Here is a 71702-nt window from a genome sequence, read left to right on the forward strand (position 1 = left end):
CAAAATGTCCCAACTATATCACGTGTAAAATATTACTAAGTGACCAAGACGCGGGTATCGTCATTGCAGTAAGTAGAATTTTATTAAAAATGTTCAGCTTTGGGTGAGACCACTTCTTAGTCTGAGAAGTATGCACGATGATGGATTGGTAACTTATGAATTAATAAATGTTTAAAAACTCCCACTTTCTCATATCTACAGCACAGCGCAGCATCTAAGAGCGGGCCAAGACATTTTCCTCCACATCATGGTCGAATTGATTGGATCAGAAGCGATTCATTCGTGACATTGTTTTTGAGAACATCACGATTAGTTGTCCCATTTTTTAAGACTTCAGTTTGATACGGATTTGCTAAAATTGCACGAAGTATCCAGTTTCGCCTTCCCTCGCAATGGTAAAGAATCCCTCCAAAAATGGGGATCTGCATGCGGGGCTAGCTCGGCTTCAAAAGTCAACGATCTCTGAGTTGGGCCGAGCCCCACGTTTGGTCATTTTCATGCAAATCCATCCCGGACTTTTTGAATAATTCCACTAGCAAATAGAGAAACATACAGATACAAACTGAATTACTCACGTAAACACAACTGCAGGGATGACATACAACAATTCACATGAGCTATAGATCATCCAACATCATATCTTACTGTTGTTCTGTGCTCTATTCTAACTTTGTATATCTTTTCACCTTTCATGAAACAAACGTTCGTTTTTTCTGAGATAGCTAAATAACCTCCAGAGCGTTCGTATTCTGATATAACTGTGAGGTCATTGCAGAACATCAAAAAGTATTTTTTATTCCTAACCTTGGTAGATTATTTAAAAAAATACAGCTAACAGAAATACGTCGTTTGCTGTAGAGAAGCTCCATGTACACAACTGTGCTCCTCTTGCGCATAGTTACACAGTGCAAACACTTCCTCTTCCTCAAACAACTGTCACCAGATAATAGAATATAGAATAAATACCTGATTTCATTTTGAATTAAGAAAATGACACTTTACAAGTCTGGCTGCTTAATTCTGCTTTTGGTCGCGAGTGAAGTGAAACGATTCAAAGGTTTGCTGAGCTGACAATTTCACAGAATACACAGTTATGTTTTGCTGTGATCACAGCAAGACCAGTTGTGCACGCGTTGATAACCATTTCCTTCATTCGGTCTTTTTACTTTTAACATACATGGTCAGTGCCAGTATATGTGAGAAAATGTGCTTCAGGCCTTACCTTCTGCAAGCGTATCCACAAGATCTGCTGCCGTCGAGCTGCCAGTGAACTGTTTCAGAGAGGTCTCGCTCTTGCCCTAATGTACAACTTAGAGTGCCGAACTCTTCTGTTAGACACTGTCAAGCAATTAATGCACAGATGAGTCGAGTGGGGATCATAATACTTTGTTGCTTTCAGTCCTACCCACTCACCTCTCTCTTTTTTGCTTTGCTCTCAGCCTTTTTTAACGCGCTGTTTTCCTGTCTTTAACTCTGGCTGTCCACCTCTGTTGTCGCATGAAAAGTGTCTGACTGCTTTCCTTGATGTCGATCATATTGTGGTGGTAGTGGCTTGCCCACACAGGGGTCTCCCCTGTATGATGCTGCTTTCAATTTTAGGCATATTTGGTCGATAGCATGCCAAAACTAAATGAAAACATGCATCTAATGCCCTAGAGTTTAGTAAAGCTATATGATTTTTTTTTTAAATCTCTAGAGTAAATGCATTGTTAGCGTCTTTACAGCATTTTGTTCGTACTGCAGCTGTACTATGATACTTTGCTCAGTGAAATGTTTTAACCACATGTTAAAATTCAGTCACATACCTGATGTCTCGTTCCAGAAAAGCTTGGGCGCAGCAGTAGTTGCGGCAGTCTTAGTAATATGAGACGTTTTAGAGATAAAAGCCACAACAGCCAGGTAATGATATGACCATCAGTTCTGTGTTGTTCAGATATTTAGCGTAAAGCATAAGTGTGAGGAGACGTGACTAAAACTTTATGTGTGACTTTTAAATAAATCTTTGGCACCTCAGATTCGCAGAAAATGCAGAAGTGTTTGTGACTTATGAGAGTGTATTTCAAGCCTCTGCTCAGTTAATCTTCTTCTTGTCCAAATTTAGAATCTTTTGTTATAATATAATAATTTCCTGTGTCAAAATGACTTTGACACAGGAATTAAAATGCATGCTTTTGTCGTGACTGGAAATTTTACTTCAACGCCCATTTCTATGTATAGCCAGTGTCACATGTAGACAGATTTTTGGCTTCCTGTTGTGATGCGTGTAAGTCCTTAATGTTAGAAAAATAAGCACGAGAGGTCCACGTGGAGGCAAAAATGCTTTCTTTTTCAAAGGGCTGAAAGAGAGTTCCTTTTATGCTAAAATGTTATTTTCTAAACTCGCACGTAAACTTATTTTCAGTCCATCTCTCTGTGTCGGATGGACGAACACTGAGACGCACTCAGTTTGTCAAAGCTGGAACGTGTCTTACACAAAGACATGAATTTGACATCACGAGCCATGACGGACGAGTTCCAGTACGTTAAACAGGACATTCAGTCATCGTTTTTTTTTCTGTTTTTAACTTTAACACCTGGGATGCCTTAATTTAGGCCGTCCTTTTTCAAGAAAGGAGGTCAAGCATTTATTCAGAGGAGAGTAAAGTTCAAATCCATGATTGAATTGGGTTGACCAGATCCAAACAAATTAAATCTGGGTCAAAGGATATGATTTTGTCTGACAATATAGGTCATGTCACCAGTTTGTCATTTATGACATATCCCATGAAAAGAATTTAACCCATGACACACAAACGCACAAACTATACAGGTCACAGTTTGGGCACTGGTCACAGGAAGGTTAAAAGTTTGTTTTAATGATGAGCTTGTCTTCTTACATTTTTTTTAGATGTGACTAACAATAAAAAACCTTATTGCTATTTCAGCTGCTGCTGTGCCTGATACTAATCTTTGGGTTTTAATAGGGATGCATCGGCACGTCTCTTTTTTAACCACAAGTTTCTTCAAAGACTTATGTGTACTGACTTTTGTAAACTAAAACCACTCAAAATGTGGAACAGTGTCTGAGTGTGTTGAGTTTCAGGAGAAGGCATACAAATGTCACATAAGCTCACGTAAAATAGAACATCCGGTCTCCTTAATTTAAAATAATATTCTTTCTTTGAAGTCTGAATAAAAATATGCGATGTGAATATATTGGTAGCATTAATATTAGTTTACGTTTACTTTATTTAGTTATTTACTCTAAAACCGGTGTATGTGTGAAAAATGCATACATACTACTGGAGAGGCAGAAATTATTCCACAAAACGAAATCCATCTGCCACACCGTTTGTGTTGTAGCGCCCTCTGCTGGAGGCTTCGGGATCGTGCATGGGTATTTAAGAGCCGATTGCGATGGCACTGCGTAGCAGGTCAGAGATGACATGATGCTCCATTCGCCTAACAAGTGAAAGATCCTGTTGCGAGAGGATACCCGGATCTTTCTTTTTTTTTGGTGGGGGGGGATTACATCAAGAAGGGCATAAAAAGGGATTAAAAAATAAGAATATATATATATATATATATATATATATATATATATATATATATATATATATATACACACTAAGTATATTTTGTACTTTATACTTAGACAAGTATAAAAGTAATACTTTTTATACTTAGAGTATATTCTAAGTATATTCTTAGAGTTTTATACTTACTTTTCGACTTAAAGCATTACTTTTATACTTGATTGTAAAATGACTAACAGGACTATTCGAATGCATGGATATACATTCATATATTAAAGACCCTATTCTAACAAAAGCATAGCATTTAAAGATTTAAACATTACCCAGATGTGGTGTCTCACTGAAATGTGGTGGATTGTGTCTCACTGAGCTGCTGACCCACAAATAAACGGTTCAACGTTCAGTTTTCCATCGAGTCGAATTGTGCTGGGAAATCACGCAGTGGGGATAAAGGGGAATACCGAGTCAGCACGCACAGTTTCACTGGTGCAGTCGCTGTGTTTTTCTTTTTGTTTGTTTGTTTTTCATCACTGGCAAAGGGTAAAAATGTACAAGAAATACCTGTACTGCAATGAAATTAAATAATCTGAATGAAAAAGAAAAGTCCGGAATAACATTAAAAAACAAAAACGAAAAAACAGCTTGTGTGTTTATTATACATTAATATTTCATTGTATGAAACAAATTCAGACAAAGAGCGGGAGCGCAAAAGCTTCATTCAAACAGAATAAAACCACAGAAAATCGTGCCGTGTAGCTCGTGGTAAAATACATTGTTCATGGCTGATCTTTCGGGGAACATAGGCCACGTGAAGGCTGTTTATTTCGTTTTTTAATTGTTCGTATTTTCATTATGACCCACTGCACACGTTTCATTCTTTTTGGACTGCATATTTACTGGCAAACAAAAAAAAAAAAAAAAAACAGCTGAAAAAGCCTTCACCTCACATCTCATTTGGACGCATATGGAATCACGTTAAGTTTGGGGATTTTTTAAAAACTTCTTGTAAGTTACACCTTAACAGTTAAACTGTCCAGTCAGCGTCCCCCAGAACTGAGATGCATCCCGAGCTGAGACAAACCAGGCGTTGCACTGCTGAACCGACTCTTCAGCCCCCTCTGAATGTGCGCCTCCACACCGACACCCTGGCTTTGCCTTTCTTGTAAGTGGAGAGGCAGGCCGGAGTAGACGGCCGACGGAGCCAGGTAGGAGGACCTCCAGGGCAGAAGAAGATTATTACACACAGCCGAGTGGTTCAGCTGGGGCACCAGCCAGTTTTGGGGTGGGTACGAGAGCGCAGAGGCATGGTGGAGAGTGTCAGGAGAGGACATGATTGCTGAGAAGGAAGAGACGGGTGGGGAAGATACACTGGGAGAGATGGGGATTACATCGACGGAGGAGACCTGGCGCTGGGCATCCACTCCTACCTCCCCTGACCTTCCGCTCCCTAAACTATCTCGGAGCGAAAGGACACCGGAGCCGGTGAGAGGAAGGATGCCTGGCTGTGTCCCACAATTGCGATGGCTTAGTGGATTAAAAAGACCTCTAGTTGAGCCAAAACAAGGGAGCTTGGACTCATACTGGTTCAGTGCAGTTTCCTGTTGTCGCACAGCCCTGATCCCTGCCTGGAAGAGAGAAGGGGTGTGGGGAGGTATGGGCGACAAGGGCAGAGTGGGCGCTAGGACAGGCGCAGTTGATGTCGCAGAGGGAGAGGGTGCTTTGGTTTTTTCTATGCTCAGGGTACTGATGTACTGCAGGTTAAGGACTTGAGCCCGCAGCTGGGCGTTCTCCTCGCTCAGAGCCAGTAGCTGGCCCTCTATCATCAGGTCATTCAGCCTCCTCTTCTCCCTGGACCGCTTGGCCGCCTCGTTGTTCTTGCGTCGCTTGTCCCAGTAGCTGGCATCTTTCTTATCGTCTGGGATCATCTCCCTCTTCCGGCGCGTAACGGGGGTGAAGTGGCTACTGTAGGCCTGTAAGCGCATGAGACGTCGAGCCAGGAGGGAGGACCGAGTCCCAGCCAGGAGCCGAGGCTCCGTGTCCGTGTACCCACTGCTCTCAACTGAGGAGGAGGGCTGGCAAGGAGCATCTGTCCCGGCACCGTCAGGGCTTTTCGGGGAGCTCATGACACTAGTGGAGGGAAACAAGTGTCAGTCAAGCAGCATGCATACATCCATGCATCAAGCATAAATCTGACCCCGTTAGCTGCACCTGAATCACCTAAAGCAATGATTGCTGCATAAGTTTCGATTCATAACTAATGCTGAGAAAAATCTGCGTGAATGAAACTCGTTTACGTTTATTTTGAGCATTTTTGAGTTGAATGTACTTCAGACATTTGACGAAACGCGTAGTTTACTGACGTTGAAAAGCGAGTTAATAATCTGTAAATTCAATGTGCATTAATCTAAACAGCCTTACTCCACCACAACGTTAAATGATGTCGGCACATACGACAGTGTCGGTGCCTTTTCATTTAAAACAGTTTCTAACCTTCTTAAGATTAAGACAGATACATTAAAAGTTAGCCTCGAGGGAACTTTACGCGAGCATACTGAATGTGAGCGTTCACGTTTTAAAGCCTTAGAATTAGACAGCGTCGTAAAGTTGAACTGACACTGACCTGATTGGAAGGATGACACCTGTGGGACTGTTAGAAGCCGGGACTTTGAGCGTCTCTTGCAGCTCTGCAAACACACACACACACACAAGAAGAGCGACATACAGTTTTACGCGCAGCACTTGGAAAAGTGACTTAATCTTTTTTAAGTTTGTGGGTGTTACATGGGGTGAAACAGAGAAAGGGCTGAACTTACCATTCACTCACAATCAGCGGTGATGTGGAGAGCAGAGCTGCTGGGCGGTGCGCACATATAGGCCACACGGATAGCCAATCACACTGTGCTGTCTGTTTCATTCTGTGGAAACCGATCTGGCAACTTTAACTTGGAGTGCGGAAGTCCAAGAGAGCTGTGTGTGGCCACGATCTAACCAACAGGTGTTACTGAAATGAGTCGATTTGGATCAACCGTCCTACTTATTACTTTTGTAAAATTACAGCACATCGGTCGACGTGTCTAGAACAGTCGCACTGTGACACCACTGTTCAGTAAGCTTTACTCATTAGTAGAAAACATGGTTTGGTTTACGACATGATTATGTTTGACTTTGAGATTTGTTTGACATGTATTTATCTATTTGTTTTGAATGACGTGATGAAATGAAATAAAACACTGAAACAAATCCCAGAAAGCACGAGCTATATTTAGAGAGATTTAGAGATTTTTTTTTCTTTTTTTTTTCTTCTTTTTTTTTTTTTCCATTAAAAAGTTCGCTCCACATCACGGTGTTGCTCAGCATGTGGCGCATCTTCTCAAATGGAGACTGCGGGAACTGTAACAAAAGTTTTAACTTCTCATGGATTTTGCACCTGTAACTCCTCCTTAAATGAAGGTTATGGCGCACATAACTGCTAATCACGTGCTCACAGTTAAATTTCAGGACGGACTTTGAATGGGTCCAGTCATCCACTAGTCCAGCCTCAGGAAGGATGCAGGGAATCACTAAAGTCCAGATTTGTAATTTAGCGTTCCCTGTAATTTTTTTTTTTTAATTAGACAAATCACATTGAAGGATAAATTGCCGGTCAGTTTAAATTCCTTTTTGCTATATTAAAAGGAAAATTTCAAGAGGCAATTCCTGCTGAATGCTTCAGATTGTGGGAATTTCTTTTCCCATTGCTGGATTTGCTCATTCCAGCCATCTGATAAAGCAGGACTTTAGAATCTGTAAGCACCATCTGTGCCTTGCAGTGTTAATGTTTTATTCTAAAATGTCAGGACGTTGTGGTCATGTTAACATGACCACAATACACACACAACTCTTGTTCACTTCCACACGTGTCTACAAAAATAGGTAGCTGTACAGTGAGTATTTTACACATACAAATCTACTTTAATAAATGTGATTCGTTAAACCCTTTTTTGTGCCTTTGGCGAGTCTCTCCCCAGTATTCATCTATCCATATTTAATTTAGTCACATGGTGTGGAATTCCATTTAGTTATGCGCCTGATTTTTATTCTAGCTTTTTCAATGTCACTAATCTTCACTGGTGCAGACAGACGTGATTCCCCACATCTCTCATTCTTCTCCAGTTGTTCGTTTGTGTTGTATTTTTCCATTTAAGAGTGGCAAATCCACCTGTCCGTCTATTGGTGAAAAAAACAAAATGTTTCATAACACAACCAAGAAGGCTGTTGTTTGAATCCTGCCTCACCCGAGCTGCCAGAGATGAATCACTGTCTGCAGGGGACAGGGGCAAAGTGCACCAGGGTACATTAGGTTGTCTGCGGAGAGCACTGAAATCTCCAGCCTGGCAGCTGCCTAAGCATTAAAAAGTTTGAGAAGCACAGGTGAAACCTAATGATCCACCTCTCCTTTTCTGTTCACATTCTAATTGTAGTCTGGGTATTCTTTTGAAAGGCTGCAAAAGAGCAGCTTCTCGCGAGAAGACACAGAAGCCGAACAGCAACCAGAATGGAAAACCACACTGTACAACATCACTCTTCTGCAGTTGGTGCTGAAGACTTCTTTGTAGCGTGCAGAGTGAGGGGGCTGTCCATATCACAGGGGGTGTCCTATCAGATGTGTGTTTGTTAAAAACTCCAGTAGAGTTTTCTGTCTGACTCATCATAACCGCATCAGCCACAGTCGCTCATGTTCCAACAGTCTTCTTTTAGTAAGAACGTTGTCTCCAGATTTTTAAAGACATAGTACCTGTCAGGTTGTATTGGTTCCCGGATATTAGTTTGATGGCTTTGAAAAGAGACAAACTATCATGCACAGAAAACACAGAAACAAACATGCGCACACACATATACATATATGCAGGTGAAGACTACAGTGTAGCCTCAACTTGTAGCAGTAACAGGAAGCAGGTGTTATAAATATGATAGCATCCAAATTATTAATAAATACAGGGCTGATTTCTTTTTAGACAGACAGCGATCCAATTTACTCGACTGTGTCTCTCAGCACTGTGTGAATCTGGACCTTTTCGAGGATAGTTTATTATCACTGTTAAAAAAAAATTGCATGCTTAGAAAACATTGTGATATGAAGGGCCTGCATAATTTGTTGCACTCCCACGTTTGTGTGTGGCAACACCCACATCCTGACTGCATGTTGCAGATGATTCTTTTATGTGGATTACTCAGCGCCAGCAGTATAAGTCCTGTTGGCTTTATAATGCTTCAGTGTCTAATTGAGAGAACACTTCTGAACGTTTGACCATTATCTGTATTTCTTTCGTACCAGTGATTGCTCGACTGACATCATGCTGCCGGCAGCTTTGATTTTTATCGAAAATATGGATGCGGAGGGCCTTCAAACATTTGTTAAAGGCTGTATTCCTTTTACCAATAAATCTTTTGAAAAAGCTAATGATTTAGTCATTTCCAGGTTTTAATTACCCAGCCTGTGCACCACTAGTACATTTATCCTCACAGACAGGATTTCTAATTAATTTCGTAAAGGATTCATGAATTGTTTAGACAGCTGGCTGCAGGCTAAGAAAGAAGGATTCTCAAACAGATGTTGATCACATCCGATGATTGTGACAAAGAACACCAGTTGACCTCTATTCCTTATTCTTCTTCTTTCAGCTGCTCGCTTTAGGGTTTACCAAAGCAGATCATCTGCCTCCATTTCCTCCTGTCCCAGCATCCTCCTCAATCACACCCACCCTCTGCACGTCCTCCTTTACTACATCCATGAATCTTCTCTGAGGTCTTTCTTTTTTCCTCCTGCGTGGCAGCTCAATCTTTATCATCCTTTGTCCAATATATCCACTCTCCCTCTTCTGCACATGTACAAAACATCTCAGCCTTGCTCAGCTTTTCTTATTTTGTCTCCAAACTGCTCAGCCTGAGCTATCTCTCCTGATCGCTTCCAACAAAAATCTTCAGCTCTGCCACCTCCAGCTCAGCCTCCTGTCTTTGTGTCACCGTCACCATCTCCAAACCATACATCACTGCAGGTCTCACTACTATCTCCTAAACCTTCCGTTTCCTATTCAACCCTGCCGGCACTCCTTTCTTGATCTCTCTCATACTCTCTCTGTTGCTTTGGATGGTTGACCTCCGCCAACATTCCCAAAACAAGAATCTGTAGGGCTCCTTCTTTCCTATAACATGGTGTGACGCATCAGCTTTATCCATCTGTCCAGCTCTGCACATCACCTTTGTTCTCGAAAATCTGTGCTCACTCTCTAAGATTGTGTTAAGCAGTCTGGTTAAAATGTCCACTGCCCTCTCTCCAAAACACCTCCATACCTGCAGAGGTATGTCATCTGCACCAACTGCCTTTCCACTCTTCCATCTCCTCATAGCTGTCCTCACTTCCTCACTACTAATCCTCTGCACTTCTTGATTCACTAACTGTCCTCTATTCATCCATCCTACTTTCTCATGTTCTCCATCTATCAGCTCCTCAAAGTGCTATCTGCACGCATATGTTTCGTTTTCATCATGGCACAAATCTGAACACATGCGCTAATGTTAATATGCATGCACAAGAATATGACAGCCCAGTCTGCGTTCAACTTTGTGAGTTGTTCAGCTCACTAGAGAATTCCAGTCTTACCAAATCTGTTTTTAATGCCTTGTAGATTAGAATTTTGGGGTACCACTCACTACAAAGCCCTGTAAATCACAAATGCACTGTGGACAGATAGAGATTATGATCTTAGTGACTAAGAAAGAAAGAGAAGTAAATGTTCTAAAAGTGTGTTTACACTTTGCTAGTGTTCACCAGGTGCCAAATGCATCTTTCCACAAGTGCAACAAGTGTTTTGCACATACGTGCCTCCCCATCACTCTCCTCGTCATATGTCTAAATGAGGTTGTGAAAAACACAAAGACAAGTGACCTACTGTCTAAATAAAAGAATCAGTGAATTTGAGCTTTACTACACTGGCCATGCACACAGCAAAAAAGGAAGTGTGATAACTGATGTCTCTTTTGTTGTTTTTGGCACATTACGCCACAAAGAGAAAGTTATTCTGCTTGTTTTTGTCTTTGTCTTTACCTTGTGCATTAAAAGTGTATATATGTATATATTCTTTCTTCCTCATACCCACTTTAAGTGTTACCATGACCTTTCTAAATGCCTCAGACAGTTGTACATAGACATTAGTTTTGTTGGGAGAGCTTGAGTTGTGTTTTCATCTTCATGGTAAATGAACTGACTCTTATATAGCACTTTTCTACTTGACCTAAGCACTCAGGGCACTTTAAACTTGCGTCAAAATCCTCACTCCTACAGAACCAGCTCCTTAATCACAGCGTTGCCTCATCTGAAAGCATACTCTGCCTCATTGTCCTTTGTTTTTTACACTATTTACAGAAATGAACATTGTGCTGTAGTTACCAAATCTGTAAGCTGGTTCACTGAGGTCATTAACCCATCAGGAAAAAGATTTACTGAGTCTGGCGCTGTTTTTCTGTAGACTTACACAGTTTACCGGCTAGAAAGAATGCCAGTTTAAAGCACTTCTGTATTGTTTTCTATAATGGAGGTTAGGGGTTCCATTACCCTACTCCTATATCTATATAAATGCAGTGGCTCAGGAGTAGAGCAGGTCAACCACTAATCAAAAGGTTGGCTGGGTTGGGCAAGAGCCCCATGTTACAAAGAAACACTTAAAGATCGGAAAAGGTTCTTGTGTGGATGGAGGTGACCGGGTGCGTGAGGGTTGTAGAAATCAGTCCGTTCCCAATACGATTCATAGCATAAGCTAAAGAAAAATATACACATTTATTGTTTGCGATTGAGTTTAGTTAATATTTTTAAGCATTATTCAAGCGATACCTGTAGGAGGTGAGGAATCAGAGACGGAGTGGCCATCCTTCCTGTGTTGAAAAGAAAACTTTACCAGAACTGCAAGTTTGTTGTAGACTGTAGTCTTCACCAGTGTGTATGTGTGTGTGTGTTTTTTGTGCATTAATATTAGGAGCTCAGTTACCTCATGGGTAAATTAGCATGAAAGATAAGGAGAATTTAGTCAAGCTATTTTTAATATTTGTAATTACTTAAAGCATACTGCTTCTGATATTGAATTAATTATAGAAATTTGTACAGTGTATATAAATAAATATCTATTGAAGTCACGCTTGTTTAAAAGTATTGTTTCAGCATTGTGTCTCTTAGTTTGAACTCAAAGCGTCTTCCAGTGAAACTGACATCATTACTTTTCAGATCACCACTCTGAGTCTCTCGGGTGCTTTTGGACATGTGTGATATGCGTGTGATAACGTGTGATAAGATATCAAATACATGTGTCCAGGATGACATGAGGAGTGTTTTTAACTGTAACTCGTGGAAGGCTAGTTTTGTGTGGCCAGCGAGTAAAATTTGGTGTTGGAAATGAGCATAAATGGTCTCGCTTATATATCGATGTGTTTATTGGTGGTTTGCAATAGACAGGCAGAAGCTAGAAAAAAGGAAAGTGACCTGTGATGTAATGCTGGGTTTTTTCATCTGCTTGTGAGGGTGTTTATCAGCTAGGTTAAAGTAAGCTAAGTGGGGTTTTTCTCTTGTTGTTGTTGTTGTTATTATTGTACAGGAATAATAATATGGAGATTGATATGAGTATAATAATTCCACTTTAACTCAGGCACAACTCATATTCCTTCGTTAGTGTCTGTCAGGACGGCTGTCTGAATATGCAGGCAGCAGACTTTAGCCAATGCAGAGGTCAAGGAGATCCCTTTATGTGCAGTCCTAAGAAAAAACGAGTTGTATCTGTTATTCCATGGCAGGGGCTAAGCTAATCGAGGGTGACTTGTGATTAATGCTGAAACACTTGAGGATTCCAGGGCACACAAGCGATGATGTGTCATGCTGGTGGAAATTTCAATAAATGGTCATCTTTATCATCAAAGTCACTCAAACGTCACTCAGAGCTAGTGCCCAGATAGATAAGATGTAGAAAAAACATATGGCTAGTGGAACTGTTTACCACTACTGATTCGTTTAGACAATACTACTGTAATAACTTTGTCATAATGATGAATTGAGTAAATCGTTGGACACGTGGGCCTTTGTCTCAAAAGTACTGCGAGAGAGAATGGAAAGATTTTTTTACAGTGTTTTTACTTTGAGGGAGTCACAGTACAAACTTGTTATATTATTTGGTTGTTTTTCAAATCAGCTCTCGCCCAGGTACCCCTACTTTAAGCAGCACCCTCCAAACCACAGTTTTACCATTACTAACGTGTTTCAGTGCACCCACACAGTTCACTTCACTGTGATACCACCAGGTGAGTCATCACTGGGGCGGTTAGTTTAATCAGTTTGTTCCTGTAAACTTTGATGTTGTTGTTGTTGTTATGTCAGCCCTACTCCCCGCACACCCCCATTCCCCTCACACACTCACACACACGCAGACACACACAGATGTTTTGCTTTTAACAAGCTCCTGTCCCCTTTGCTTTGCTCTGGTTCTAACCTGACCTATTTAAGGTGAGTTTGTATGTCATATCAGACCCCATGTCTTCTGCAAACCCCTCCAAGGAGGTAATTTGTGTGATTGTTGAGGTTGATGTTTGCTGGCCTGATTCCTACTCCTTAATTCACAGCTCAGCTGTTAACCACTTTTTACAGGAAGTTGAGCCTCAGCGAGTATGAAGAGGATATCGCCTCCTCATACTCGACTGCAGTGTGACTTTTGTACAGCGTCACATGACAACTTTACAGTAGTAATGTAGGCCCCTGAGAAATAAGGGCATTGTGTAGCTTCCCACAACATGGGGCTTTCTCACACTTACTGTGCTGTTGATACATGAGTGGCCTGAGGATCATGCACTGCTGAGATCCTGTGAGATACAGTAGAAGATGAGAACACACACCAGGGCAGAAACATTAGGCATGTAATAAAAGCTCTGGGCGTTTCCCCCCCCCCCCCCCCCCCCGACTATTTGATAAATAGCGCAGTGATAATGAATGTGTCTGTTTTGCCACCTGTGGTTTTTACTGTCAGTGTAAGATTTGTATAAAGTTGTAACTGTGATGTGTTTAAAATAAAAGTCAGCCTAAAACAACCTATCACTTTGCACCCTTGCTTTGTCAAGTAGCAGCAAAGTAACTAACTTATTTAAAAGTATTTCAGTCATAATCTGCCATTTTTAGAGCTCAGCACATCAACCATTATAATCTCCTGAAACGAGTTGTGTGTTGATTGCTGCGGTCGTTATTGCAGTGTTTAGCCCCCTTCGGGTTTAGCAGTTTGCATGTTTCCATTTTGTATTGAGCAAGATATGAGGAAGTTAAACTTGTCATCTGTTTTTCTCACTAACTACCGCAGTAAGACTGTGAATCTAACAAGATGCAATCTAAATAGGGTTTTTTTTTTTAATATTAAGTGATGTCTTTATCTATTGGTCACTTCTGGGTATTTAAAAGGTGTTAAAACAAATAAAGGGATCACTAATGTTTACAGAGGCTGGTTCTTGTTGGCAGCTAGCATGCATACATACATGAGCAATACCCCATAATGTGCTTTTTGTTTATTTTTTATTTTTAGCAGTCCAGCTCTATCAGTGACCACTAAGTGACCTCCAGTCTGGTATCAAGGCCTCATCTTTGCGTAACTGGCAGTGTTTTTACCAATGTGAAGTTTAGGAGAGCACGTTTCTGCTTAAAATGTCCACGTTTCATTATTTACTTTGATGATTTTTGTAACATAAGCTTTTGTGTTGCATGACTTTGAAACGCTGTAATTTCTAATATTTGCGTATTTTGACATATTGCCTTGAACCTTGACCAAACCCGCAGGCTCGAAGAGACAAATCCACTTTTCGTTAATGGCTCTGAGGTTTGCAGCCGTGTTGGCCAACGGTTAAACTGTTGGTGGGAACAGTCTGGCCTATCGATTGTCATTTGTTTGTGGAGGCCTTGAAGCACCCATTCCACACCACTGGCACATCACCTTAACCACTCTGCGTTGCAGCCCAGCTGTAAAAATAGATAGGAAAGATTGCCCTAGATATGCACACGCACTCACATAGAGACACATATAAGAAATAAGATACACACACACCTTCAGGTGTAGATGTGTGGCGTTTGTGGGGGGGACCTCACTTAGGAAAGAGCAATGGAGACAAAGAGATATGAAACCACAAAAAGTGCATTTAACTGACATTGAGTGAGCATCAATTCAGCAAACTGACTTTTGTTCGGGGTTGCCACTGTTTATAAATTCACCCTTTTTGACCTTCAATTGATGCTTGATCTGCAGTGGGTGCTCACCTCCACCAGGTGGCATTAGATTCATGAGGAAGTTCAAAACACTTGTTAGAAAGCCCCTAAATAAGAAGAGGAGACAGGAGAAGACTGGTGTATATCAAATAATTTAAAACGTTCCTTTACTTACATACATTAGGTTTTCTAAACTATCAAAGAAAAATGGATGAGCTCATACTTGAGCTGGATTGCTTAAGATCCAAATACATACATATGCAAATATCAGCAAAGGCAATAAAGCTTTAAAAAAAAAAGAAAAAGAAAATCTGCTTATAGAGCATTGAGCAAATACTCAAGGCCAGGATTCACCAAAAAATCGTTAATTCAGCCGCTGTTTAAACTCAGCACTCGGAGACTGACACCTGTTTAATTTGTGTGCACATTTAAAAGTATTTTGCAGATAGAAAGAAAGACTGTGTGTCGGCTGTGCCTGCCTTATCTGAAAGTTTCACAGCGTTCACATTCCTGTAAACTGATACTCCCACTGCTGACACAATGGCCGTGCTGTCATATCCTCATGAGGACGTTCTGGCTCATTCAAGTTATTTGGCTTAGATTCTTTTAAAATCACTAATTGTGCTTTATTCACATTTGAGATTTAAACAGTGATCTGTTATGCATGTGAGGGTTTGATGCCCCTCCTACGTTACCTTCTTTTTCCTCAGGTACAGTGCTCGGGGAGTACAGTCTGTTACTGGAGTCTTCACATGGGAGAACGAGAAAGGTGGAGTCATGTTGCACAGGGATAAAGGAGGGAGACAGGTAGCGCAGATTTGAGCTATGTAAAGCAGCTGAAGAATGGTTGTGAAAACACTCGTGTTAATGTCTGGTTGTGGTCTGTGGAGTCAGTATTAATGACTAAGCTAAACAGATGTTTGTAATGTTTTTTACACAGGCTCGTGGACTGTGCAGCAGACAATGGAGGTAAATTTGTGACTTAAAGAAAACTGTATGTTTATATGTTATTACTTAAGAATGACAGAGTTACTGTTCACAGCAGTACAAACAGGATTAATGATTAGTGAAAAGAATTTAATATTCTCCCAGGCTTTCTGTTATTCTTATTTTTTAAAAGGCTCAGACGGTTGTTTCTTAGCAACAGGTAAAATTTAGCATACAAATCTTCTGTTGATGAGTCTGTTTTGTCTTTGTTTTGGTAAAACTTTGCAGATTTAATGCAGCTGGTTGGATCTGAAAATCCTCGCGCCTCTCTCACCAGGACTGCTCGTTAGCTTCCAGATTCAGCAGGAAGATCAGGTACTCGTCTCAGTATTTTATCATACATGTGTCAGCCTGCTGTTGCCCTCAGGTTGCCTCAGTAACCTTTTGCTTATGTCAGAGGGTAGTTAATCAAGTATGAGTACGTTTTACAGAGAACTGTCTTTTTAAATCAGCAGCAGGGATTTATAAGTAACATAACACAGTGTAAGTACACAACTGATAAACCAAGAACGTACTACCGAAGGGTGTGAACGTCCAGCACATCTCCCATATCCAATCCAGCCCATTGGTATCTTTGTAAACAGTAGAAATTGCAGAGATTTAATTAATAATTCAAATGATTTTACATAAAATAAACCGCTATTCCTACTGTGGCCATTCCAGCACCATTGCGCAAGAATGGAAAAGTAAGCAAAGGCTGAAGTATTCATAGATCTTGACAAGTTGCTTGAATAATGTGGTAAAATACTCAGTGTGAATGTTTTGCCTTAGGAGATTCACTGGGTTCTATAACATGTCATTTATGTGTAATAAGGGCAGGTAGACTTACTCTTAAAAACTGAGGTGTAGAGTTAAAATTTGCCTTATTTTTCTTGAGACATCCCACAATGTTTATCATCTGTTTTGTAACAAGGTGGTTCATTAAACATGTTTTCACACAGTGTAGTGGAATGGTGTCAGGTGTTGTGCATATATTATGCTTTTTTCTCACAGATTTCGATTCTATTTGTGGGATTGGCAGTGTTGTGACAAATAACATTTCCAGTGAGTCTTCCGTCCTGTGGATGAACTCCAACTGTTATTGGTTGCTCTTGTTGTGCTTTCCGGCCTGAGATAGTGGCAAATGAACCAGTTCCTGCTGTTAGTTCTGTTAGAGTGACCCTCCAGAGAATAACAAAGATTATAATCATGAAATCCAGCCCAAGATGAGTCTGTCTTCTAGCAGGATGAGAGACGCAAACACCTGAATAACAGGTGATGGCTGAATCTTGCTACATAAACGACCTAGCAAGCTGGTAAGGAACACATGAGCTGGTTAGCGGCCACCAAATGTCCAAAAAAAAGACAAAATTATCTGCTCATAGTTTGTTTCCAGGATTTCAGAGTTCACAAAAGATGAAAAAGACAAGTTGTTTCTTATCTTCTCCAAATTAAGTCAATATTGCTAAAGAATCATGGTCATGAGATGGCAAATTCTACTAAATTTAGTTATTAATGTTTTTTGTTATGTGTTTTTTCCCCCCCTGCATAACAGTGTTTATTGAAAAAGGGTTCCTGTTTATTAAATTGAGTATTTTTTATAAGCAATAAAAGTGCTTTAATAGATTTTTAATGATATGCTTTAATATGAGACACTACTGAGGCCCACAAGTGGAAATAGTCGGTGTTCCTTTTAAATAAGCAAGTACTGTTCATAATTTCAAAGTGATATTTTACAATTAAAAGCATATTTTACGTCCAAATCTATATGAGAACCTCACTTTTAGGGTTCAATTTTGAGTTTAAAGCGCTGGACTGCAATTCAAATGTTTTTTACAGGTTAAAAATGAGAGTTTTAGAATATTTCACAATAATCAACAATGATGTAAATGAAAATATAGTACTGTAAATGAATACACAACACAAGCGTTTTTTAGCACAAATACAGAAAAAAGTACCATAAAATAAACTGCAGTAATAATGCTATAGATGAGTTCACAGTTAAAATACTATAATCAGTGTCAGTGGAAAATACAATAAAAGTGCAGTAAAAACAGAGTAAAAATACTATAAATGAGATTACAGTAGAAGTACTGTGAAAGATATTAGAGCAATACTCTAAATGGAACGTACAGTAAAGTACTCCTTAATTTGTAGACATGTTACCTGTAACTCTGTGAGTGAGGAGCAGTTAAACGAGTTAAACTTTATGGCTTTCCAATTTTTTAAATGGCCCAGATGGTTGTTACTTAGAAACAGGTAAAATTTAGCATACAAATCTTCTGTTGATGAGTCTGTTTTTTCTTTGTTTTAGTAAAACTTTGCAGATTTAATGCAGCTGGTTGGATCCGAACATCCTCGCGCCTCTTTCACCAGGACTGCTCGTTAGCTTCCAGATTCAGCAGGAAGATCAGGTACTCGTCTCAGTATTTTATCATACATGTGTCAGCCTGCTGTTGCCCTCAGGTTGCCTTAGTAACCTGTTGTTTATGCCACGGTGTAGTTAATCAAGTATGAGTACGCTTTACAGAGAACTGGGTAGTCTTTTTAAATCAGCACATCAGCAGTAACAAAGTGTAAGTACACGACTGATAAACCAAGAATGTACTACCGAAGGGATTGAATGTTCCACAGCACATCTCCCGTATCCATTGGATACGCAATAATATTCAAATGATTAAATGAAATAAATCATAATTCCTGCTGTGGCCATTCCGTACCATTTATCATCTCCTCTCTAACTGGGTGTTTTTTCAAGTGTAAATATGTTTCTGTTTTTGTGTTTTTTCCACTAAAACATGGTGAAAGAAGGTGAAAGAAGGTGAAATCTACTTTTCCAATAGGTTATTTTGATGAGCTCAGCCCTATTCAGATCAAATTGCTGCCTGTGTGGTCACTGAACTGCGATGAGTTTGCATGTCTGCTGATAAAACATATTTCTACTTTGTGTAGCAGCAAACAGGAGTCTGCAAGCGTCCAAGTCTTCATCAACATCATGGTCAATGAAAGTGCTGAATCTGGTACGTCTCTTTTGATCTTTGTACTTTATTTCAGACACCGTATTCATATCTGTGTTCATAAGATCCGTCCAGAAAGAAATGCAGTTGGATGTCAGTTTTGATTTGCAACCTTCACATCCACGCTGATTTTTTTTTTTCTTATAGTAGATAAAGTTTCTTTAGCAGATGTTGTTTGAGTATTTTTTTAAACTTTCTTAAGACTCTAAGTGGGGGATATGAGGAGAGGACTGACAGAGGTACTATACAGCATCCACCTGCATGAAAACGCACAGTGCAGGAAATTCTTTGCATCTGTAATCACTGTTAAAAATGACTCATAAAAATCACTTTATGTAAATGTTGTCTAAGATCACAGAGTTTTTCTGACAGGCTTCACATGGGAGGTGAGAGCAAACAGCCGCCACTACCACAAACCAAAACAGAAGAAATCCTTTCTGTGCTTCCGTTGGGGGAGATCCGCTGTGAGTCAGCCATCCCACACGAAAACCTTACACCTGCTGATACATTCAGAGTCAGGCTGATGCGCTGATGTTTGCATGTGTGTCTTCTACCTGCCCCTCTCCATGGCTCTCCGCATCGGTTGCCAGGACAATGTGGTGCGCAGCTACAAGTACACCCCCTTGACGTTCCTGCCCCTGACGCTATTTGAACAGTTCCAGCGAGCAGCCAATGTCTATTATCTCCTCATCTTGGTGTTGCAGGTCAGATGAAGGCTCTGCTGTGGCGTCTCGCTTTGTTTTTACATGCTATGAATCCAAAAATCCTGCTTTGTGTGCTTCTGTCAGCTCAGCTTTAACAAATGCATAATTTAATATGCTGACATTTTTACATTTTACACCTGATATAGCATGCTGCTAATTTTCTATATTTCACTTTTTCTTTTTTTTTTTACTAGTGAGCGTGATCACAAACCAGCTCGTATTTGGTTAATGTAGCTTGTCAAAATGAACTTAACTCAGCAGACATTTGCAAGCATTTTGCATAGTTTATATTAATGGTGGAGGAACTTTATCTGGATGATGTGGCTGACGCGTGCTTGTGTTTGCATGTGGTTTCAAGTGTGTCCCTGCCATCTCATCAGTACCATGGTACATCACCATCATCCCGCTGATCTCCATTCTCTCACTGAGAGGGCTGAAAGACCTCAGCAACGACATGGTGAGGCTTCCCGTCCCTCTCTGAGCTGCATGTTTCCGCTCACACAGATAAAGGAGTTTGAATATAAGTATGTGACCGGGCTCACGCATGCTTTTATGCCCATGCCACTTACTTGTTTCTCTCCTTCACTGTCCTCATTGACTCCTTGTCCTCTCCTCATTGACGGAACCAGTCATCCCAGTAGCATTAATTTATCTCTCCCATCATTAAAGCCTTTCCTTTTAAATGCAGGTGTGATGTTTTGCATGGAGAATTCCCTGGTTAAGTGCATCGCTGAGTTACGGTCGTTAACAGCTCTGGGTGAAATGCTTGCTTGACCCCTCTCTATTGACTAATCATTTAGTGGAGGGTGTAAATCTCCCAGCTGGTGTCACTGTAGAGCCCCGTAATGGCATTTCTCCTTTCTCCTCTTTTTTTCTCAACCTTTCATGGCCACCCTCACTCCCTCTCGCTTGCTCCTTGTCCATCACTCTTACCCTCCACCCTTGTCATGCTTCCCAGCAATTGCTCATTCTCTTTTACTCTCCTTCCATCTGTCTCCGTCCTTCTCTCCCTACATCCGATACAGGCAAGAAGACGCAGTGACTCTGAGATTAACTCCAGACCCTGTGACATTCTCATTTCCCAAAGGTGAGGACAAAGGCGGGGTTATTCTCTCAGGAGCCAACACATCTCCACTTTGAAACAGACCTCTAATGAACCTCTAATGAAGTGTGAATGAGTGAATCCCTGGATAGTCCCGTTTTCGCATTAGAGCAGGGCAAATGCACTGAGCAGTTTCCCCACTTATTGAAAGATAAGAACTATGACCAGCCTCTTAATGACACATGTTTTTTAACTTCTACTGTTTCTGAGAATATTATGTTGCAAATATTACACATATTACAGAAGAATTGTACTATTTCATGTAATCATCGCTGTCCTGCAAAGAACTAACAAACTAAATGCACAAAAAAACACAACCAGTGTAAAGATGATTCATTGTTTTTGTAATTAAACAGTATGAATCTGTAAATTCCTGCCCTGAACAAAACTTTAATTTGAATGTTGGTTACTAATTATGTTTTTATGTGTTGCTTTTTAAAACATTTTGCTTGAGTTTGTCTAGAAAACCATTCAAAAGGGTTTTTTCTTCTCAATCGTTCAGTTCTCGTCTGTTCTCTGTCTCAGTTTTCAAATGAAGAAGTGGAAAGACGTGTGTGTGGGGGATGTGCTGCGGATCCACAAAGACCAAGTCTTCCCAGTGAGCTTCTTGATTCATAAAACGTAGAAATGTGCAGCAATTTTTATTTGTCCTTGTTTCGAGAATATAATAACAATAATATTGTTAGAAAATACAGTACACGGTAAAAAAAAAACCCAGTATATTCTTAGGATAGCTGGATCCAACTGGATTTAGTGCGTGCTTTGTGTCAGTTTGTGTTTCCACACCTTCGCCCTCATCACCCTCTCTGCTTTGTTTTAATGTTTTCTGTTTTCCCACCCAGGCCGATCTTCTTCTTTTATGTAGCTCAGAGCCTCACAGTCTGTGTTACGTGGAGACGGCTGATATAGATGGGTAAAGAGACACAATCAGTCCGGTCCCTGAATAATTCTCTTAAAATGTATTGGCACCGCACACACTGATGTAAATGCAGAAACGTTTATGATGCTTAAAGTAGACAGTAACAGTAATGATACATTTTCTAAGTCTTTGAACAGGACAATAAAAATGCTTCAAATATGGACGTCAAAAAATGTTTGTGAAGGAGAAAATTTGAAAACATGACATAAATGTAACATCTTTATTAATAGAGGAGGCAGAGGTGTGACTGTATGTGTCAGTGCATACAAATCGTCTTTTATTGAACTCATAAACTACAGAATTAAGACCGTACGACTGCCCTCATCCATATAACCAAAACATTAATTTGTGTTTTCAGTATTTTCAGTGTATTGATGCTCTTTTGTTTGACTTTGTAATGAACACTTCCGTTTTTTTCTTCATTTAGAGAAACCAACCTCAAGTACCGACAGGCGCTCAGCGCTACACACGAAGATCTGACCTCTAATCCCTCAGAGGAGGCCCTCAGTTCCTTTGATGGTGAATAAACCTATTTTTATTAAAAATACAGATGTGCATTTATAAAAACCAAATAGTAAGAGTGAGATCTAATGTGATTTTTTTTCCCCCAGGTGTTGTACGCTGTGAGGAACCCAACAACCGCTTGTACACCTTCAGAGGTCAGCTGCAGTGGCGGGGAGAGGGTCTCCTGTTGGACAGCGAGCACATCCTGCTGAGGGGAACAGTCCTACGCAACACAACCTTTGCGTACGGCTTGGCTATCTACACCGGTACTCTTTAGATGGGAAAGAGGAGTGGAACTATGTCATCTGTGTTCAGAAAACTGTTACTTTAGTGCACAGCGATATCACTTTTACACAATGTTCCCAGATCTGCTATGTTCACCTTGCACTCTTGCCTCCACTCACTTCAATGACAAATGTTATTATGAGGAATACAATCTGCTGCTAATAATGGTCCTGATTACCTCACTCTTATAGCTGTGGGCGTCTGGCAGATTATAGGCTCTTCCTGTCTTTTGAGTCATCATTGATTTGACATTATTGGACGAGGCAGAAGTGTCACGGATTCCATAGCTTTGACCCTTCCCGTTCTGGTTAAGCAGATCAGTACATCAAATTTATCCAGAGATGAGTTTCATACTATTAATCTGAAGCTGCCCACTGGTGTAACCCCAGTTAAGCCTGACAATAACTCTAAGCAAACTCGCACTCGACATAACCTGCTTCCATCAAAGCTTGCATGTTGTTGCTGTTGTAGGGCTGAGTTCAAATCAGTTTTCTGCCCTAGAATGGTTTTGTCATTTCTGCACACAAAGTTCAGCGACTTTCCACAGTCTGCGAGATTGAGACAGCATCGTCGGAAAACATAATGTGATACTTTATTGATCCCTGCAAAGAAAAACTCTCTCTTCCCCTGACCTCCCTGCACCGGGGTCAGAAACCCCCGGATCTGCTAGGAATTCAGCGTCTCGCTCAAGGGCACATCAGCAGAAGCTTGTTGACATGCGGGCTTGAACTCTCACCCTCTGGCTGCTTGACCGTCTACTCAATCAGCCCGGTCAGCAATAGCATCTAATAGTGGTGTTTTTAACGGCAGGCGCAGACACGAAGATCCTGAGGAACAGCGGGAAAGTGAAACTGAAGAGGACTCAGATGGAAAAAGTTTTTAACAAAGTGGTGATGGGGGTGAGTGCATGGAGGGCATGAGAATAACAACCACGAGACATTTTCTGCAGTTTTTATATACCCTGTGTGTCTGTGCTCTGTCTAGATAGTCCTGTGTGTGCTGCTGGCAGCTCTGTTCCTTGCCATTGGCAGTGGCGTGTTTTCTGCTCAGCTCATGAGACAGAATAGCGTTCTGTCTGCTCTGGTGTTTAACAGCAATGCTGTCTACACCGGATTCCTCATCTACTGGAGCTACATCATCCTTCTCAGCCCAGCCATGCCTATAGCCCTCTACATCTCGTTAGTTCCATCTACAATACTGCAATCATTTGTGGGTGGGGAGAAAAGTGGGTATGCACATCTGCGTGCGTGTGTTGGGTTATTATGCATGCATGTGTGTGTGCCTGCAGGTTTGAGCTGGTCCACACGGTCCACAGCCTGTTTATTGGCTGGGATTTGGAGATGTATTGGCAGCAGGCAGACAAACCGGCTCAGGCTAGGAATACCTCACTGAACGAGGAGCTCGGCCAAGTGGGATACCTGCTGAGTGACAAAACTGGAACACTAACCCAGAATCGCCTGCTCGTCAGACAATGCTGCATAGCTGGGGAAATCTATGGTAACAAGAGCTCCTTCTTTTACAGATTACTGACCTGAAAGTGTGTCGTGACTAAACAAAACACTATATTTAATGTGATATTTTAATTTTTCAGCTTAAAGCAGGCCAGACCATGTTCTGGTCATGCCACATGGGCAGGTGGATGTTTGGACAAGCCAAATACTCTGCTTTACAAAAGCAAAACTCATTAACAGAGAATACATCAGATGATTTTGCACAGATGTTTAGAATCTGTGTTTTAAAATGTAATTGCAAAGTGCCCAGTTATGCAGTTTTTATTTGGATGAAGCCACCATGTCTGGATTGGTTGAGAGATAGAAGTTGTCAGTTAAGATTAGCAATTTTGGTTAATGTCATAAAGTGTGGCAATTGTTATTTTATTTTTGCTGTTTGCACTTCCTCAAGGCTTTGTAAACCCACAAAGGTTTTTATGTTGTTATCTTCTGTGTTAAGCACAATGAGTTTAGGTGTAGTGAAATGTGCTATATTAATAAAATTGGCATTTAAACATGGGATCGACTCACTTTTGGAGTCAGCTTAAAGTAGCACAGAAGTAGCACAGAAAGAACTGCGTGTCTTTATTGCTCAGCCGCTGATACAAAGTCACACACGAAAGCTTTAAATCAGTTTTTCTCATCAGCGTGACACAACTTTAGCAGCAATGACCCAGTTTGTTCCCCTAAGAATACTTTGTTAGCAACTAATGGTCCAACAGTACAGCCTGTGCCCAGTAATGTGTGAGGTTACATGCTGAGTTATTATTTGCAGCAGTTTCCTTCATTAAAAACTCGTACAAGGTAAAGGTAAGTTCAAATTAGACAGCAAAGATTTACAGTTGAACAAAGACGACTCTGGAGAAAGATGCTTACATCATAAACCTCATCCCTCGAAAAAGGCCAGCGGAGACTCCTAACATGCTCAGTGCAACAGTAACCCCAACATTCACCACCACAGGAGAATATTAATACCAACCTTCACCACAGATGACACTTTCTTTTTTCTTTCTTTAAAACATATATATTAATAAATAAATGTCTTATTTTATACATTTACAGGTGATGCCTCAGTCGGGGCAGAGGATGTAGAGGTAAACAATTACACTTTTTTATATGTACTTAACCTTATTCTAAGGTATTCCCTAAAGATCCTTCAGTATATGTTTGAAATGATATCATCTTATATTCTACCTCTTTCCCCGCCTTTGGGCAGCCCATGGATTTAAGCTGGAATCCTTTCTCCTGTGGTGGCCTGTTTATGTCAGCCCCAGCCCTCGTGGACAGACTTAGAGGGAACCAGTGTCCGCTCAGCAGACAGTTCCTTACAGCGCTGGCTTTATGCCATACTGTCATGACAGAGTGGAAGAAACGTAAGGCTTTGCACATGTCGTGAGTCCGTAATGTTTTTTACCTAAGTTGTGAATTTTGTCAACTTAACTAAAGTTAAATAAAGATTAAAGGTTTTTTTTCTCTGCTATTATCTAAGAAAACCTGTAAATCACTAATCTGAATGTGCATGGCAGAATAACTGTGGTCCTTTTCTGGAAGACAACATGTTTTCCTCCTTTGTGCACTAACCGCGTTCCCACAGAGACTCCAGTTTACCAGGCTGCGTCCCCAGATGAGGAAGCACTTGTTGGTGCTGCCAGAGAGCTGGGCTGGGTCTTTCTTTCTAGGGCGAGAGATTTTATTGTTGTCTCAGAGCTGGGCGTCACTCGCAGGTATCAGCTCCTTGCACTGCTGGACTTCACCAGTCAGAGGAGACGCATGTCTGTATTGGGTGAGAGCAGCTCTTGTTAAACACACGCATATAATAGCTTTTTTCATTTGGCTCACACAGGTTTGATTCTAAGTCAAACAGCCTTTTGTTATTTCTTAGACATCCTTTTGTTTAGTCCATACTAAGAGGGGGTTTTTGCCTTTAGTGCGGGAGCCAGAAGGTGGAATAAAGTTGTACTGTAAAGGGGCAGATATAGTGATCCTGGAGAGACTGCAGAAGGACTCTCCACATCAGGAAAGGACTGAAAGAGCTCTAGAGGTAAAGCATTCCTGTTTTGAATCACTATGCTAAGCTAAATTAACGTAATGTTTTTTCCGTCCTGTTAACAGTTATCACGTACTCTGCATTTGCTCTCAAATTTCTGTGACTGCGATGTGTGCAAGTCTACACAGACTAAAACTACATTATCTTCCACTACAGTTATCATTTGTCACATCATCAAACCATCTACACACTATACTGAAGGCTCTTAATCAATGATTAGTAGGTTTTCAAGAACGGATCCAACCAGTCGTTACTAGCTAATGAGATAGCTGAGGCATCCCTGATTATCGCTTGTTTTTTTTCTTCCAGTTCTGCCTGAAGGATTACTCAGTAAATAACGTCAGCCTATCAAAAACCAATCTAACTTATCTTCTGTCAGCTGTTTGCCGAGGCCTGTCTGCGGACACTGTGCGTTGCGGTTCGATCTGTTCCTGAAGCATCATGGGAGCAGTGGAACAAAACTCTGGCTCAGTCTGCCACCATGGTCACCTGCGACCGTGACGCGCTGCTGGAAAAATTATATGACGAGATGGAAATGGACCTGCAGGTGGGCTCGTGCTCAGTGTGGTTTTATATATTGTCAGTTCTTCATTTAAAGGGTTCTAATAATGTTAATGCTTAAAGATTTCAGCCCTTTATTTTCCCCAAAATGTATTTTCGCATTTGTGGAGCTGAGCGCAGACTGATTTAAAAAAAAATTTCTTCGTTAAAACCTGTTTTATAAGGTTAAACTTGACCAAGTTTCTCACATTATTTTTGACTCTGATGCAGTCATACAACTTTAGACTACAATCACAAAGATCTGGTTTCACCATACACCATTTTCAGTGAATGAATCTCATGCAAAGCTTGAGGTCAGTCATGAGTTGTCCTACCACGCTCGGCACATCAAAACAGAGTTCCACTGTGACGTCCAAAATTTTAATTTACTTTTTACGTTTCATAATATTTAAAATATTCTATATTAAAATGCAAATGTGTTTCTTTTTATCTATATTTGTTTATTATTTTTATTGCCCATTGTTTGGTTTAGTAACAGCAAATAGATTACTGATTTGAAGCATGTTTGTAAGTGATTAAACGTCTAACCAAACTGCACTGGGTTTGCAAGAAACTGTTGATTGACCACAGTCCACTCAGCATTATCACCACAAGCTAAAAACAGAAAATTTGCCTGCATCAGTAAAGGGGGCAAAAGTCGCAGGTCAGACCCGTAAGCTTTTTGTGTATTTTCCCCTATAGCTGAGAGGTTAACTGCATGAGGATTTGAGGCAAAACACTGCAGTGTTCTTGCACTTTATGCATCAGAAACTGTTCAATAAACTGCATTTTTAAACATACCTTTGAGAGATATTTGTAGACAGTTAATTAAGATAACAAACACTGGGGATGTTTGAAAGTCTGGTAGTTTGTGATGGGGTCGTTTATTCTCAGTCTGCTCTCTGCTGCATCACTATTTTGTGGAAACTGCATGAACTGCAGTGCATGCAACAAGCACACAACACATTGATAACATTATTGCCTGCAGCAATACAGTCTTTCTCACTGTGACTTTGGTTGCTTCTCTAAAATGATAATCAATTTGAAGGATGTCTGTTCCAACACATTGCAGGAGTTTTAGGGCACGCACAAATGCACAGGTAGGCACTCTTCCCCGGAAGAAGTCTTTAGTCTAATTTAAAGGGCTGATTTCATATTTTTATGGGCATAGTCATAGAACTTTGTGGTATGAAATATGTATGTAATATTTAAAAATGTGAATATGCTGTATGGATGCTGAAATTAAGTCTTGCTTTAGCTGCTGGGGGTGACGGCAATTGAGGACCGACTTCAGGATGGAGTGCCTGAAACCATTGCTCTACTTCAAGAGGCCGGGATTAAAGTATGGGTACTGACTGGAGACAAAAAAGGTATTATGATAAGCTGTGACACAACAAGGAGCATGGCATAAATTCTGAACGTGTCATAAAAATAAAGTTTCACAGTGGTTTCTGTGTTATTCTGATTCCATCTGTGACTTCTTTCCTTGTGTTTGTAGAGACTGCAGTGAATATTGGATATTCTTGCAAACTACTGGATCCTGATAGCAGAATAGTAGAATGGGACGAGCTGAGGTTAGCAGTGTTAGAAATACACAGACACATCCAACCACATGCACATACACACGCTCACACCATCCCATTGATCTTTGTTTGTTTGCCCCTGCAGACAGATACTCCAGTCCCCAGATCCACGGGTCAGTTTCTTTAAGCCCAGACAGACAGAGCTGTGGGCTGTAGACAAGGAGATGGCTGTAGCAAAGACTTCCGTGGTCCTCACCGGACCTGAGCTGGTAAACACACCAACCTGTGCTATACATAGACAATGTAAAGTTTTGTAAATCTTATGATTTGCGGACGATTTGGTTTCATGAGAAGTTGTATTCTGCAGAGACATGGAGAGGCGATATTAAAAGGTGTTGAGCAGTAGATTCTTCTGTTTCTTCTTCTTTTAGGACTAATTTCTTGCGCCCAGTGGAATGATCAAACAAGAAATCATTAGTTTTACATTAATTGGAGATAAATTATCTGAATTTCAGGAGCGGGACCACAACTCCAAACATGCTGCTTCCAGTTCTCATCTATGTTTGTTCCCCCACTTCTACAAACTGTTCGTTCTCGTTTTCGTGCCTCACCCTCTCTCAACTTTTCAATTCTTTAACTCATTCACTTCTATTTAGTACATGAGGATCTGCAAGGCCCGGGAGCTGCCGCCAGTCCCCTTCGAGGGTTTTGTTGTAGGGTTATGTACAGTGAGGTGGTTAAAGTAATTTTTTAAACTCTAGAAAGTCTTCTGTTTGTTACTATCAGGCCTTTATTTCTTTATTTCAGTTCTTGTTTTTTATTAAGCCTGGATTTGTTGTTTTTGAGAATTCTGATTGGTTCTTTCATAGTTTCTCGGTTCTTAGTTTTGTTGATCATTTAGCGTTGATCTTCATTTATTCACTAGTACTTGTGCCTTCAGTTTGCGTTAGTTACTGCTTGTATTTAAAGAGTTTCTTAGTTCCTCTGTTTTCTTCCTGCATTATCTCCTCTGTAAAGTTCAAATTTCTGTGTTTCCTTGTTTTTAATCATGTTTTGCTTTACTTTTGACTTCTCTCCTGTTTCATACCTTTAGTTTTACTCCCCCCTCTGTCTCTGTCTAAATTAAGCTCAGTTTTGTCTCATTACCCTCCTGTTCCTGCTTCCTTGATTACCCTCTTGTGTATAAATAGTCCAGTCCTTCCCCTCACTCTTTGTCTGAGCATCTGTTAACGTCCTCTTTGAGTCTATTGCCTTTTGGATTTTGTATCTTGGACTTTGCATCAGCCATAATAAATGACTTTGTTATTTAAGTCTCCCTCGCATCTACGCATTTGTGTTGTTTTCCCCAGACAGAGTTTGACCAGAGGCCAGAGTGGGGGGCCACATTCATGAGCCTGGCAGAACATTGTCAGTCTGTGCTGTGCTGCCGCGTAACACCTGCACAGAAGGCCGAAATCGTCACGTTGGTGAGAAAACATACCAGCTCAGTGACCATGAGCATTGGTGATGGTGCCAATGATGTCAATATGATCAAGAGTAAGGGTTTATTTGTAGTTCTACAATATAAAAAAGTAAAAATAAATCAGTGTGCTCTGACCATTTGTGTTCATGTTTTAACATTTGCCTCCTTCCTCTTTCCTCAACACCAGCGGCTCATGTTGGTGTGGGTCTGGCAGGAGTGGAGGGAGGTCAGGCGGTGCAGAATGCAGACTTTGCATTGGCCCAGTTCAGGTTTCTGCAGCGGCTGCTTCTCGTCCATGGCCGCTGGTCCTACTGGCGCATTTCCCTCTTCTTGCGCTATTTCCTGTTTAAGACCTGCAGTTTTGCCCTTGTGCATCTATGGTTTGGTTTCTTCAATGGCTTCAGTGCTCAGGTTAGACAAAAACAGATATTAAATTATGCCAGTTAAAGCCTTATAGTCACGGCATGAAGTGAGGTTCAAAAAATTACGTTTCTCTCACAGTCTCTGTATGAATCATGGTTCATCGCTTTATACACGGTTTTCTACAGTGCATACCCAATTCTTTGCCTGGCCTTTTTTGAACAGGTGAGCTGGAGAATTTATTTTAAACTAAAAGAAGATAAGTGTGAATGTCTAAACAATAAAAATCGCCTCTTTCTTTTTTAGGATGTCAGCGCAGAAAAAAGCTTAAATTTTCCCGAGTTGTACAAGTGTGGACAGAGACATGAGCTCGTGAGCCCTCTCAAGTTGTCCTTGTCACTCCTGCATGCTGTGTATGCATCGCTCGTTTTCGCCTTCATCCCGCTCTGCGTTTTCGACAACACGGTCTTTGACTACCAGACGATGGCGATCACGGTTTCCATGGCAGTTACGTTCACTGCCATGATTGAGGTCAGGATGTCTTATGGTTTTGTGTGTACATGGGCAATGCCAATAAAGGGCTATTCTATTCTTTTTTTCATAGATGCAGTTGTCACAGTGAAACAGAAAGTGTAACATTTTTAACTGATTTATATTTATAATAACCACGGTTAAATGTTTTGTAGATAGTTAATTAAGTTTTTTGTGAATGTTATGTTATGAAAACTTCATAATGTTTACAAAATGTTTTATAATTAATTACCTATTCATCTATAGCCACTGTTGGAATACATATTTAATCATTTGAAAGCGATCATTAAAAGTGAAGGCCTTCCCGCTGAAGGCAATCACTTTCTGGCAGACGATCACTTTTTGGCACAACACCTGGAGATAAGGGGGCAAAACAATCACATTAATGCTGCTGTTTGGTTGAGGCAGAATAAAATAGTCGTGGTAAGACAATCACACGACCACTTTAAGATGACAAAGCAACAAGGTGATATATACCACGTAAAACCAGAGTCATAATAAACAATATATACACAGACATATATACACACATATATAGTTTCGCCACGTTTACTGTCTAAGGAGAGCGTTAGAAAGCACTCTCTGCTTATGACCAAAAAATAAAAAAACAAAACAAAAAACAGCCCGTTTGTGTTGGTGGAAAAATGCACCATGTCGACCAATCAAAAAATGATATGGCACCATGACATTTGGTTGTTTAGGAAGAGGGGGAAAGAGAGAGAGAGAGCGCGAGTTTTAAAATGTGAGAGATTTGTGACGTTTAGCGTGTTTGGAGTGTGTAGTTAATGTGTTGTCTTGTGTATCTCCAAAAGTTGATTCTGTTCATCTGGACGTAGCATTTTCAGTGGAAGAAACGTTTCGTCACTCATCCAAGTGACGTCTTCAGTCTCAGCTGACTGCAGGCTTCTTATTCTGAATTCTGCAAATTCTCATGAGCATTGCATAATTATGATGAAGGGACTGACCTCCCAGCCCATTGTTCCTTCAGTGGGCTGGTTTCAGTAATTATGCAAATGTACTGTTTATAAGATTGGGGAAACCTGCAGTCAGCTGAGACTGAAGAAGTCACTTGGATGAGTGACAAAACGTTTCTCCCACTGAAAACGCTACGTTCAGATGAACAGAATCAACTTTTGGAGATTTACTTACTAGGGGTGCAACAGTACTCGTATTGATATTGAACCGTTTGATACAGTGCTTTCGGTTTGGTACGCATATGTATCGAACAATACGAATTTTTTTATTTACTTTATCAACTTTTCTTCTGAAGATGCTATCTGTGTTGAGCGCTTAGTGGATCTGCGCTCAACTACTCCGCCTAGGCTGCACTGTCGAGTGCCGCGGTAGCTCGTTAACGGAGATTTGCCGCGTTATGGCGTTAATGTCACTTTAATGAGATTAACGCTGACAGCACTAGTGGGAACACAACGAATATGACTGCACATTTACACCGACATCATCCTAGTGCAAAGACAAGTGGAAGCAGACAAAAACAACAAGCACGCATGCTACAAACTTTACCCGAGTCATTTAGACAGCCGTTAGCACATGATTCTCCTTATGGGGACCTGATATGTTTAATATGCTGCTGAGAATATAGCCCAGAAGAAGCATAGCTTTTATTTTGGAAAGAGCCATTTCTCTGTAATAAACTCTCTTTTCCAAATATGAGTGATTTCTCGATCAGATAGATTTATTTTTATTATTATTTTGTTGTTTCAGCAAGATTAAATTTAAAAACTGTACTTTTGAGTTAAAATATATATTTATAATTTTAATAAATGACAAATTAAAAAGGCATGAACATTTTTTTGTATTGAAAAAATATCAAACCGTGACACCAAAGTATCTAACCAAACCGAACTGTGAATTTTGTGTATCGTTGCACCCCTATTACTTACCTGGATGATTGAGCATGCATCAAGACGTTGTGTTGTGTAGTTAGTGTGTAGTGTTGTGAATAGTTTTGTGTTGAGTGTCAGAACAATGAGGCGACTGCCGTCTCCAGGTAGAAAACAGGAGGAGTGATACACCTGCTGTCAGACCTGCAGGTATCAGGCTGAGATGTTCTCCTTTATAGTGGACAGAAATTATTTTTTTGGAGCGGCACAAATAATTTGTGCGGCATTTTATTGAATCCAGAACAGCTGATTGTTCTGTAAATAGTTTGAAATGGTTTGAAAAAAAGGGTAAAAGGAAAATGGCTGCAAATAACTTTGTTGTTCGCAAAACTTGTGCATCTAATTAAAAAATTTACAATTTATATTTGCATTTAAAGTTATAAAATATGATTCAATAAACATGTTTGTGGTTATCACAGTAACATATGTAACATTTTCTACTAGGATTTTATGTTTTTTTTTTCTCTGATTTTAGATCAATTGTGTTAATACAGTATGTCAAAATGAAAACATGACTGTAAATTCAGACACGTGAGGTTGTGCTGAAAAGGATGATACCAAACAAGGGAAAGTAAATAGTTTCTAAAGGTGAAATGTAGAGGGAAAATCAAAAGTGTTTAAAATGGCCAATTATACCCTGGACCCCAGAGAGTGAAACCTTTATTTAAAGTAATGCAATAGTTACTTTTCAAGTAATTAATAACTTTTAGAATCTTGTAAATCAGTTACTAACTCGGTTACTTTTTTGAAGAATTAACTAGTAACTATAATTAATTACTTTTTCAAAGTAACTTGCCCAACACTGGTGATCTGAATGTAATTATTTTTTTCTTCTTTTTTTCTAACACTGATCTAAATAGGAATGATCTGACCTTAGAAAACGTAATTATATAATTTAATTTTTATTTACAGTAATTGAACTATCTGCTGGTCCATTGTTTCGTATAGACTTACTATATGATTATATAAATGTTTACTATTCGGTCTCCTTTCTGACATGAACACTGTACTGCATATCCAGTTGGACTTTTATCCTTTAATGTGTTTCCACGTCTCAGATTATTCTGCTGACCAGACACTGGACCAAGTTCAACATAGCAGCTGTAATTGTCTCCGTGGGGCTGTTCTTCATCTGTACCAGGATCACCCACAACCGCTTCCTTTTTGAGCAATCACCCAAGGAATATATATTTCTTGGTATTCAGCACAGGCCTATTATTATTTGTTTGTCACTCTTGTGAGATTTTGCTTTAAGATGTCACATAACATCCCATTGTTGGACTAAAAATCAAAAAAGAAAACATGCAATAACAAGGAGCTGATTTCAATTTGTCTTTAGAAAATTGTGGCTCTCTATCCATTTCTGTCTAAAGATATAGTTGCTCTATCTTTGTCCTTTTATCAGGTGCGTCTGATTACGCCTTCACTGATCCAGTTGTGTGGCTCACAGCTCTGCTTGTTGCCTGGACAGCTGTTTTGCCCTCAGTGACTGCTCACGCCCTCAGTGTCATCCTCAACGCCCACGACAAACACAAGGTGATCTTTTTGTGCATGGGAGAGTATGAACGGAAGATCTACTTGTGTATCTTTTTGAAAAGGAATACTTCTCAAAAGGAAAAGCTAAAAATGTAAATTGTATGTCCATTTAGGTTTCGAGTCACTGAATGTCATGCTCCATATCTCACAGTTTGCTCAGTTTATGCCATCTCTCTGTCAAAAGAGAGAAGGTGTAAAAAGGGCCATAAAAACTGAGAAAAACTGTAGACTCATAAACTGCAGCTCTTGACAGGAAACACACAGAAACTTTGTCCTCACAGTCAACAATCACAGCGCATACCACGCCAAACAACCTGCAGCAGCTCGTAAAAACTCTGCCAATCTCAAGTTATTCTTTCTCTGTTATTATCTGATCGTTTTCTAGTCATGTGCTGCAGTTTATTGTGAGCTTATTTTCAAAGAACCGGCAGACTCAGATGCAGTACACTAGACCAGAGAGCGAAGTTCAAAGAATTACTGAATAATGCAGCAGTTGCAGCGATGATCAGAAAATCATCAGAGACGGGATTCAACAAAGGCTGCATGGAGCACGAGGGGATCCTCAGACCACAGAGGTTGACAGAGAGTCTGTTGAGAAGTGGGTTGGCAAAGGGGTTGTGAGCACAGCATGCTGATTAGCCGATGCACCCAAGGAAGACAGGAACCGGACAACACAGAGACACAGATACACCTTACCTACAGGTGCTGTGCTGGTGCCCAAGTCCAAAGCAGAGGTGAGAGAGCGTGAGAGACAGAGGAGGGAAAAGAGGACCAGAGAAAAGGAGCTTTAATAAGAAGACACTGGAGACAGAAAGGAGATCATGCTTGCAGTTGTAGCTGCTGCTGACATGCCCAGCCATCATCTCCGGTTCAGTTTACTGAGTTTCTTGTTACTCTTGGGTTAAAAGAAACAAAAAACACCCCCAAAAACCTTATATAAAGTAAACAGTCGCTGATATGTTTCTCCCCTTCTGTGACCCAGGTCCACAGTGTATCCCATCAGTCAGTGGAACTGAGGTCTCGTTTCAGAAGGGGGACGCCTCTCCGCCGTTCCTCTTATGCTGTCTCTCAGGGAGCTGGGTCCGGACGCCACATCACCTCAGCGACACACATGAGAAAGTGACTGCAAGTCATAACTGCGCTGTCTCAAAGGCGAAAAGCGACTGCCTGTGTGAAACATACGTAATGGAGAGCTGCATTAAAAGTTTTTGTAACAGATAACATCTATCGTCTGCTCCTGCAGCAAACTTTTCTGTGTCTTTCAGTGTTTTGCGTATGGTTCTGTGGGCAGTTCTGTTACACTATTGTACAGATGCTATTTCGAAATAAAGTTAATGATATAATGTACAAAATATATTATGCATCATAAATCTTGTTTATTATCTTCGCATGGCACTTTGGATCTGTTCAAACAGAGGTAAAAATCAAATCTCCATCTGCTGAGGTTACAGCGGATTTCCTTTGAGGATCGAACCAAACACAATAAACTGACAGCATAGCCTTGTTTTACAATTGTTTTATTTGTTAATTTATTTCAAAACACGCAATTTACCCATATTATCCTTTTAAGTTTTTATTTTTCTGTAACAGTTATTACTCAGATTATTCTCCTTCTCAAAAGTCTCAACTAGAATGAAACTAAAAGTCCTCCACAGGCTCTCCGGCTTCTGCAGTGGGAGGAGGGGAAAAAAGGCTTTCTGAATAGACGCGAGTGGGTTTTTCCCTCGTTTATGTGGGTGCGGAGATGTGTGACGGGTTTACGCTGGGGTATGTGCATGTACACGTGTGTTCGTGTGTGTGTTTAAGTGCAATAAGTGGAATGTCCACACGGCCGGGAAATCACAGGACCCGTAGAGCTGAACATTGTCTTCTAGGTTTGGCAGCCAGATTGTCATACCTCTGATTTCATCTTTGGTTTCAGCAAACACTCTCAAAAGGCAGACTCACCCTCTCCAGCATGTGCCTGTGTCTGTTTGTGTGTCTGTCTGTCTGTCTGTCCGAGTGCAATATAAGCCACCATCTCCAGACGACTTTGTAAACTTAAGTAGGTACAATGAAAGTGTCTTTGCATTGATTGTGGCCCTTCCTTGGCGCTGGGGACAAAGACAGTCGAACATTGTAGAACGATGGAGCCATGAGTGTGGTGGATCGGCTTGCAAACATCAGCATGGACTCCATTTTGATGTCAGTGGCAGTTTGGGGCGTTCGTGTAAAGTTAAGTGATCTCAGTGTGGTGAAACATGGGATGCTGTAGTGCTCTTGTGTCCCCAGCCACTCTCACCATAACCTGAGTGACTGGGTTACTCCGCCCACACTGGGCTCATGGGATTGGTTAATTGGCCGAGTAAATGGCTGTGAAGGTCGAAATGAGTGGGAGCGTTTAAATGTCGCGGATGGAAGGGAGAGGGGGTTGAGGGTTACACTCTGACCCAGCAGCAACAATTAGGATTGGGGGGGTCAGGTGTTTGCATAGTTCTCTGTGCAAAAGCCACCAACCGGAGCCATTTTTTAATTCCTCGCGGCTGGTTACATCGTCATTACATTAGCAGGACATTGTGGTGGGTGATGGGAAACATGGTCTTTGCACCACAGCTCTTTTTTGCACTGCTGCGTCGGACTACAATGGTGGCGGGGAACTGGTCATGCGATCGTCGGTTCGAGGGGTTTGAGCTGTGAGATCTGGTCGAGATGGGACGAAGGATGAACGAGTGAGTGGGGCAGTCGTTTGGCAGTCGGGCACTACAGCATGTCACGATTCAGAGAGCCTCTTTTCCGCGTGATTTTGTTCTTCCGTCCTTCCCTTCCTCTGGCCTGCCCTCTCTCTACCTTTTTTCTTGTTTTGAAACTGATTGTCTTCTACCATCACAAAGACACTTGGTTCTGATTGATTAACAGGTAACAGAAGAGGGAGAGCACAGTGTGACTGGGGGTGTCTACATCAGTCCCACCGGCAACCTATTCAATCCCACAGAGAAATGACACGAATATGCTGTTTGACAGTAGATGCGGACGACACTTCAGGCGGGATGATCGGTTGCCACATGGTACTGCGGTTGGTCGGTCAGTAAGAAATGGTTTCAGATTTTTGCATGACAAATATTGCAACCCATAGCAAAGGAACAGAAAATAGAAATAGTCTTCCACATAGGTAGAAATGAACACATATACATTGTACACAGACCGAAGGAAAGCATGTAGACAGACGTACAGGTATCGGAAGGCCGCTCAGGTCTGAGTGTGTCCCTGTGATTAACTCCAAGTAAACAGCCTGTCTTTGGAAAAGCAAGACACACGTTTCAGGACCCGAGTGAGGACCGCAAGCTGAGGAATGAAGATTGAATGCGATTGATTGGGAGGAGAGGAGTTTGACCTCCCCCAGCACACACTGCCCCCTACTGTTTGGATTTATATACATCAAAGAAACATTGGGGAAAGGGGAAGGGTTGCAACAACACATGCACACAACCAGTGAATCCAACAGTGACAGAAATTCTAAAACAAAGACCCCTCCAACGCCTAAAACCCAAATCCTCCCACCCTGTTTTGTTTATTTTTGATAACCAAACTATTACCCCCACCCTTCTCCCCCCACACCCAAGTCTTTCCATCCTCCTCCTCTCCCCACAAAATCACAGGTCATTCCTGTTGGTTTCTATACAGTTATACAATATCCATGCACAAAAGAAAAAAAAGTGCACCTTCTTTTCAACAGGAGGTGCTGGTCTTTAATATTCTAAGAACATCAGGAGCACTTGAACACACCCAGGAACCTTCAGAAGTAACTGTGAAACTGTTTTTTTTTTCTTTTTGTTTTTTCAGAGAAAAGACAACTGAAAGGCAGAAGAAAGCTAACAATGGATATAAGGTTATTCCTCCTTTGGTTTAACATCAAATTTTTGGTTTATAATTCAACCCAAATCACATTTTTGTCATTTCTTTCTCTCTTTCTTTCTTTTTTTTTGTTGTTTCTTTGAATGTAGGCGTCTGTGAGAGAGCTTTGAACTAAACATCTGAAGCGAGCAGCTCTCGCTCGTCTCCCTCTATTCTCGCCTTCTCTTCTGTCTCTTCTTTTTCTCGCGTGACCCTCCACAGAAACATTCACAATGTCTTTTCCTTTATGAAAACAGTAAGTACATGCCGTAGCAAAAAACAAACGAGAGAACGTACGAGAAAAATAAGCAAACGAATAAAAGGAATTTAACAGTATAAAGCTTCAAGTCACAAGTTCCAAAACTAACTATCATAGTATCATACTTTCATAATCATTGTTATCATTAGCAGTATTATTTTCAGTTTAAATTACATAAAGTTTACATGAAAGGTTTTTGAGGTATTTCAGAATTAATTGTCAACACACGCCTACCAAGTCCTAGCACTAGCCAGGGGGAAAGTTGACTGGACAGACAAGGTGGAGGGAGGGAGGAGAGAGTGTGTGTCTATAAACTGTCAGCGAGTCTTCCACACTTTTCCAGTGCAGCCTCTGTGCTTGCACGCAGTGGGGAGAAAGAAAGCCATTTGGCATTTAAGATTTTATAACAACAGCCCTCTGGGTGCTTACAGCCGCCGCCTCTTTACCCTTCTCTTTCTCTGTTACACAAAAATATCTCTGATGTGAGGAAGGTAAAGCGGCCGAGAGCGTAAGCAGGCCGGGCGGAAAGCAAAAGAGAAACACGAAGGCTGAGAGCTAGCAGAAGATCGACGATACGGCAACGAAGACTCCGACAGATTAAGGAGTAACATATAATTTTGTTTCAAATAAATAGCGTATAGAAAATGTTTTATAGACTTTCTACATGATAAAGTGCTTGTATTCTAGTGTATCAAGATGGAAAGTCAATATGGGAGAAAATGCTGACACAGCCCCCACTCTGTGTCCCTCTCTTTGGCCCCCCTTTCTGTCCATCCAATTATGGGTGCATTGTCTGTGTGAGCACACGCTTGTAAGTGGGTATGCCGCTATATGCATGCATCTGTGTGTGTGTGTTGGTGTGTGGGTGTGTGTCCAGTGCAGTCCCACCCGTGGTTGAAGGGAAAAGGCACTCAACTCTGTCTGCAAGGCAGCCACCTCCTCCTATGTGGCACAATGCAGTCTGACTGCGCTGTTAGTAGGAACATGTGTGTGTGTGTGTGCGTGTGTGCATAATATCATAAGTGTGTTTGTAACAGTTTGGGGCAAAGAGGGGGGGCTCTCGTTTTTTTGGTTTGTGTCCCCCTAGGCAGTTTGTGACTGGTAGGCTGCAGTATCTTTGGTATTAGTGGCGGTTTCACAAACCACTCAGCTTAGTGAGGTAGCCACATTGGTTCTCACTACTACAAACGTCATTTTGTCAGTGTCATTCCTAAAGCTGAATCTAGCTATTTATCTATGCTCACTGAACTGTATACCACAAGTCAATTTAAGCTCATCATCCTTTGGCGACGTTAACTCACTGCTTACAGCAACGTGAAGTTAGTCAGTACCTCCTGATCAGCTCCTCTACAATGACCACCTCTTATCTAATCTGCACTGCTAATCTGACTACATTGTTGGAAATGCTACAGTTGCATCTTAAGACCACACAGATAACTACGGAGTCCCAAGCGTAAACGCCCCGCGCCACCACCACCCCACCCTCCAATAAAACATAGCGAGTCAGCCAGGACATTTGGAGGTCATGTTTTGTCCCTCTTAATTTTACCCCATCCTCAGGGCTCAGCTTTAAAGGGGCGGGGGGGCTGAGAGTACCACAGTTCCGACACGAAATGCCAAAGGAGAGAAAGTGTCTGTCATTTATTCTTCTCTTCAGCAGCTCCCTGTTTCTCTTGTCTTTTCTCTTTCTTGTGGTAAATGTCCTGCAGGTCTATATTCACACAGAATGCAAAAAAGAAAAAGAAACAAAACCACGTCCTTCGTTGGCCTCAGTCCTTGCATCCTTCTTTTTTCCCTTTTAAAAAGTCCTTCCTTTTTTTGTTTCTGATTTATCAACAAGGTGCCATACTTATGCACAACAGAGCACAATAGTAACAAGAAATAGAAACTTTGTGTCTATGGTACTAATTAAATACCCGCATCAATATAGAGAGGAAGGGGGCGAGGGGTTGGAGGGGGAAATGGGGTTAGAGGGACAGAGGAGGTAGAGAACCAAAGATAGAATGAGAGATTTTCTTCTGCTTCAAAATGTGTCCAGTTATGCGTTGGAAACATTTTGTGTTGCACTGTATGTTTGGTGTCTTTCTCATTTGAGGTTTGGTTATTGTTTGCCTTTAAAATCAGATTCTTGTTTTTTTCTTTTCTTTTACTAAAAAAGTATAATTTCATTCAGTTAAAAGCTGATTGTTGGGCACTATGGCACACACCGCCCATCATCTGCAGGGCGCACTGTAACCGTGTGTTAACCATCGCACCGTTTTCTCTGACTCGCATTAAGGCAGTAAGCATTGGCACTAATTGTTGTAGCATTTTAACAGCTGAGTGTGGTGTTTAGCTTTGGGCTAGCTACTGATAACCCTTGTGTGGGAATAACCAGGTTTGACAGAAATCACATCTGTTGAATTTTTTTTTTCTGCAAGCAGATGAAATGAATGAATGGAAAATCAATGATTTCATAAAACCTCTGAAAACTAATCTAAATGAAACCTCCACTGCACCACTGATGTGTCTTACTTAGGATGCCTTTCTGTTACATTTTACTCTGTTGTACTTTCCCCTTCCTCTCTTTGTGTAATTTTCTTGTATTCCGTTTGGATTGCCCAAATAAATCCCTGCCTTTGCAAAATCCCTGCATTTTCAGCATTCAGGCTAACCATCCCCCTCCTCCGGCTTCACCAGTGCTGGTTGGATGAGGAACAAAAATAGGATAATGGTTAGCTATTGATCTGCCTTCAAAGAGCTGCGAGGCCTGAACGTGTTGTGCCATGACTTCTCCTCAGCATCTAGTGGCTCTTCCCTCCCTCTTCTCCACTCTGAACCCCCCTTGCTCTGCTGGATGCCGGTCTCTGCTTTCAACAGCAGGGGGCACTGTTGCTCTGCCAGCGCAGGCAAGGCTGACGAGGTGTGCTTGCTGCTGATGCTGCTAATGCTGCTGCTGCTGCTGCTGTAGTGAGGCCTTTGTGTCCCCATTTCCACTGGGTCTCATGTGCTCCTCTTACATTCTGCTTTTCCTATGCAGCTGTAATGTAGTTGGCTGGATGCCCGAGCGTGTTGTTGTCATCGTTCGGTTCTCAGTTATTGATTAGAGGAAAAGCTCCCAGCAGAACAAAGAGCATGTCCAGACATCTCACCCGCCTCTCCTGTTGGTCAGAGAAACGCAGACTCTGGGCTCAGGCTAAGAGTAACAACGACACGTCTCCCTGCAGGCCTCCCAACATCTGTGCAAAAAATATACGAGACCTGGGCCTGGAAGACCTGAGTATCTACTGGCGAGTGTCTTGAGTTTCACCTTCATGAGGGGGTCAAGGCCTCGCTCCCTCTCTGTCTGCATCGATTCATTTTTCAATTCATTAGTTTGCCGTATGATCAGGCCGAGCTGCTCTCTGAAATGGCTGGCCATCAGGGAATACCTTTGGCTGAGGAATGAAGGAGACTGCGGGAGGAGGAGGAGGAGGGGGGAGGTAGAGGCAGAGAACTGGAAAGCCTTGTTGTTTTTTTCATGGGCTGCGTTGTTTTCTTCATGACGGCCTTGTGTGTGTGCAGGATGGGGCTCTGATAATAAGGCTATGTGCTGTTCTGTTTTCAGATTTATTGCCGTTCTTTTGCCCTTGTTGCTTCCGTGTGCCGCTGTGTGTGTGTGTGTGTGTGGGGGGGGGGGGGGGGGGGGGGGGACAGCGAGGAGGCAGACACAAAGGAGGTGAGTTGAGAGGAAAAAGCAGAATCAGTGGCTACTTGGGTGGTGAAGGAGGAGGCCTGCATCATGTAGATACCGCCCAACAGAAACGTCAAATCTTTGGTGTCGCTTTGCTTTGTCAGATGCCATAAAAATTATTTTCTCTCAAAAAAAAAGGGAAAAAAAAGACAAAATCAATGATTGTCCTTGTGTGTGAGAAATGCAGAGTGGACCTGACTTCACACTTCACCTTTTTAGATTATGCTTGTTTCAGGTGAGAGCTTGAAATTTTAACTGATGTAAAAGATGATTGCATGGCACAAAGGATTTTTATATCGTGTAGAGGACACCTTCAGGCGCTCCGGGTCTGGCAGGGCTGTTACAGACAGGCTTCGCAGGGAATTTCCAGCGTCGCCTGTTGTTCCGGCCTGGTCCCTCGGCCCGCCGAAGGCCCTCTCCTGCTTCTCTCAGGCCTTGGAGAAGGTGGTGGCAGAGGTGCCTGGCTGCCCGGGGCTGGTACCGTGGTCATCGTGCCAGCGGTCCACACAGCGGCGGCGAGCATTCATGAAGAAGTTGCTGACGGTGCTGAGCTCCAAGCCGAGCTGCTGGGAGATGGTGATCTGCATTTCCTTGGATGGACGCTTGTTCTCCTTGAAGATGGCGATGAGTGTGCGGCGCTGCAGGTCAGTGAAGACTAGACGCTGTTTCTTGGGCGCCGTGTTGCGGTCCTTGTGTTGCTCCTGTTCTTTGCGCTTGCAGGCTTGGTGTGGATGGTAGAGGTGGGAGGGATGGGAATGAGAGTGGGAGGCAAAGAGGAGAAAGAAAACACAACGCAAGGTAAATATACAAAAGTGATCATTTTCATGAAGTGAGAGCTGGAGGTGGAGGGAAGTAAAGTGCGTAAACTATAATTACCCTGTACTTAAACACATAAAACTGGTTCATACACCAGTGGAGATGCTATGGCTCCATCTCTATTGCCATATTAAAGTTGATTTAAAGCTAATCCATGCCTCCCGCCCAGTGGGACTATTCCTTCCATCCTGCAGAGTGCAGACAGGGACCCAGCCTGCGGTGAGAGAGAGAGAGATTGGGGGGGTGGGGGGCGCACTGGCTGTTGCCTGCTAGCTGGAGACACTGCTGTTTGATTCAATATTAATGCAGTTTGAGTCGCAATGGGGGACTGAGTGACTGTTGCACAAAAGTAAGCATTTTGTGTTTGAGTGTGCGTGTGTGGAAATGAAAGATAGAGGAGGGGCAAATGCAGGGAAAGAATAGGTTGGAGAGAGAAAAACAGAAAAGAAGCAGGAGTAAGACAAAGCGTGTGTGTGTGTGTGTGTGTATGTGTTTGTGTGTGTGTGTATGTGCGTGCATGCGCGAGTGTGTGCAAGAACTAAAGAGAGTAGCTGAGATGAAGAGGGAGGGGTTGCGAGTGAAGGAGAAAGCGAGATATTGACCGACTTTGCTGTAGGAATTGGGGGGTTCTCTGTAGGGACTGAGGTCAGAATCCCCCCCCCCAGCAGGTCTACAGTCTGCTACTTCAAACAGAGCCCACTGGAGCCCACTCTATTGAGCTCTGAGAGGGTATTTATAACCCCCCCCCCCCCCCCCCCCCCCCCGCACACCCCCACCCCTCCCAAACACAAACACTGGAGAGGTGCTTGCACTGGCTGCTATGAGCCCCTTCCCATACACAGAGCAATTTTCAAAAGAAAACACGCTGAGTGTACTCTTCTACGTTTGGGAGGGTGTCCGAGGGGGTGATGGGGTTGCGTGCTGCAAACGCAGAAATTAATAGTTAATGGGATGTAGGTAAGTGTGTTGTAAGTATTTGTAGGACACGGGTGGAAAGCAGCAGACAGGTGGAAGGTAAAAGGGAGAAATGGCGCCCAGAGATGGTGTAGGAGGAGTGTGTGTATGTGTGTGTGAGGTTAAGGCACCACCTCTGCAGCCACATGTTCCCCTGCTGACTGAGGATCGAATCCTGCCAGAACGCACTGTGTGTCCCTCTCAGCTTCCCTACTGTCTCAATAAAACGGGAGCAAATTGGAGAGAGAAAGCGAGCGGGAAAGATGCCATCCCTATGGGGTCTCCACCTGCTGCTGCTGGTATTGTCTGATACTTTCATACTCGCCTTCAGTAATGTCTCACTCTCACGCTGTGTGTGTGTGTGTGTGTGTGTGTCTTGATGCATTTAAGGACAGATTTCTTTTTTTATATTCTCCTTGTGTGTGTGTGTGTGTGTGTGTGTGTGTGTGTGTGTGTGTGTGTGTGTGTGTGTGTGTGTGTGTGTGTGTGTGTGTGTGTGTGTGAGGAGGCTGTGATTATGCTGAAGTGGCTGGAGCCAAGCAGTGGCGCTGTGTGTCTAATTACAGTGGAGCAGAGCCCATTGATCAGCCATTGCAGTCCAATCTGTTTACTACAGATGTCTAACCTGCACACTTGCGCATCCATCATATTCATATTTCACATCAACACTGCTGCTATATATATCAGGCAAACATGCTAATATGCCACATACAAATTTGTCCATGCTTGTACGAACAGCGAGCGTATCATCATGTATAATACTTTGATTTATTAAAGGTTTAAGAGTAGTAATGATGGTGAGAAAAGGGAGGAGGAGGATGCCATTTCTTTAGTGTCTGAAATGATTCACAATAAGAAAAAAGTAGGACACTAAAGAATCAGAAAGACTACAACGAGAAAGCATATTCTTACTACATCATCATGTATTTATTGTATTTCTCTTTCTTGAAGATACTCTAAAAATGCCAAAGTAAATCCCACCTGGTAGTTCCAGGGATAAATATTGACAGGCTAGCTTATATCCCGGATTTCTTTGTCTCCTAAACCGATAAAAGTTCATATTTAAGATGTTTTCTTTTTCCCAATAAATGGAGCTGCTTACTTCATTCTAATGTATATGAACAGTTCATCATTTGTGTCTTCCTTTATAAAGAAACTCTGCTGAGAATTACTCTTTCAGTCACGTCAGAGTTTGAACATCAAGGTTCCAGTGATAAAGCTTAAGTGCTCAAACATTTCCAGGTGTGATGAAATCTCTATTTATTCTATACTCGACAACTTGTACTGGATCATCACGGCCATCGGGGAGAAGCATACAGCCCATCAGAGACATGCCAGACAGTATGGATTAAACGTGTGTGCAAGAGGATTCGTTTCCCAGTAGGACAATGAGCCTAACATGTATCTAAGCTCCACCGGGCTTTTTTGAAGTCCGAGGAGGAGCAGCAGAGCAGTGCTGACATGTGTGACATGTCTGCTCCTATTCGAAACACAGAACCTCTGGAATGGTCGTGAAGAGTGCTGAGTTAATCATTTTTTCTTATAAAAGCTAAAAATACTAAATAACATTCAGCTTCATTTAAAATAGTTTTTTCAAGCTGGATTTTTAAATACGCTTCCCAAGATACCTGTGTTTATTAATGTAGCTCCTCGTTACACATGAGCATGGACTGCATCTCATACAAGAGTATTTTTGTTATGGGTTTTGCTGCTTTTAGTACAGCTTCTTCCATTTTTATCAATATAGATTGATTACTGTCTTTAGGTTAATAATAATAATAATAATGATGATGATATTTAATATATATTACAACACTCAGTTCTCCATTCATCTTATGCAGCTTCCAGCTGGTATGAGCAGCTTTACTTCCTCCTGTCTAACTTTTTTCTTCCTGTGTGGTTTGTCCAGACACACACACACAACCTCACACCAAAAATAGGACCCCTGTAAAAATCCCATCCAGCCAAATACAACAGCTTTAATGTTTTAAACGCTTTCAAAAATGTTTTCTCATTTATTTGTATTACGATTTATCAAACCGCATCATATCTCAAAGAGTTCCTAATGGTTAAATGTTCTCTCCAATGCCTAAAAGGTAAGAAACACACATCCAAACGTTTTCGCCGTGAGTGCACCTGTGCGTGGGGAAGATGCAGAGTCAGCAGGACGAGTGTTTCTCTCTTAATGTGCCTCCACAGCAAGCTGACACAGACCCGGACTCTCTCCACATCTTCTCCACCGGATAGTCACGTTCTGCCACCTCATCGACCGCTTGCTTTGTTCCGTTTCTGTCGGTAGGTGTCGCTCTCGTCGTGGCCCGGCTGCACGGGGCGCCATAGCGCGCTGCCTTTGCTACAGGCGCTGGATTTAGTAATCGATATCGATCGATCGGTGAGGAAGGGGGCCCTGATTACTGAACCAAGCTCGGCGTAGAAAAGAAAAAAATCGATCATTGCAGCTTTTAGAGCTACAGTAGGCACCGAGCAGAGAGACGGACATAAACTCATGCACAAAGAGCAGCCGGACAGGAGCAGAAATCCTGATTTGCCGCTGGGTGTTTTCCGAGGTGCGCGTGATGCTGATAAAAAGAGAAATGAGATTTCTATTTCTCGCTTTGGAGCTGAGAGCAGGAGCTGACCTACTTTGGAAGAATCCCTCGAGCTCCTCGCTAACATAGAAAGATTGATTCTCACAGCCACGTTTGTCCCGCGTGCCGCTATTTTACGCACGTACATCATATACAGGCTACACAGGTGTAATATCATTGACCATGAATATGCGCACGCAGTGGAAGTCCAGTTAATCCTCATGAATGTCAGCGAATGTCCCCGCAGACTGACCCGTGCCTCCAGACATATGGAATTCTTTAATAATGCCTTTATGCGCGGATGAAAACGGTATAAGTTAGACTCATTTCTTTTCCACTGATGACATTAATATTCTTTGCTTCACGACAAACCAAGCGAGGTTAAGAGAAAGGCCCTGGGTGTCCAATATCGATCGATAGATTCGTGAATAATTCGTGTGTGAAATTCACTTCGTCCAATTAATTATGCCTCGGAGAGGGGAGTGGGCCTGGAGAGGAGATTCATGAAAGGGGCTGGAGACGTGAGAGCGCACCGGGCAGGAAGCGGAGTGATGATCCAGCTTTCTGTGCTGCTGAAACCCGAGCAGGAAAAGGAGTAAATTATCATCACCCGCTTCAGCTGTGATTTCTGCGCCCGGCTGAATACTCACAGCTGTCTTCACGAGGCCTCCTCGATCCCTGCAGATGTGAGCTCATCTGGAGCATTAATCATTTATCGATCATCGCTGCCCTTCCTGCTCATAATGAGAAAGTCAAACCGCCTAATATTGTGCCTGTATGAAACCACGATTACACATCTGCATAAAGAAACAGCCCTGCTTGTTTTCTAAACTTCTCTGGTTGGCCCTGTTTGTGATCCCTGGAAAGGAGACGAGGTCAACAGCGTATGCTGATTTAATTAATTTACCAATAAACATGTTTACGGGTTACGGTTGGGTGCCTTTATATGTATGCACACACACACACACACACACACACACACACACACACACACACACACATACAGTGCCTCCCCTTTATTGTTGGAATGCAGTGCTGTCCTCACTAATAATCTATGCAGGCTTGTAGCTGTACTCTTCTTCACATGGAGCATGCGTGATTGGGCAGTTTGGCGTTAAAGCTTCGGCCTGTTTATTAAGTGACGTCTCTGCTGCTTTGCATGGGCTATTGCTCTAAAGATTGATAGCAGTGTGCATATATATCCACACGGCCCTCTCTGCAGACTGTGGCATTCGGTTGCAGGGAAGTGCCAAGCTCTCACTCTCTCTCTCTCTCTCTTTCTCTCTCGCCAGGCCAAAACACTTCCTGCTCAATACTCCTTAATGTAATGAGTGAGAATTGGTGTTAATATACTGATAAAGCGGCACAATTTGTTTGTTTGCCTTCTCCTGCGACTCAGCTGCGAGGCATTTCTGTTCTAGCCCTTCAATAACACTCAACCTGAACTCAGTTACACCTTCGCCCACATTCCACCTTCAAGTCCGCGAGACTCTCTGCTGCCTGAAACGTTTGAAGCTAGCCTTTACCTTTAGATTTGCTGTATTAGCTCTCACAACACTCTCATGCATGCACTGGAATTTGGATTTTCGTGTTAATTAGAGGATTTTTTAAAAATACATTTTTTAAAGATCCGTGTCAGCCTGAGATGCTCGAAAAGCTCTTTCGGTGCTGTTTTCATCCCAGCTCGTTATTAGTGAACCCAAGAAACTGCGCAGCGCTAAGAACATTCAATAATGAGCCGAGGCTGATGACTGTGATCATCACGCTTCTTATGAGGTTTTGGATAATTAAAAGCACTCAGCCATTTAAGCGCTGGACCGAGAGCACGGAGCTGAAATTTACCCCGCATTACTTTTTTTTTGTTTAATAGCAGCCCTGTTCTGCACGCGCCATTTATTGTTATGAGTGGGTCCATTGTTAGAGTGATAATCTTATCTGTGATTATCATCGATTTCAGTGATAATTGCTTGAGTTATGTGTGATAGCTGTAATCATGATTCTTTTTTTTATTATTACTGTGAATGTACAGACAGGTGGCCATAGGGATGCTTTCCCACAAACAACAGGTGGGAGTTTTTTTTTTTCTTTAAAAAAAATAATATTTTTGGAGGTTTTTTGGTTAAATTTTGCTTTTACTGAATTCTGTTAAATTAACTTTCATATTTATGTTAAATCTTGTTAAGTAGTCGAAATGATAAACTATTTAATTTCTTTAATTTTTTTTATATAATTTCACCCCAGCAGCAAATTATTCTCATAAAACGAATCAGCATTTAATTAATTAAATAACCATGTAGTTTAATATTGAACCATCACGATCATTTACTGTAAATCAGATGTGGGGTGAAAATTATAAAAGAATATTTACCGACTTTGTTTTCTGTTCGAATCCCACACCATTGTTTTCAACTTTTAAATCTCGCGGGACTGGCAGGATCTGCGGACTTTAATTACCTTATTTTTATATTTGCACTCCTGAGTGGATGTGTGCACATTTGTGCGCCATTTGAGGGTTTCATATACTTGATTTCTCAGAAACAAAATATCTTCAAATGTCAGCTGGCCGCCGAGCTGCTAATTTTTTATTTGTCGCAGGAGAATCATCACACTGATCTGCAGTCGGATGATACTGTTTACTCTCCACGGGGACGCAGACAGGTTTTCAATATGCAGGATTTTCCAGATTCAGTTCAATACCGTCCTCACTCAATCATGCGAAGAGAGAGTCAACACAAATATTTCCAGCCCTTATTTCCCAGCCCGTTATTGCACCCATGTAATTGCATTTATCTGATTTATTCTCTCCAATGCAAGACAAAGGATATTAAAATGGAGAAAATATATTATATAATAAAATAAGGCGATGTGTCTTTATCTGTTACAAAATGCACATTTTGAATGTAATGTTTAATTTTATATTATGTAGTCCTTTTAACACTGATGTATCGCTTGAGTTTTACTTTAAAAAGTGTGTCAATTATGTTTAGGTTTTTATTTTTGTACAGTAAGATATAAAATATATTTTATTTAACTGGTTTTCTATTTTTGTGTGCAAAGTTTTTGATCAGCAAACAGCAGCGATTATTATTGAACGGTAGTTCAATAATAATACCAGTAGCAGTAATAAAATTTATAGTAATAATATTAATAAAAAAATAATAATGATGATAATAATAATTTTGTTTTGATACACAAGGATATTCTATAATAATCTCTCACACACGCCTCAAAGTCAGAAATCCTGAAAAACGGAAATGCAGCGTCAGCGCATTCACGTCCCTCACCAAAGCAACAAATTAACCAAATTATTAATTTTAGCTTAAACCCGAAGGCAGTTCGTTATATTTAATAACATGTAACACAAAGGCTGCAAAGGCTGACATCGATTCATTCATCAATTGATTTCACAGTCGTTTTGTTCCTTTGTTGATCTGTGTGGGGTTGCCCAACCGGAGTTTCGGGTTGCATCTGTGGGTACGATAAGCGGTGTGTGTGTGTGTGTGTGTGTGTGTGTGTGTGTGTGTGTGTGTGTGTGTGTGTGTGTGTGTGTGTGTGTGTTGCGGTTTGGTTGTGATCGACCCTAGGAAGACTTAAGGCTCCGTACATACGAACCATCTGCAGGCTTCTTTCTTTCTTCCCAGATATGATTTTTACCTATTTTTTATTTTATTTTATTTTTATTTTTACATCCAAAACATTGTTTACAAACTGTTTTACAGTGTGAGCTAAATGTCAGTTAAATCATTTAATCTTCTTTTGTGTCTGTCAAATATTTTCCCCTTTGGCGAGAGAAACAAATTTACAAAAGATGAATTTTTGCGATTATTTCTTATTTGAGTTTTTCCCTCAAATTCATAATCTGTCTTTCTACCTTATGGATCTCCTTTAATGCGATGCTATATTACTTTTTATTTTATTATTATTATTTAAAGTCTTACAATGATCAAATGGATATCCGCCCTTTTCGTCTTTAATTGCTCGGACAGTGTCCTTGCCTTCTGTTCTTATCCTGCGCATTAAACGAGCCATTATCGGGCCTTTAATAACCGATGGCCTGTCAGAGCGCCAGATAAGAGGGGAGTGTGCGGAATCGCTGCTGCTTCGACGCCGCTGGACACTGATTTATAACTAGCGGTGGTTTTGGTTACTCAAATCCCCAATCACCCCTAAAAAAGTAATCTGTTACTTATTTCCTGAAGTATCAGAGACATTTGGAAAATAGCACAGCGAATCACTGTCTGGAATAAATCAGGGCTGATGACGAACTTGAACAGATCACGATAAAATTAACAATTTGGAGCGAGTGAAAAGACGCCTGGCAGAAATGTCGGCACTGTGCACGAGCACAGGAGCTAGCAGAGCATGTGGTTTTTTTTCGGGGGCACCCCGGCGTTACATAACTCCGGTCAACATTTTAATTGCTCACCAGCTGCTCTTTGGAGTCCTCACTTACTGATGCTCTTATGCAAACCACCACAGCCTGCAGACAAAGGCCCGCGGTGTCATTATAAAAGGTGTTGTTATAATAACACCTGTTATAACGACATTATAACGGCGATATTGTCCGTTATCATGCCTCAGCTCCACTGACAATTAGCTCATTTCACATTTAAAATCCTTTTGTGCACCTATTGAACTCCAAAGCGCGTGCACGAACAGCGAGATTAAATTGGGATTGTCTTTGCTTTGGACCTTTTGTGTTTTTACTTGGAAGTAGGGGACGCGCGCGGTGCCATTAACCCTCTGATGCGATCCGCGTGCATGCCGTTGACTCTGCCAGCAATTTGATTTAAAGGTCATTCTCTCCTATCGATCCGGTTTGGAGAGGGGGCGACTGAGCAGCGTAGGAATTGATCATCTAAAATAGAAGAGACGGTATTGGAGACTGTACGGAGCGCTGCTGCATTTATAATTGCTAACCACGCACCCCGTGTGAATTGGAACGTGCGCGCGCTGTGAGAGGAACGGGTGAAGACGTGGGAGAGACGACGCGGGCTCCGGCTTCAGTCAGGCTAATCTGATTTCTATTAAAATGACATTATTTTGAATAATAAGGTCGACGTGGTCAGAGCCGGCTATGCGGGACGGCCAGTGTGGGTGGGATGTGTGATGAGCAAAAAGAGGTTAAACGACTGTGAACTGTGAGTCGTCTCTCGCTGCTAATCCCACTATAGCACAGCCTTAAAGGGAAGCCAAACTCTCAGACTTTCACTTGACAGCTCCGTAAGATTCGTCCTGTTATGTGTTATGAAAGGTGAGCTGTTAATGGGAGGGAGGGTGTTGCATGGCGGAGATGGAGGGGGTTGCATGGCCGCATGGCGCAGCTCCAGAGATGGGAAGGAGATGCCGGGGAATGGAAATCGATACAGATTCAGGGCTCACCAGATCGGCCTTAACAATTGGCGCAGACGCACTCTGCATCCCGATCACACACATACTGGAGAGAAGAAATGGAGGAGGCGACAATTGCGAGGTGCTGGTGGTAAAACACTATCCTGTGGGAATTAACGTATATGGTTTTGCTTTGTGCTGTTTTGCAGTTCCAGCATGACTCCAGCAGTGCATTATTATGAGTCCTCATTTCACACTCGAACATCAGGATTCCTCTAAATGTGTTTGTTTAGGAGTCCAGCCAGCCTCTCCACACGAGGCTACAGATAATGTCATTTCATTTGGAGTGAGCTTCACTGAACTCGGGATTTAAACAAAATAGCCTCGAGGTATAACCTCAAGAAAATGACTGTTGCCCTCCCACCAGGGGATTGAAAAGGCGATGCTTGTACACGCGTGTCTCAGTACTTACAGCACATGATGCTGTGCTTAACGAACAACGAAGCTCTGAAACCACAGCTGCACTGTTTACTCCCCTATCTTCCCCTCATACATCAATTATTAACGTACCAATCGATTATTTCGCAGGCCAGCATCAAGCCATCTTTTCATGTAAAAAAAAATGCTGTTTGAGATTATCCCTCATCAATCACTTCTTAATGTTTCTACCAGTGAAACCCGTTATACTAGATTAAAAAAAAAAAAAACATCACACCTTTTAGGCATTTTTATTACGTCAGGATATTTCCGTGAAAATCCCAAAATAAAGATGACCTCCACTTTGTATCTGCAGCTGCTAAAAGAAGCTGGAGATGTGATTTAAATGGAAACCCCGATGGGCTCCGTGCTGGACTGGAAAGTAGGATGCGTGGTGGTGTGATTGACGCGATTGTGGATTGTAATATTGATCGTTGGGTGGAAGCTGTTGGATGAAATAATGGTGTTTAGAGGCCACAAGAACGGTATCAAGTATGTATTTGGAAAACTCCAGATCACCACCTTCGACTGTCCTCAAACCTGCGGTGGATATTTCAGCACTCTGGACAGCGCCAGAAACTGACCAGCAGGAAAACGCTTTGTGGACATAAACACAAAGCTTTAACCACCTTCTGTGTGCCACACACAAACCAACACACATCGATTTAATTTAAAGAAAAGCAACAATTTAATTAAAATATACAAAACACCCAGAATTCATCAGTTTGATATAAAAGCCCGAGTTTATCTCAAAATGATGAACCCCTAACCAAAATTAAGACCGTGCGTTGTAAGGAATGGAAATGGGCTGGGGATCTTAATAAATACATATATTTACCCAGGAAAATGAATGGATTCGTGCAGAGAGGAAAGGGCGCAGAGTGACGCTGATGGGGGGGATGGTGGTGGATGAGCTGGAGTATAGCTCCAGGATTAGGCCTGTGTAAACTGCATGTAGTCCATTGAAACATGAATAGAGGCCTCCCACCGTCATTCTCGACAATGTTTTTCCTCTGTGTCCTGTGGGTCTTGACCTCCACACCCTGGCACGTGCTCCGGCCATTTAGATGGAAATGAACCGCTTCTTTTTGACAGAGAGGGAGAGAGAGAAAGGGGGGACCCTGGCATGCCATGGCACATTATCACTGGTAAATGGAAGGAAACGAAGCGGGTATTCCTGGAAGGTAGGAATGTATTTTTTCTGATGATATTTTCCGTGTTGTCCAACATCTGTTGGAAAAACGTGAACATTACCCGGGTGCACGAACCCCCAAAGAACAAACAAGGGATTATACACCGCATAAACAAACAGAACATGATAACAGGAAAGAAAAATATGTGCAGGGGCGTTTTTTTAAACCAGCTGTCCCCTTTCCCAACCTTTTCCGGCTCCCGCCTTCCCCCCCTCCCTTCTGCTCCAGGGGAGAAACCAATGGGAGAGAGTGCTGAGGCGGGATAATTGATAGATGCACTGGCTATCCTTATCGATCAGGGCTGTATTGACTCGACCAAATACATTGAGATGGAGTGTGGAATTCAACACAGATGCAAAGACGAATTGTTTTCATCGTTAATGCGATCTTTAAATGCCCCCCAAACCTCACTCTGCCCGCGTCTCTCTTAAAGCTGCCCGCTTACACAACAGCCGTCTGCATAATATATGTTCAGAGTGTGGAAATGCCTTTTGTTTACGTGGCCAGTGTGTTACAGGTCTGCATATGAAGAACACGGTAAGTGGAGAAAGCATTAGGAGATGTTAAGCGTGAAGGACACACATCCCCCCTCCAAACGTGCCCACCTTTGCTCTGCTTTTCCTGTCGGCAGTGAATTGTCATGTGTGTGCGCGCGGACACTGGTATTTTCGCATTAGCTAAGCAGGGCAGCTGCATTGATTCGTGTGACTGTGATGAATTTGGAATAGTAATTTGAATTTATTGATTGATGTGGCCGAGCGAGTATGGCCCAGCCTCACTTTCAGCATCCAAACCCCCACCCGCCTCCCCCAACTCCCACTCCCAACCCACATGAAAGCCGAGGATAATTGTGATTTTAAATGCAATGAGTAAAATGTTGCTCCCTGCATTTACATACGAGTCATTTGTCATTTTAACCCACCTAGAGTGTCCTTGCTTCTGCTGTGGCAGCAGGTTGATGCACAGTGAAGGCTTAAGAATCAGCTTTTTCCAAAAAGAAGTATTTATTAATTGTGTGGTGGCAATTTCGAATAAACTTCATTTATTCATTTAATGTTGATAACATTTGCACTTTCTGGTAAACTAAAATGTGGTAAAACAGTGCAGCTCTTATTTTCGTTCACCACTGAGCACCTCTAGTCTGTCCTGGACCTGAGCACATTCAAATATGCGGCAGCCGTGTGCTGCACAGGACTGTGCCACTCCAGCACGCTAGTTGAATTGAGGGTTTTATCCTGGTGCCGGGTGTGGAAGATATAAAACCCCACTGCCCAATTAGCTTTAACAGCAGTGGCACTTAAAGAGACAATTGTGGAGTGTTTAAATCTTTATTTACCAGAACCCCACTAAATACGCAAAGGAACAATTTACATGCCATTAAGTGCTTTTCAATAGGGCATTGACTGGAACTAAAATATGCCACTATATCTGCTTAATTGAACTGTTCACTGAAATACGACGCAGAAGCGCTGATTGACGTTTGGAAGAGCAGCGCGTCTAAACAAGGCCTTTACAGAAACATCAATGATGGGGGACCTTTCACTCACATCTTTGTATTAACTCCACCGTAGAGCTTGTTTTCATTTATATCCTATTAATCAGGTTGCAAGTGTTAAAGACTTTAAAGTAGGCAGAGATTTGGGTTCAAATCACAGCCTTTAATGTGACAATCTTTGCGCGATAAAAATCGAAACGATGGATCAAAGTGGCGAACCATTCAGAAAACCGAAATGCTGAGGCAGAGAGGGTTTGTGCCACATTTAGTATTTGTCCTGTTAAGCTGAGATCTCATATAACTTCACAAACAGCAATAAACAATTTCTCAGCACAATGACTAAATAGGCCTTAAATCAAATTAGTAGACAGAGATCCCAGAGAGAAGAGGGGACAACACAGACCAGAGAAAGACGCATCTGTTTGTGTCTTACAGATCCAGATCGATCATTTATCACTGCGCTACTCTGAAAGGGGACGCCTGGACCTGGAATATTGATCCATAGGAGGTCATGCTCCCCAGGCTCTTTGGCCAGGCCTCAGACGATCCTTGTTTGTGACCACGCGCATATTTGACAAGGAGAGAGCCAAAGAATTAGATGAGGTTTGTTAAATAAATAAAACTGGGTGTTCGGGGCACAATGATATCAAAGTATAGCGTTTACCTTTCAAGTAAGATTTAATCAATTTCACTTCTCGCTCTGAGTTCCTTTGTTTCGCCTCTTTCTGCGTGCATGTGTGTGTGTGTGTGTGTGTGTGTGTGTGTGTGTGTGTGTGTGTGTGTGTGTGTGTGTGTGTGTGTGTGTGTGTGTGTGTGTGTGTGTGTGTGAGAGAGAGAGAGAGAGGGGGGGGGGGAGAGTGAGACAGAGGAAGATGGATGCACGCATGCATACTGTACTCGTGCGTAAACGTGCGTAAAGCCAAAAGTGTCTGAGCAGACTCGGTTTGGTTTGGAGTCTGTCTGTTTATGACAGACAGCGCTTCTCTTTTGTTTATCACACAATGTATGTTTATATTACTGTGCATTGTAGCATCAATCAAAATATAGATCTCTCTAAACATTTAACACCTCAACTGTCATGATGAACTTTTACTCGATACAATCGACTAATAACTTCTACTAATGTCTATTTGAGCTGCTATTGACAGTCTCGCCACATTGACTTCTAATTGATCCCTCCACATCACTCAGGCTGTCTCCTCACTCACCTGCAAGCCTCAGCGCTGACATCCGCTGGAACTCGGGCTCCTGGAGCCACTTCCACATCCTCCTGAACGTCTCTCGGCCCGACTTGAGTTTACTCCAAGGTTTAGGATTCCGCAGCAGGTCAGACAGAGTTCCCTGGGACCGACACAAGATCCTCTGAGCAAAGATGGCCTGGGGGATGCTGTAGCGCTTGAGCTCTGCTGTTATTCGCTGTGCCACCTCCTTGGTGTTTATCTCTTCCACCTGCCCTGACCCAGCACCTTGCCCGCCTCCCACCACCGTCTGCCTGTCTCGGTCTGAGAGCATGGATCCGTTTGCCTGAGAGTGCGGATGGCTGTGATGGTGTATACCGTTCAAGGATGTCATTAGCCCGCCCCCGTGACCCCCGAGACCGCGGGCCAAGTGCTCTTCACCCCTGGACAGCATGGCTGCGTGAGACTCGAACCCCCCCGAGGAGAGCATCTTGTCGTTGGAGAGGTGAGCTCCGGGACCGTAGGCGCTGAGAGTCTGCTGGGAGCTGTGCAAAGACCCGAGCCCGTTGGACAGGGGTGACAAGGGCTGCCCCATCCCGGACATATCTTTGGGGTAGTGGCCATAGAGGTTACTCATAGAGGCGAGGCTTCGGTCGTCTCTCATCAGGGTGAAGCTGCCGCTGACATTCCCAGCTGCAAGTCTCTGGTGTGCTGGATGGTGGTGAGCATGCGGGTGTGGATGGTGAAATTTCTCCGAGACCGTGGATATGGGGGGCAGGTGCTGTAGCGGCGTCAGCGTTGTGTAGGTGCTGCTCAGGCTCATCCCGGAGTCGCACGACATGGTCATAGCCGGATGCAGGGGGCCAGACAAAGCGTGGTCTGGGCGATAGTCCCCCGCTCCCTCCAGTATCGAGGCCATGCTGGACACCATGGCTGACCGCCCGTGCGACACCAAGTTCCGATGCGACGCCGACGACTGGCGCGCGTGCGGGGAGTTCATTAAGTCGCTGGTTTGATGGGAGTGAGATACACCGTGCAGATTTCCGATGTTTTCCATTGTCAGCTCCATCGTTGAAAGGATCTTTATTTCCACCCCTCGCGCCACTCTCTCGCTCTCCCTCTCTCTCCCACTCCCTCTGTCGCTCTATCTCGCGCTCCTTTCCAATAAATTTGAAACGATTTCAAAGCCAAGCCATTGATTGGAGTTGCCTCTCCGCAGTCAATCCAGCATGGTTTTAAAGGATCGGGTCCCGGCCGCCAAACAAACCGCTGCTCGGTGCGTGAAGGTGTCTGCGCCTGCCTGGTTTCTCTCCGCTGAGCACCTTCTACTATACCCAAAGCGCTGCTCGGCTCGCTGTGTGTATATTGACGTGCCCGCGCTCCTGTTAAAATGAGACCGAGCCTGAGCCTGTGCGCAAGTGCGCGCCCCCGTGGCCTATCCTCGCACTCGCGAACCCTGTCTGGGGCCAATCTGACGTCACTGGCCCCCGTGTCAGGGCTCGCTCGCGTTGTAAAGCGTGGACCCTCAAATCCTCGAAAAGATTGCGTTAGACGCGTTAGATAAAAGACAGAATGCGCAACATTTACACTCAGATGGATAAGAAGGACCCGCTCCTTGTTTTGTCTGATAAAAGTGTTTCACAGGCGCCAGCAGCACATGTGATAGCTGTGTTGGAGGTTAAACATGTCACAACAGATCACGAGGGCAGGTAAAAAAGCACATCTGGAAGTGCAAGTCATGCCTAACAGTCTTGGTTTTTCCAACTGTAAATTAAGCATGCGCTATTTAGTGCTACATATTCAAAGGATTGTGTTTATATAGACAATAAAATATTTAACAGTGCAATAAAACGTGTGAATTACAGCCTTAAGACCCGTGTCTGACCTTTGACACTTACTTTACAGCCACTTTCCTAAAGCACACATCTGAAATTTTTGCTTATACTCATAACTTTTTTAAAGAAAAGTTTTGGGGTTTTTTTTTCCTCTAGCAAATGTTTCTGAATAAATTTGTCGAGCTTTATTTCATCATTGCCTCCAGGCTTTGACCCCTTTCGCTTCTTTGCTCCACGAATTCAGGCCACGAAAATCAAACTCTCTCACACAAATTCCTACATGATATCCCTTCAAAACTTCTGCGTAAAACTTGCTTGGTGCTCGCTGGTGTCAATCCAGTTCAGCAATCTATCAATATCAGCGTATGTATGGATCAGGGGATCCATCGATAGGTTGGTGCCTATTGCAGAGGCCCGCAGTATGGATACCATATAGCAGCTTGTTGAGATCGAGTGATTGGATTGTGTGAAATGGGAGAAATAATAGGTAGTGGAGAGCATAAAACTTCACTGAGGTCGTTAAATACTTTTTCAGCTACTATAAGCACCAAGTACATTTAGTACGTTGTGTACTGCTGCTTGTCACTAGGTAAAATCTGTCGCATACATAACTAATAATTCAATAATCAATTTGTTAAAGCACGCACAGTGTTTTTGACTTGATGACCTGTTACAGTGGTGATTTTCCGTTACGTCACTAAATGCCCAAAATTTACCAAATGAGTCTATGGCAACGTGAAGTTCAGTAAAAAAAAAGAAATAAATGAATAAAAATAAAATAAAATAAGAATAAGTAATACATTTAATTTATTTTATATAAATAAATAGATAAATAGGTGCATATAATAAACTGCCGTGTGCAGTCTATATATGCAGTTGTGTGAGGACACATAGAATGAAATTTGCTCATTAATCTCCTAAAATCACAACATAAACACCTCTGTGAAATCTGTAAACTCTGTGTGTGTGTGTGTGTGTGTGTGTGTGTGTGTGTGTGTGTGTGTGTGTGTGTGTGTGTGTGTGTGTGTGTGTGTGTGTGTGTGTGTGTGTGCAGTAACCAGCAGTCCCGTGTAAGTCGTTAGTTGCTGCTGCACTCTGTGAACACAGTTATCAAGTGAGGAACCATGGCATTTACACCGATGTTATGTAAAATGAGCCCATTAGGATTTCGACCCGAAGCTGGGGAAAAAATAGTCTAACACTCCAGAAAGTGGCATCACTAATCATTTGCAAATTGCATAAAATAATTTCCCTGAGCAGTGTTTACCAACTGTTAGGTCACGGCCATCCATTACTTCACCGATGAATTGTGATATCACAACACCGTGGCCTTGGCACACAGCTCTCCTGCAAAGGATGACCCTAAAAACTGTGTCTTTGCTGATTGCCAACGGGGGATGGTGGCTTTTGGCTTGTGCCATCAGGAGAACAGCAGTGTCCGCTTGGGTTAATGTCCCTGTATTGATCCCAGCAACCACTGCTATCGAAAATGAATTACCGAAGCCCGCACAGCAGCGAATCCGTCATCTGTGCTCAGCCAGCCGGCCAGAGCAGCTTATTGGTCGCGGTGGTGATGGATGTTAACTTTCATTGTTGGCTCCCTGCTCCTAATTCACCAGGGTTTACAACCCAAAACAACGCGCTGAAAAGTTTTATGCTTTCACCAAGAACTTGTAAACTCAATAGCTAAAGCTCCCCCTTCGTCTGTCAGTCTTCTTTCAAATCTGAGTCTGTTATTAGGCCACATGTGCGGGTCATCTTTACTCAGGTGAGGCCTACGACTCCAGCAGGGCGTGGGGAAGTGAAGTGATCAGGACACGTCGCGTATTCCAGACAGTTCTTTAGTTTTGCGCTACTTCATCAAACCTCGTTCACAGAAAGCCAAAATAAAATTTGAATTGAAAAAAAAAACAGCCATTTCCCCAGACCCCCCTCAAAAATCCATGCATCCGCCTAGAGCTTAGTTTTAATTTGTATTTTAATGTACTCTTTTCGAATACCTAAATAAGCATATCCTATGGCAAATACAATATGAAATATTAACTGTGTCAATACCTGCGGTGTGACTGGGGCGATGCCGCGCAGACCCGGTGATTTATTTCATATTAATAATAGCGGGCGAGGCGGTGGCCTCAGCACCACGTTGGCATCGACTTTACACACACACACACACACACACACACACACACACACACACACACACACACACACACACACACACACACACACACACACACACACACACACCGCAACGATTGTGCAGCAATGTTTGTGTGTTTTGATTTCCTTGTTATTAACATCAAATTATATTTTTTAAAAGTTAAACATTTCTAAAAGTATGTGTGAGTTTGTAAAGTCACCGCTGGAGTCTGTAATGAGGCCTCAAAGCGTTTTGTTTTTATCTTTAAGCACTGCTGTCCTCTGCTGATCAACTAATCAATAGTGAACCCTCAACCCGGAGCTTCGATCAATGTATTTGTGAAAGATCGATAGTGGCCAAAAAAATGTAACCTGTGAAAAAGGCTCAAGTTACGTCTGTCCAGTGATGTGTTTGACCTGTGTCAACAGGCATTTTCATTACAGGAAGCAGTTTAAGCCCTGCTACTCATGTGTCTGAGTGCTGGAAACTGCAGACTGCACACCACAATTTATTTTTCGCTGCGTGAAATTCTCTTTCGAAAATTATTATTATTATTATTATTATTATTATTATTATTATTATTATTATTATTATTTATTTATTTATTTATTTATTTATTTATTTATTTATTTTTAAAACAAAGCCACACATGAGAAAATTTCCAAGACAAAATTTCATTTTATGTAATTGTAACACAAAGACTTTTTGTTTTTTGAATCGGCCCAGCGCTTCTGTAAGCTTGTCTATTTTCCCAGGAATCACTCGATAAAGACAGACTAATCTTTTCATGACTTCTTGAATGACTCCGTGGCTGATGCATCACGCTTAATGTATTCTAAAGTATATTTACTTGAAACTGGCTATTGGCAAAAGTTAAGTAGCAGTGTTTAGTAATGTCGCATTGATCAGGCCTCTGAGCAAGTCAGCGGGACGGGGCTCTGCTGCACTCATCCCAGTAGCTACACACACACACGCGCGCGCGCCGGTGTGGCCTTCCTGGAGACTAAACTTACCACATGTATCTTGTTTGCCAGTGGCTTTACTTTAAGTAAGTGTGTGTGTGTGTGTGTGTGTGTGTGTGTGTGTGTGTGTGTGTGTGTGTGTGTGTGTGTGTGTGTGTGTGTGAGAGAGAGAGAGAGAGAGAGAGAGAGAGAGAGAGAGATAACTGTTAAACAGTCACAAATACGACATCATAATTTCACATGGTCGGCAAAACGCCAAATGTATTCCAATTACATTTGGCGCGGTGCTTTTTCAGTGCTGGATTTTCGTCCTAATTTTATAAACCTGATCTTTTTTCTACAGACCTTTAACTTTTACAGCCTCGCCTTCAAACATTTTCTGTAAAGTTTCAATAAGCTACAGGCCAAATCAATGTCACCCTGCATTTTGAATGTTCCATGTTTGTCCTGTTAAATCTTTAAACGGCAGCCCACTGTTTAACAGTTTGTTTCACAGTCAGAGCTCTGCAGCCAAGTTTAAAAGACCTAAATGCTGAAAAAAAGAATGGCTTGCACATTGAATAGCTGTGTTTGTAAAGCGTTTGCCTGCAGTTTGTTAAGGAATTAGTGTGTTGCCATAGATTATTATTTAGGTACATTTGCATTTGAAAGCGTCCAGCAATAGAGGACCATAGTGATCAATAGCCCTGGTGCCATATTGATCTATCCGCAGTCTGATCGATTGGCAGAAAGAATTGGACGCACGTTTCTTCTCTGCTCTCGGTTTCAATAGACATGAAAACAAACTTGTATAGAAACGGAGCGTACAGCAGGCCGCTTCGCCTCTAAAAATATTTAGGACAACAGATGCCAAAAACAGGCCTGATATGCCCCCCAAAGACTAATCAATAACCAGCACGGTAGCTGCGTCTTCATATGGTTTTATCATAAATTATACTGAGACATATAAAGCAGACTCTGAGATGAAATGCTTAAAAATGCATTTGATTTTTTAAGAAAAAAAAAAGATTATTTGTATTAGAGCTGTTTTTAGTTTAGCTTTTGATAGTCCACGCTTTCCTGAAATTTCCTTGTGTGTCTCTTGTCATTCAGAAAGTTCGGTTACGTTACATGGCGTGCAACAAAACAGGAAAAGCGCGTTCAAAGGTTTCCGCCCGTCTTTGTCACGTGATTTAATTAAAACAAACGCAATTTGAAATAACGGCACCCGAAAAAAAAAATTCCAGAATTTATACTAAAGTTTTAAAAAATCCTAAAGGTCATTTAACTCCTGCAGATATATTCTAATTCCAACTAGCCTGGCGAAATAACCATCACTCAGGTATGTTCACGTGATGTCACTGCAATCAATAGAGCTACTAATCACAAACACATTCAATACACTATCGATCTGATCGGGCTAAATGTTATACGGATTAACTCGCTTTTTCTCTCGGATTCATCCAACTTCTGCTGGCAACACCACGATGCTGCGTGTGATGACGGCACGACACGCAAACACGAAACAAGAGAGAATTCAACCTGTTAAACAGCTTCGTTTGTTTCATTTGCTGTGCATATAATATTAGTCTGTGCACTTCCGGTCTTATCAAAAATATCGAAACCGAGTAAAAGAGACAAGCTATTGAATTTCTTTCATGTTTCACCGTGAAATTATTTCCCAGCGTTTCTGAGAGGATGTCATTTATATAAAGTGGGGAAATATATATTTTGCAGTATTAAATGAAACTTACTGCACAACTCTACTGTTTTTCAAAAAACTTTTATTTTTATATATATATATATATATATATATATATATATATATATATATATATATATATATATATATATATATATATATATATATATATATATATATAATACATTAAGGAAAAGGCACAACGCTTAAATTACACTTCTTACTCATTCACATTAATCTGCAAACTGAGAGAACATTTGGGGAACTTCACAGCGCCTGGGGGGGCTGCGTGGGTGTGCGCATCTGTAACTGACTGCTATGGGACTAAGATTGTAAGTGATACTACTATCTGTGTGTGTGTGTGTGTGTGTGTGTGTGTGTGTGTGTGTGTGTGTGTGTGTGTGTGTGTGTGTGTGTGTGTGTGTGTGTGTCCATTGCAACCCATAGTCCTTAATTTAAATTTAAACTTGCTGCCTTTATATTTGTGTTTATGAAGCAGTATAATTTTAGTATGTATTTCTATGATAGATAGATAGATAGATAGATAGATAGATAGATAGATAGATAGATAGATAGATAGATAGATAGATAGATAGATAGATAGATAGATAGATAGATAGATAGATAGATAGATAGATAGATAGATAAACGGAACAACAAGTAAAGTGACTCGGTTTGAACCAAACTCAAGTGCCTTTGGATTTATTTATTTTATTTAGTGTTTGCAGTCCTTTGCTGTGTGTATCTGATTGACGATATAAGTGGTGGAATAATTGTTGTGAGCAATACACACGTCAGTGTGTGTCTGCAGAACTGTGTGTATAAATGTGCATATGTTAACTGTAGGCTACCTGTTTAATAGATGTAAGGTATATAGTACATAGTACGGTGTGTTTATAATTTTTCTATACATATAGGTTTGGATTTCCCTAATCTACAGACATTTTTATTTTTGTGGTTTAACTCCAGGATTAGAGGCAAAACAGACAACAATGCCGATGTGTATTATCCTACATCACCTATAGGCCTTAGCTAATACGTCCATACATTTATTCAGCTTTTTAGATTGTAGATTAAAATGATTATAGATTGTAATGTGTATGTATTATCTCACAAGCTAGTTAAGAGCATTATACATTGTTCTTCTCCCACTGCCCTTGTGGTTTTAAACTACACAGCTTTTCCCCCTCTTAAGTACTGCGCACGCTGGATTTATTAGGCTTAAAGAATAGTCTACACATCTTCCTCAAAGGGGATCAGACATTAAGTGTAGATCAAAAGGATAAGGTCTTAAAAACAGAACAATGCTTTTCGCACAACACTTTTTCTAATTCCCACATGCATGTTAATTCGGGGATTGTACATAGACCTTTTAGCCTTTTGTTTCAATTTATACTCACGCGCACATTAACTCTCATGGACAGAGGGGTTTTACACTCCCCGTGTTTTTATAAAAACTGTGCCCAAGATAGTGGAAATATTTTGATTTGCATGAAAATCTTGTCATAGGAATCCTGGTTATGATACAAAGTGAGGGAACTGGACACAGCACAACCATGTGACCTAAAAAGTAATATAAATGCTGTATTTAGAGCCTGAACACTGCAAGTGTTTTGTTTTTTTCTTCCGTTCTCATTTTGTGGAGACACGGAAGAGGAGGCGTTGATAAATTTAAAGTGCAGGCTCAGTCCGCTGTGCTTTTGTATTTTCTCAGAGACGGCTCACTGTATGAAACAGTGACACAGCTTCAGGGAAAGTGATGGACTGCTCGGTCGGATTTGTAACATTCACAAACACAAAACAGAACCAGTGACCTACTAGTCATTCTGGCTCCGAGATCAAACATTTTTTGGTTTACTGCAAGTGCAGCTCATGTCTGCTTTTATGAGACGGTGTAAATGGTGAAATATTTCTCTGCCAGTATCATTTTGTTTTCTTGTAAACTGTAAGTTGTAAAACCTCAGAAGCAAAGTGTGAAAGGGAAATGTGAACCACTGGCTTTTGGTTTAACCCCCCCCCCCCAACTACCCATATACACAACTATACGTGCCCCCCCACACCTCTTTTCCACCTAACCACCCACCCCTCCCTCAGTGAAACTCCCACCCTACACACCCGATCGAGCAACCGTTGCTAAGCGACAGAGGGAGAGATGGATTGAGGAGACATAGTCAATCAATTCTACAGAGAGAGGGTGAGAGAGGAAGGGAGGCAAGGGGGAGAGAGAGAAGGGAGGGAGTGAGAAGGTAAAAGAAAGAGAGAGAAGAAGAAGAAGAAGAAGAAGAAGAAGAAGAAGAAGAAGAAGAAGAAGAAGAAGAAGAAAGCTAGAGGAGAGGAGGGGAGGACAGGATGCAGAGTGATTGCAGTCGTATTGAGGCTCCAGTTCGGTCTGAAGACACTCTTTTGAAACATCTATCTTTGTTAACTGTACCATGCCTCCGAAAATAAATCCATCTCTGCAGCTGTCCACCCTTCCATCTTTGTCCAAGTGCTTTACTTTAATACTTTTATCACTACAAATTACAGTCTGCACAAGCAGCCTGTGTTTAATATTCCCTCACTCAAAAGAGAGTTAATTGTATATTGCATGCACTCTTTCTCTCCGGGCTCCCTCTCTTTCTCCATTAGTCACTGCTGCACGCACACACATGGACACACAAACACGCAGACGCCCGGCAACACCACATGCCCCTCTGTGTGTCTGTGTGTGTGCAGAACTGGGTGTTGAGCGCATCGACTGAGTATCGATCCCACCACTCACCTCCCTGCAGTCAGCTCTTGTCCTACATAGCATGCCCTGTCTGATTTCTCCCTTAATGGCTTTTATCCAGCTCCAATCTTTATTTAAACTGAAAAGTAGGAATTAGCACCCACTTCTATCCTGGTCTCTCTTACCTTTTCTTTTCATTGTCATCGTGGAGTGAGTATCGGCAACTATCGGTCCATTGACCCTTCTCTCTTCCTCTTCTGGCTATGACTGCCTTCCCACTTAGAGGTGTGCAAAACAGTAGTTTGTTTCCTGGCTTCTTACTGTTCTTTACATGTGCTATATACAGATATGCCCCATGTAGTAGCGCAACTAATTTCTGCTATTGATTAAGCTGCCGAACCCTGTGTCGATTCTTTGATCAAGAGTTTGGTCCACAAAATGTCAGAAAATCGTCAAACATGTCCATCACAAGCTGGGGCCAACATCTGCCTGTGACTTGTTTTAATTAAGGAATAGTTAATAATGCGATCATTATGAAAAATCAAGTAGAAAAGTTATTGATTGATCATCAAAACTGTATTTATTACATTTGTGCTAGCTGAACACTAAGTTAAGGGTAGGTCAGCTGCTTGCACGTGTATGCACAGATGTCAAGATTGACCCTCATAAAGATGCTACAGTATGAGCGAGCAGAGATAATGCACGGTCCTTCTGCTGTCAGTGAGGCTGAAGAAACTACAGAGACTGCTTTTGGAGACAACCTTTTTTATCTGATAAATGTGCCTTATAAGCACGTGGTCTTTAACTAACTAATAATTGCAGGACTAGCTGTATGCAACTTGTTACCGCTGTGTTATTTGAATTAAATGCCATTAATCAATCATAACTGGGGTCACGAGGCAAGTCAAGTTATTTAAAATGTTTTTATCCCCCCCTTGCATTGTCATAGCAACAGGGCAGACATCTCAGATGAGCAGCATTTATTCTGCACAGACTACTTTTCATATCGATAGCCCTTCCTTATTGTGATCAGCCAGCCACAGCCTAGGGAGGAACCCTCTCCGTGCCGTCATCCCTTTCGATTTGATTTGATTTGTTGCTCATAGAGGGAAGTGATGGGAGAGACTCTTATCTTGGCTGAGCAGAAACAAGCCATACCAAATAAGACACATCGGACTATCTGTGCTGGCACACACAATGGGGATTAATTGATCTCCTAATACCACAGATAAATCAATCCCTTCCTTCCCCCCTGAGCTCTTCGGCCAATTGGACAGCCCGCCATTTGATCAACAGAGCATCTCTAGCCAATGAGAGGAGAGCCAGATCTTGACTGACAGCGAGCCCGGAAAAAGGTTAGGGAGAGGGGAGTCCATCAGAAAGCTACTGGCAGCAGGAGTGAAAGTGGGGGCTGTGGTGTAGTCTGTGTTGAGTATAAAGCAATCCACAGAGAGCACAAACATGCTCAGAGGTGGAGTCAGGCTGCATAAGAAGATGTTCTAAGTAATAAAGGTTATCTTTGCTTCTAAATGTAATAAAGACGGAGAGGAACCATTTATTTTCAGAGGTGAGGAGCAGAGAAAGACAGAGAAAACAGCATATGACTATGAATGAAATGCAAGACAACAAAATAAAAGAATAAGAGAACAGATTGCTCTGATTTTACACATTAAAAATCCTTAAGAAAAATCTCGCCATCACATCTTTTTGCAGCCGCTCGGCTGCCGACCACGCTGCTACATCGCCAGTCAAGACATCAGCCATTTTCTCACAGTTACCCCATCTTATCTCCACCTTCGTTTGATCCATCTCCATTAGACTCTCCCCTATACGGCCCACCACCACCATCATTCTCACTCTTTCACTTCTTTTGTATCTCCCCCACCCAATCCTCTTCTTATCAGCACCTTGGCATTTCTGTCATTCCCACAAACACTATTTTCCTCATACAGCTCATATAATAACAGGCTAAAAATATGCCTTCTGTTTTTTCTTTCCAGTATTGATTTTGCCCGTAGCATTGTCTATGGAGAGAGAGAGCGAGAAAGGGAAAGAGAGAGAGGAGAAAGACAGAGGGCGGGGGAGAGAAATGAAGTAGAAACAACTGGGAAAAGAATTACTTTCTACGTATGTGGTAATGCTTTCACCTTTCCTATTTTACTTAAGTGGAAAACCATACTCTGCTTTACCACAGTGAAATATCTTTCAATTAAAAGGTAAACGCATTTACGGAGGTCCTTTCTCTGGCATTTTCACCACTCAACATCTCAGAGCACCAAAGCACTCATACGCTGTATGCATTTAATAATAAACCGCTGGAATTAGAGAAACCTTACCATTGCAAATGTGGCCCAGTTCAGCTTTTCAGGGAAAATGGTTGGCTCTTTTGGCACTGGTGTGTAATGGGAATGGAGAGAGTTGATCAATAGGCTATTGATCGTAGCTGGCCAGAGTCTGGGGAATTGAGAGTGAGAATAGAGGGGAGTTAGGGTGGGGGTTGGCTCCAGGTTGAATTTTTAAAATGCTCTATTTCAGAGATGACAAATAGTCTATTTGAAAAGGGAGAGACAAAGGCATAGAGAGAAAGATAGCGTCATAAAGAGCCGGAGAAAGAGTTTCTGCTTGTGTAGCTCTCTGTGCAGAGAACTGAGACCTCCCTGTTTCCCAGAAGTTACAGTATTTTGGACGGGAGATGCTGAACTACAAAGACAAAGGGAGCAAGGACTTCTCAGGCTACAGCAGCTTGTGTGTATTCTGGCGGCTAGAAGAAGAGGAGGAGGGGGCTTATTATAAAAAAAATCCTTCAGATCTAGAGACGGCGCTTTAAAAAGAGCATGCAGACAAATATTTCACACCAGAATCCTGCATCTGAAATCACGCTTAATCTCATGTTTCATTTACACAACTATGTACTTTGATTGCAGGAATTTTATTTGCCAGTATCTCGTTTGTAGGTCATCGCATAAATTTAGCTTTTAAAGCAAGTCACTTACGTAAAGCTCAGAATGCAATTGTTCATGTTTGCCTCCGTAATGACACAGTATACTACACTTGGTTTGTGCTACATGATTTCAAACATTGAGCATCAGGTCACCAGGTCATCAGCCCCCCCCCCCCCCCCCCCCCCCCCCCCCCCAAAAAAAGTTTAACATAGTCCAAAACTATACAACGATTCATCCTGAACCCCTCAACAGTCAGCCACCTGGATATATATATTTCCAAAACATTTTAAAAACATTTCACTTTCAGAAGCTCGATTAACACATTAATCTTAACTAAATGAGAAACTAAATCTACACTTTGATAGTAAACCCAAAGAATTATTATTCTAAAGAGGCTAGTTTTTGTTTAAATTTGCCTTTTGCTTGTTCGAGGCTTATTAATTTATATCTGGCACCAAAAAAAGTTGAGATTTTATCCCTCTCTTCCAAATTTTCTTCAGCTCGGGATCTACATTGGAATCACGTATGCATGTTACAAATACACACGCAGGCTTGTAAACACGGAGATACAAGCATTACTCGTAAACGTTACCCAACTCAACTGCAGGCAATGGAGAGCAGTTAGAGCACCGGTCAGTAAACACCCTTGAGAGGAACCTATACCTCCGTAAAAATTCAGCTGTAAATAATGTATTGAATGCAAACTTAAGGTCCATGGGGAGATATGGATAGGCTCATTACTCTTTTAGTTTGCTGGCCTTTTACATGGTCCGCACAGCTCTCAACAATCGACTCCAGATGCTCCCTCTCTCTGTTTTGATTTAAAGATGCTTTTACCTGCGGATATTGTTGTGGATATAGGTATTGTTTTTTATTTCCTACACATCGCCCTGAGGTTTGAAGGCTGTTAACTCGTGGACCCACCCACAAGCTCTGTGCCCTGTTAAGGTGTGTGTGTGTTATCTGTAGTAGTTGAGGTGAATATGCGTCCTATGTCTGTGTGCCCTGTCCGGGATGCATTGATCTCGAAGCAGGATGTCAAACATTTTAACGCCGATCTTGTCCTTGTTATTGCCTCGCACATCACGGTTGTTAATGCATTAAAAATCGTTTGTCCCTATCTTTCCAAACTTATCTCACCCTACTGCCCTGAGCAACACAAGAATACCCCTCCGGTGTAACATGCTCACCACTCTCACCCCCCTCCCTCCACCCTTTGTTTCCAACCATGTCCCTCCATCCTTTGTCTCAATCAATCTTTACGACACCCGGTTGCATCTCTCTAATGTTTCCGGACTTGACCGTATCCCCGTTCAAAAATTCTTAATTAAGCCCGTTCTGTATGTTTACCGTCGGGTAAATTACAATCTGACAGGGCTAATAAAACAACATTGGCGAGAGAAGGCCAAGAGGAGCATGTGCTATGACCCTTACCTCTTTCACCTGTCTCTATCTCCGCCTCAGCTTATCTCCCTCCATCCCCACCTCTTCATATCTCCATATTTTCTACCTCACAGGGTTTGAGGCAGGAAGGGAGGGGATGGGAAGAGACACAGGGTTTTGTCAGCAGTTGGTCCATCGCTGTCAGCGTGACTATTCGTTTTAAATACTCACATGTCATTACGCTGACATATCTTGGTAATGCCATTCAAGCTGCTTGATTCTCGTCTTTGATTATTAAGATTCATGAACCTGCCTGCATGTCAACTCTTACAGATATGAGTCATATATCTGCATTCACATCAGCATCTTTCTTCATTTAGGTATTGACGCATGCAGTGTTCTCACATTCTGCGATCTATAGCATTCACAAGTGTGTGTGTTATATCTCTATTTCTGTGCAGTTTTCTCTGATCACTCGAGAACTGCCATTTGCTTTCATGTTTAAGAGTGATGGAGCGAGGGCACGTCACGAGAACTGCTTGAACACTAAGGAGGACAAAAACAGCAGGGCTGAGCCCAGCAGCACCGAATACGCTGACCTTGTAACGTACACACAAATAATATGTACGACAACTCGCCTGATGAATGAAAATCAAATGGGACTTTTTATAGATTTGTTTAAAGCGTCTATGTCCTAAATAACTGCTACGCTTTATTTGCATGCAGGTTTTCAGTATGTGGTGTGACTGAAACAAGTGCTGTATACTCAGTAAAATAGGTGTCATTGTTATTATTGCTATCTTTTAATAATTTTTTAGTCATCATTTTTGTAATAATCATTTAATAATATTTTTATCACTACATTGTTATTCTGGTCATCATTCTGGGTGACACACAATGTCTTTTAAATGTGCTATGCAAATAAATTTGACTTGACTATTTTTCTGTTGGTAGAAAAAAGGTTACGAGTGAGACTGAGCCTGTTTCTCAGAATGCAAAAACAAAAAACTGACTTCATGAACAGCAGAGAACGCTAACAGTGAGTAATTAATCTGTAGTAAATGCAATGCATGTACTAAAATAAATATTCTTACTCATCTTCAGAAGCACCAGCTGTGCATCGTGACGCACATTGTTTCACTGTGCAACGTGCATGGGTTATTTTATTTGTGTTATCACATTATGTTAGGTCTTGTGTAAAATTATGAATCCAAATCCAACCAATGTAAGCTGCTCTTTATAGAGAAATCTAGATATCTGATGGCGGCCTGGACCGGCATTTTTTCAGAATACATGTCAATGCTCACAAAGATCTGGTGGAAGAATTTAAATCTGGTGACTTCAAAAGCCATTGCAATATGATTCTTATAATTTTCATACTCATCAGCCGTGCAGCGACCCCTTGTGCCCTTTGAAATGTTTAATCATAGAAAAAAGCAATGACTCTGTATAGATTATCAGTGACCTCTGCCTCTAACTCAGGCAAACAAAATGCCCATCAGATCCTTTTACTTTAGGAGAGTTTAATCTTTGTATAAAAAGGTCTAATTTCTTTCGACTCGTCTCCCTTCACTGAGGCACTACACACTTGGATTTGATCTGCTCGTCAGAGAGATGTTCAAATACCAAGCTGCAGCAGTAGCCTAATTGTTTATAATGCATGCCTAAAGTTTCCAGCATAGCATTGTTTAACAAGGGCGTCATGATTGTGGAAAACATCAGAAGAAAGTTTCAGTCCTGTTATTCTCTGCAGTGGCAGTCCTTTTCAGCTTCCAGTGGTGACTCTCAAACTCCTTCTAGCATTCCTCAAGAAAGTCACTCTCCAGTCATTAGCAATAATAAAGAAATCAAGCTAAAATTTATTGGATCAAAGATGAGTATAAGAGCATCAACAAACTGTTGTTTATTTATTATCCTTTAAAAAAAATCATATTAATTAGATCAGATTTCAGTTTAAAGTTGTCCACACCGAGCATGCTGAAAATCACTGCCTCGGTACCATAAAATAAATATATCAAGCACCGTCCACGAAGAAATCAAAAATAACTTAATCAAATTTACAGAATTTGCTAAATAAACAGATTTTGTGGTGGTCACTGAATAACTTCTCAGGAGGAGAAACAAAGCCAAAAAGATCTGGGTTTGCTAAAATATGATATGAGATAAGCAGAAGTGAGAATGACTTAAACAAAGACTAAAAAATGGTGGTGGGAATATTCAAGTCGGGGAATTCTTTTTTACCACAGAGTTGGACATGTTTTATTGGAAAATTGACTGCACTCAGTTCTTCCGAGACATGCTCCATCTTCAAAATATATGCGTCTCAGTGGAAAAGGATTAATACTGTAAAAAATGTCTCTCCTTTTCTGGGATTCAACTTTTCACTCAAATTGTTAAGCAGATATTATCAATTGCAATAAGATGCCGCCCCTCTCCGAGCCTGTTTCTGCCGGAGGTTTCTTCCTGTTAAAAGGGAGTTTTGCCTTCCCACTGTCGCCAAAGCACTTTTCTCATAGGGGG

General features: G+C 41.8%; 3 protein-coding genes across 5 annotated transcripts; 1 reads left to right on the plus strand and 2 right to left on the minus strand.

The window, feature by feature from the left end:
• Positions 1–4268: 4268 nt before the first annotated feature.
• Positions 4269–6197, minus strand: LOC146641383 (uncharacterized). Its single transcript, XM_085399489.1, has 2 exons — positions 6136–6197; positions 4269–5642 (listed from the first exon to the last, which is right to left on the minus strand). Exon 2 carries the CDS (start codon positions 5636–5638, stop codon positions 4553–4555), a length of 1086 nt encoding a protein of 361 aa, XP_085255615.1. The 5' UTR covers positions 5639–5642; positions 6136–6197; the 3' UTR covers positions 4269–4552.
• A 9120-nt stretch (positions 6198–15317) lies between these two features.
• atp8b3 (ATPase phospholipid transporting 8B3) lies at positions 15318–34779 on the plus strand. The gene is made up of 31 exons (XM_085397274.1): positions 15318–15576; positions 15710–15738; positions 15985–16071; positions 18050–18149; positions 18688–18755; positions 19125–19216; positions 19343–19456; positions 19815–19913; positions 20482–20543; positions 21084–21156; positions 21401–21471; positions 21905–21996; positions 22089–22247; positions 23077–23165; positions 23251–23444; positions 23555–23763; positions 24819–24850; positions 24973–25129; positions 25351–25539; positions 25685–25797; positions 26183–26350; positions 27602–27713; positions 27842–27917; positions 28012–28135; positions 29216–29402; positions 29516–29739; positions 29830–29913; positions 29995–30219; positions 33179–33317; positions 33526–33656; positions 34639–34779. Exons 5-31 carry the CDS (start codon positions 18731–18733, stop codon positions 34777–34779), a joined length of 3381 nt encoding a protein of 1126 aa, XP_085253400.1. The 5' UTR covers positions 15318–15576; positions 15710–15738; positions 15985–16071; positions 18050–18149; positions 18688–18730.
• Positions 34688–57011, minus strand: onecut3a (one cut homeobox 3a). 3 transcript variants are annotated; one of them, XM_085397277.1, is made up of 2 exons: positions 55560–57009; positions 34688–34823 (listed from the first exon to the last, which is right to left on the minus strand). In XM_085397277.1, the coding sequence occupies exons 1-2, from the start codon at positions 56596–56598 to the stop codon at positions 34756–34758; spliced, it is 1107 nt and encodes a 368-aa protein (XP_085253403.1). In that variant the 5' UTR covers positions 56599–57009; the 3' UTR covers positions 34688–34755. The 3 variants fall into 3 exon arrangements, with proteins under 3 accessions (XP_085253403.1, XP_085253401.1, XP_085253402.1); XM_085397275.1 differs by lacking the exon at positions 34688–34823 and adding an exon at positions 39688–42218 and having other exon boundaries at positions 55560–57007; XM_085397276.1 differs by lacking the exon at positions 34688–34823 and adding an exon at positions 48263–52893 and having other exon boundaries at positions 55560–57011.
• Between the last annotated feature and the right edge of the window lie 14691 nt (positions 57012–71702).

The sequence above is a fragment of the Rhamphochromis longiceps genome, linkage group LG23 (genome assembly GCF_057381845.1).
Source record: "Rhamphochromis longiceps isolate RC_006_pf linkage group LG23, R_longiceps_female_GT1.1, whole genome shotgun sequence".
Taxonomy (NCBI): Eukaryota; Metazoa; Chordata; class Actinopteri; order Cichliformes; family Cichlidae; genus Rhamphochromis; species Rhamphochromis longiceps.

What these genes read in the sequence shown, in the direction of transcription:
- LOC146641383 (XM_085399489.1), bottom strand. Translation starts at nt 5,638, where the DNA reads ATGAGCTCCCCGAAAAGCCCTGACGGTGCCGGGACAGATGCTCCTTGC.
- onecut3a (XM_085397275.1), bottom strand. Translation starts at nt 56,598, where the DNA reads ATGGAGCTGACAATGGAAAACATCGGAAATCTGCACGGTGTATCTCAC. An exon ending in GTCAGCGCTGAGGCTTGCAG is followed by an intron (nt 42,219 to 55,559) that starts GTGAGTGAGGAG and finishes ATCCACACCAAG; the next exon opens with CCTGCAAGCGCAAAGAACAG.
- atp8b3 (XM_085397274.1), top strand. Translation starts at nt 18,731, where the DNA reads ATGGTCAATGAAAGTGCTGAATCTG. An exon ending in TCGGGGCAGAGGATGTAGAG is followed by an intron (nt 24,851 to 24,972) that starts GTAAACAATTAC and finishes GCCTTTGGGCAG; the next exon opens with CCCATGGATTTAAGCTGGAA. An exon ending in ACTGACTGGAGACAAAAAAG is followed by an intron (nt 27,714 to 27,841) that starts GTATTATGATAA and finishes TTGTGTTTGTAG; the next exon opens with AGACTGCAGTGAATATTGGA.